Below are 72,089 nucleotides of genomic sequence, written 5' to 3' on the forward strand. Positions count from 1 at the left end.
ACTGGAGAAACCAACCTTGTATAAAAGGTACACCAACTTAATTTGGACTTTGTTTCTGTCATCTCCCCTTGCCTAGAACAATAGTGTAATTAATATATCATTTGTTTGGAGTACGTTATTTCTTTATTGGCTTATTAAGAGACATTACCCTGCATGCTATCAGGTTGTTAAATTCCCACAGTGAACCTCTGTTAAATAAAATATTGGTAAAGACAACCTCAGTCTCTAAGGATAATTTGTCACTCCTGAAACAAAACACTGGACATCCACATGTAAAATACAAATTTAGACACAGACCTTACATCCTTTACAAAATGTACTCAAAATCACTCATAGACGTAAATCTAAAATGAAAAACTATATGACTCCTAGAAAATAATACAGGAGAAAACCACAATGACCTTGGGTATGGTGACAACTTTTTTAGATACAACACCAAGGCAAGATCCATGAAAGAAGTAATTGATAAGCTGCATTTCATTAAAATTAAAAACTTCTGCTCTGTCAAAGACAGTGCCAAGAGAATGAGAAGATAAGCCACAGATTGGGACAAAATATTTGCAAAAGACACGTCTAATAAAAGACTGTTATCCAAAATATAGAAAGAACTCTTAAAACTCAACAATAAGAAAACAACCAGATTAAAAAATAGGCCAAAGGCCTTAACAGACACTTCAACAAAGAAGATATAAAGATGATAAGTAAACATATTAAAAGATGTTCAACATCATATATAATTAGAGGATTGAAAATTAAAGCAATGAGTTAACACTACACACCTATTAGAATAGCCACAGACGTAAACACTGACAATACTAAATGCTGCTGGTGACGTGGAGCAAGAGGAACTCTCATCCATTGCTGGTAGGAATACAAAACGGTACAACCACTTTGGAAGACAGTCTAAGGGTTTCTAACAAAACTAAACATATTACTGTCATACAATCCAGCAATCACACTTCTTGGTATTTACCTAAATGATTTGAAAACTTACGTCCACACAAAAACCTGCACAAGTATGTTTCTAGTATCTTTATTCATAATTGGCAAAATTTGGAAGCGATCAAGATATCCTTCAGTAGATAAGTGGATAAATAAACTATGGTACACTAAGACAGTGGAACATTCTTCAGTGCTAAAAAGAAATGAGTTATCAAGCCATGAAAAGACACGGAGGAACCTTAAATGAATATTACAAAGTGAAAGAACCCACCCAGTCTAAAAATGCTACATACAATATGGTTCAAACTAGAAGATATTCTGAAAAGCACAAAATTATGACAATAGTAAAAAGATTAGTGTTTGGCAGTCGTTAGGAGGGAGAGATGAAAAGACAGTGCACAGAGGATTTTTAGGGCAGTGAAACTCTTCTGTACAATAGCACAATGGGGACTTCCCTGGTGGCACAGTGGTTAAGAATCCACCTGCCAATGCAGGGGACGCGGGTTCGATCTCTGGTCTGGGAAGATCGCACATGCCGCGGAGCAACTAAGCCCGTGTGCCACAACTACTGAGCCTGCGCTCTAGAACCTGAGAGCCATAACTACTGAGCCAGCAAGCCACAACTACTGAAGCCCGTGCACCTAGCGCCCGTGCTCTGCAACAAGAGAAGCCACCGCAATAAGAAGCCTGTGCATCACAATGAAGAGTAGCCCCCGCTCACCGCAACTAGAGAAAGCCCGCATGCAGCAACGAAGACCCAACGCAGCCAAAAAATAAATAAATAAGTAAACTAAATTAAAAAAAAAACAGTACAATGGTAGATACGTATCATTACACTTTTGTCAAAATCCATAGAATGCACCATACCAAGATTGAACCAGCATGTAAAGTATGAACTTTGGATGATAACTGGTTCTAGAATTCCTGCTCTATAATCTCCACTATGCTAGAAAATCTCATTTCCAATTATTTAATCTCTAACACCTCAACTAGACCACATATTCCGTGGGAGCAGCAGCCCTGTCTTGCTCACAGCTGAACACCCATCTCCTTGCACAGTATGGCCAAAATAAAGTTTGTTAAATAAGCATATGGAAAATATCAGGCACATGAAATAAGTAAGGGCACTATCAGATGGTATATATATATATATATATATATATATATATATATATGTTTTTAGCTCTTAGCTTTTTCTTTATTTATATTTTTACATCTTTATTGGCATATAATTGCTTTACATTGTTCTGTTAGTTTCTGCTGTATAACAAGTGAATCAGCTATATGTATACGTATATCCCCATATCTCCTCCTCCTTGCCTCTCCCTCCCACCCTCCCTGTCCCACCCCTCTAGGTGGTCACAAAGCACCGAGCTGATCTCCCTGTGCTATGCAGCTGCTTCCCACTAGCTATTTTACATTTGGTAGTGTATATATGTCAATGCCACTCTCTTACTTCATCCCAGCTTACCCTTCCCCCTCCCCGTGTCCTCAAGTCCATTCTCTACGTCTGCGTCTTTATTCCTGTCCTGCCCCTAGGTTCTTCAGGCCGAGGAAGAGGAGTGGTTTACCATGGCATTTCAGTCAATCTGTCATGACACATTCTCAGGGCTGTCATGGTGGTAATCGTGGGGCTGGTTACCAGGCTGTGGCCCTGGAAAGGCAAGAGGCTGCCACTCTTAGGGAGATGTCTTCATCCTTCATGACAAGTAGTGAGGCATCTGAGGTGAACTCTGAGGCTGATGCGGTTCTGGAGAAGCAATGTGAATTCTTGGAGGCCACATAGGGTGGTGTTCTATTAATTCAGCCAAGTCACTGTATGTTCCTAGGCTCCTTTCCCTATCTAATAAATGAGAGGATTCATTAAGCAACACTGCTGAACTTGACAAAGGAAGATGCACTACATGATAATGAAATAAGGAGTCCAATTTTTTTAATGTATACAGACTCACAAGAACTTAAAAAACAACAAAATGTCTGTTGTTCCTTTCAGAATAGTCCTCTTATGAAGGCATGTTACTTATTCTAAAGATGCTGTTATTTCTTAAGTCGTGTCCAGACATCTTCTTGGAGAATTGCCAGAAAAACAAACGCAGCTTATTAAATTTTTTTTTTTTTCTTAATGATTTACAACAGAGGTTCTTAACCAGGGCCACTTTTGTTCCAGCCCTTACCCTTCACCCCCCAGAACCTGGGGACCAGTGGTTGTCCCAACTGGGAGTGGGAACAGGAGAGATGCTATTGACACCTGTGAGTAGAGATCAGAGATTCTACTAAACATCCTACATGCACAGGACAACTCCCTACAATAAAGAACTAACCAATCCAAAATATCAATAGTGCCAAGGTTAAACTTTGATTTATACTAATTTTCTTCAGTGGAAAATTTGGCTGATTTTAGAGAACTATCTAAAGGTCATTGAAGCTAAATCTGATGATTTAGGTGGTTCATCAAGCTGGAAAATACCATTCCTGGACTGAAACAACGGGTGATCATAGAGTAACGAGACTGATTGTCTTACACAACAATTTCCAACATGGCACCCAAAACAAAGGTTTCAATCAATACTGAAATTCATTTATTAAATCCTCCATTCATTAAATACTTAATTAAGCATTTAATATGTGCTAGGAGCGAAGTAGCAAAACAAAATTACTACGTTGAAGGAACTCATTCTGGAAGCATATAGGGCAATATACTAGGGCTGTCTGGAAGAGCACACCTCTTTAACCCTTTCACTACCCTGTCTCTTGTGAAGGTTACATGAATTAATGGACATAAAATATTTACAACAGTTACATGGCACATAGTAAGCGTTCAATATATACTAAATATTAGTATTAATATTAAAAATGCAATAACCATAGATGGTTTTCTAAATAGATTCTTTTGAGGAATAAATATTCTCTAGAATTATACCCTTGGGCATCCTTACAAATACTCATATTACCAATTGTGCATTTCCTATGTTAGGAAAATATAATTGTATCCTCATTGATAATGGTTATGTCAGAAAAAAAAAATCAAGCATTTTGTAGATATTTTTCTAGCATTTCTCATCTGGAGGCACTATGCAGATTAGGGTCCTAAATATAAAATAATATAGTTAACACTCTCTGCCCTCATCTGGGCAGAGACTTTTTAATAATCTTGGGGAGATAAACCTTAAGACAATGAGCAAAGCCAGGGAAGATAAACCAGGGAAAATGAGCAAAGCCAATAAATAGCAAAGAGGTTCAAAAGAGGGGAGGATTCTTGTAGGGTAAGAGGAATACCTCTAAAGAAACAGTAGTGAGAGAAATCAGAGCGCAAGGGAGAGAGACACTTTGACCCTCCATTTTTCTCATCCATAAAGGTCTCAGAAAAACACAAAAGTATTAAACCAAATGACTGCAAAGAAGGTGACAGGAAATTGTGCAGTAAGAAAATGCTGAAATGGAATGTCAGAAAGGGAGAGAAAAGGAAGTGCCTGAGCAGGCTGAAGGTTAAGAACGTTAGCCTCACTGCTGATTCTTAGATTATATTAGACTGAGTAGACAGAATCATGGAGGCCCCCAAGCGGCTCCATGGAGAAATTCAGGGTTCGATGCACCGTGGACCTCAACATCTTCATCAGACATGTGGCTTCTTTGCAGAAGCACCTTGCTGATCCTTTGAGACTGGGCATAAACTGAATAATCACAAGCGCCTCCTAGAATATCTCTTCAGTATTAAGCAAAAGAAGGGATAGGAAGGGTGGTATGTAAATCAATCTCTGCATACCAAACTCCACTTGAAATGCACAAAGGGGTTCATTATTTAAAAGAATTTTGTGATAAATCCTTATGAAAAGCAAGTAAGGGATTTTTGGTATTGTCTCAGCTTAACCATCTTCCAACTGTGGGACTTGGAGCAAGTCATTTCAACCCACTGAAACACATTAGGACTCTGCATTCTAGATGAGACTCTTTTCTCATTCTTTCCCAAAAGGCTCTAGGAAACCTTAGATGAGTTAAAGTATGTGATAGCACCTTGTAGACTGTAAATTGATTAGCCACTTCAGTTTCTAAAAGACATTTAATTTGCATCTATCACATTGTCTTAGAATGGGACTGCTTTCTATTTAGTTGAATCACTGTTTTCTAGGTTAAGAACAGTTTGAATTTTGACATAATCATATGATTTAACCTAAGTAGTTCAGCCTTCTCTGAATTTGAAATGGTATCACTGAAGTAAAACTTGGAGCAAAAAATTCAAGACCTAAACACTGCGAGCCGGTTTCCTCAACTTGAAAACACAGGGGAAATGATGCCAGAGCAATTGACTCTATAGAATTTTGATACAATGGAATGGGCTAATGGATGGGATGATATTTTTAAGTAAATACTACTATGCTATTGATAGATATGGAAGCAATATTAATTTTTTTCTTCCTCTAGCTCTGAATTTAAACTGAACTTGGAGTTTACATGGGGGAGGCACATTTTGGCAAGAATTAAGTTGGCTTAGATAGAACCTCTTCCCATCCCCGAACACACATGCAGGAGGATCCAGGGTGTGTTTCAGGGATTCAGTCACTCCATTCCCAAAAGAACTTTGTAGTAAATCTTTATGAAAAGCAAATAAAAAGTTGGAGGCTGTCCCAGCTTAACCGTTTCCAGAGTATGTGAAAACAGAGACAAAAACCTTCCAGTTACCTACTATGGACTGTGCAATAATAAAATTCTAGTGATGACAGGACCCTTATCTAAATAAAGCCTGTATGTTTATGCTTTGAGGTTTCCAGAAAGTAAGGAACACAAATAGTGATTATTCTTAATAGTGTTCTAGTAAACCCGTTCCAGACTGTTTGGTCCCTAGCAGGAATTGCCTGATGAAAAGGATGAACCTAGGATGGCTCTAACAGCCCAGCAAACTAATTGCTTTGTAAGTGCTTTAACACAGTTTCAGGAGGCAATGGAAACAGATGAGCCATCAAAGGGAAAAGCAGGGCTTTCTTTGTTCCTCTCTTTCTCACTGTTAAGCTCTCTGCCCATAGGCTGCCTGGAGGCTCAGTGTCGCAATGAAATTACACTTCCATCTAAGGAGGAGAAGTAGTCAATTACCAGAAACAAAATAAGTAACAAAATCCACCCAAACTTTGCTACATTTTTTGTCTTAGTATCTCCAAGATAACAAGTGTGCCCCAAACAGCATGTCTGGTTCTTCTAATAGATTCTTCTTGACAATGATGAATTTCAATATTAATCTTTTGTCTCAAGTATCTGTGTGTCTGTGTATGAATCTGTTTGATGGAAACAAAAGTCTTTCATCTAAAACCGCCAAATACCATCAGCTGAAATGAAGGAAAAGACCCTAATTCAAGCCAAAGCCCAAATTTTTCATGGAGAGAGGGAACAATAATTAACCACCTCAAAGTATTATGAAGAGGATAATCACAACAATCCGAACAATAAAAGAGCCCTTGATATTCTGCAGAGACTTCAAAATCCATTCCTTTCCTCTTTCACTCAATCAACCAATGAATTGCCTCTTTTGTTCCAGACACGGTCTTAAGTTCTGGGGTGCAGTGGTGGTAAACACTTTGAACTAGGTAACTGTTCTCTGGAAGCTTAAATTCTAGATAGAAGAGGTTAGGGAGTTGGAGGAAATACATGAATGAACACATAAGAAAATATCAGAATGACAACTGCAGTGATGAAACTAAACAGGCTAGTATGAGTTGATCCTTTATCACAAGCCTGTGAAACAGCTTGAGTCACTGGGATTCCTCCTAGTACAAGGTTCACAACATATCCTGACTTAGGCAAGATCAACTGGCCAGGAATCTCTGAATCAGGGATTGGCTCCTACTCCAAACCTCTGCTCTCTAGGTCATGCTGCCTTTTAGAGGTATCTTAATTTTTACACATGCACATGAGCGGACATGTGCACACTCTGAGATCCACAGCCTTATGGGATCAGCATGACATTACCAGTGAAACTCAGGGCTGCAATTTATCAAGAAAGGATTGAAGACTCTAGCATTAGATGGAGCCAAGTTTGAATTCTGGCTTCTCCACTTCCTGTCTGCGTGAACTTGGACCTCTCCAAACCTCAGTTTCCCTACCTGTTAATAATAAGCCATAGATCATAGGTTTTTGAAGGGGGTTGAAAAAAAGATTTTATTCTTGTTGTTAAATACTACCTAGAACAAGATTGCAGGATTCGTTGAATAAGTGAAATCCTGTAGGGTAGAAAGCAGAAGGTTGTAATCCGCAAAGCGTATTTTCTATTACCCATGATCTGAAAGTCAATGAAATTTTCCTAAGAAACAAGGCAGGTATTAAAAGTCCAGTGTTACCCCCTGATATGTTGGAATGTTAGTTGATAACTTCATTTGTGGGAAATTTGTAAACTCCCTCCTTCTTTTAACAACCTTAGGGTCAAATTATGACATAAAAATAATTGTCTTTAAGAATTGAAGATTATTATAACTGTCATCTGAAGCTACAGTTGAAAAAAAAAAAAAAAAGCCAAACGAAGACTGACACCAAAATATCTATCAGTCATACAAAATATTTGTGAATAATAACAATCTCGTTTGGGGGAAATTTTATAGACCCTAAATCAGATTAAAGGTGAGGTTACCTACATCTAAAGAATAATAAACTAAATTCATCAAGCTTCCAACACAGTAGACAGCATGCTCCAAAGGAAATATGAAGAAATGAAATTCACCTTTACTGCGCAAATGTCTACACATTGAGTATTTTTTTCAACTTTCATGTGTCCATAATCTGCTGAGTTTCTCAAAACAGTTTATACATGGCTTAATGTTTTTAATGTTCTTTGTGGTGGACCAGTAATTTATTTTAATTTATATATTTTAGATTCATTAATTAAAGGATGCTAGTTATAGGACTCGATTTACAAGGTTGTTTTAAAGTTTTAAAAAGATAATTTAATTCACTTAGCATAGGACCTGGAATACAATATGCACTCAATAAATCTTAGATGTAATTATCATTATCATGCCTCCCCAGAAGTTTAGTTCATAAAATCATAAAATAAAACTGAAGTTAAAAGTTGCATGGGACTCGAATCAAGATGGCAGAGTAGGAGGATACAGAACTCACCTCCCCCCATAAACACCTCAAAAATACATCTAACACATGGAAAAATTCTCACTGAAAACTGCAAACTAACAAAAAGACTCCCATATAACCACAGCTATAAGAAAGATACGTGCAGAATTGGGTAGGAGGGGAATAGAAGGAATCAGGTCAGGACCTGTGCCTCTGGGCACAGGAAAAGAGGAAAAGAGAGATTACGGGGGTGGAGACCCTCTCTGGAGAGTGAGTGGTTTGAGTCACTTATTGGATGCTCCAGCCCTGGGGTCCGACAGTGGGAAGATGAGCCCCCTTGGCTGCTTGAAGGGCTGGTGAGACTATAGGAGGGCTGTGGGAAGCTGGACGCTGCTCCTGAGGAGTGCATGAATGCTCGCCAGCTTCCAAAGCAGGGCAGAAAGGGTCGATTGAAATCACTATGTGACTGGCTGACTGGTTTCCCGCAACTGCCTCGAGGGACACCCAAGACTGAGCTGAGTGAATGCTCCAGCACTGCTGGCCTCACATCACAGCTCCATATTGGAATGTGAGTGGCCACAACTGAGGAAGAGTCTAGGCTGTGAGATGATGTGGCAGCTAAAACCCTAAGTGGTAACTGAAGAGAGAGGTCTGAGCCATTACTGGCAATTGCACAGGTGGCCCATCAGAAGCAGTCTGGATTTCTAATGGTGGCCAGGCCTGACCCTCACCAAATACCCACGTCTAGGGCTGAGGGTGCTGGTGCTGGGAGGGAGAAGAGCACATACTCTTAAAGGGAACTGGGCCAGCTGGGACCCAAACTTCAGGGCTTCTGTTCCAGCCACGTGGGACCTGACCCAACCCCAAGGGCAATGATGGCCACTGAATACAGACGAAGCCCCACCTCACACCTGGCTCTGGCCCTAGCATCTCCTTCTCCAGCCCTACCTCCTACCAAGGTGATAGCTGCCAGCACATCCTAAGGAAAAATGTGAATTGTGTTCCTTTCAAATTCAGCTCTCCCAACAAAGCCACTGGGCATAGACAGAGTGTATAGGGGTGCTCCCATATAAGGACACCCCTCCAAGACCACCATAAGTAACTATTTCACCTAATTTCATAGAGCTAGAGAAAGATAAGCAAAATGAAAAGACAGAGGAATTTGTCTCAGTTGAAAGAGTAAGAGAAAAACCCTGAAAAAAACCCAACTAATGAAGGAGAAATAAAGAACATCTCAGACAAGCAAAAACTAAAAATTCATCAACACTAAAACCCTAAAAGAAATGTCAAAGGGTATTCTCTACGTGGAAAATAAAAGGCTATAACAAGAAGTAAGTATCTATAGGAAGGGAACAATTCCACAAGTAAAGACAAAAATATTGTAAAGGCTGAGGATCAGTCACTTAAATAAGCTCACACAAAGATTAAAAGACAAAAGAAAATTGTAAAATCAAGTATAAATGAAATAATCAGTAAAAGGATAAACATGAAGAGTTAAATATGACATCAAAAACACATAGTATGAGGGAAGGAATTAAAAAATGTAGGTGTTTTAGAGTATGTTTGAACTTAAAGGACTATCAGTTTAAAACAAGTAGATACAGTTATAGGTCAACATTTATGAATGCCATGGTAACTGCAAATCAAAAACCTACAATAGATGCACAAAATAAGGGAGAAAGGAACGCAAGTAAACCACTAAAGAAAGTCATCAAACTACAAGGGAAGAAACTAAAAAGAAAAGAACAGGAAGACCTACAAGAACAGCTGGAAAACAAGTAATTAAATGGCAAAAAGTACATAACTATCAATAATTAGTTTAAATGTCAATGGAATAAATGCTCCAATCACTAGAAGTCAAATTGAATTTGTAATATAAAAATAAACTCCCAGCATACAAAAGCCCAGGAATGGATAGCTTCACAAGTGAATTCTACCAAGCATTTAGAGAAGAGTTAACACCTATCCTTCTCAAACTTTCCAAAACGTTTAGAAAAAGGAACACGTCTAATATCATTCTATGAGGCTACCATCACCATGATAACAAAAATCAGACAAAGATAGCACAAAAAAAGAAAATTACAGGGCAATATCACTGATGAACATAGATGCAAAAATGCTCAACAAAATACTAGCAAACCAACTCCAACAATACAGTAAGAGGATCATACACCATGATTAAGTGGGATTTATCCCAGGGATGCAAAAGTTTTTCAATATCCATAAATCAAACAACGTGATACACCACACTAACAAATCAAAGAATAAAAACCATACAATCATCTCAATAGATGCAGAAAAAACTTTTGATAAGATTCAACACCAATTTATAATTAAAAACTCTCCAGAAACTGGGCATAGATGGAACATACCTCAACATAATAAAGGCCATATGTGACAAATCCACAGCTAACATCATACTCAATGGTGAAAAGCTGAAAGCATTCCCTCTAAGATCAGGAACAGGATAAGGATGCCCACTATTGCTACTTTTATTCAGCATAGTTTTGGAAGTCCTAGCCACAGCTGTCAGAGAAGAAAAACAAAAGGAATCCAAATTGAAAAGGAAGAAATAAAACTTTCACTGTTTGCAGATGACATGTCACTATACATAGAAAATCCCAAAGATGCCGCCAGAAAACTACTAGATCTCATCAATGATTTCAGTAAAGTTGCAGGATACAAAATAAATATGCAGAAATCTGTTGCATTTCTATATACTAACAAACTATCAGAAAGAGAAATGTAAGGAAACAATCCCATTTACCACTGCATCAAAAAGAATAAAATACCTAGGAATAAACCTACTTAAGGAGGCAAAAGACCTGTACTCCAAACACTATAAGACACTGATGAAAGAAATTGAAGATGACACAAACAGATGGAAAGATACACAGAGTTCTTGGATTGAAAGAATCAATATTGTTAAAATGATCATATTACCCAAGGCAATCTACAAATTCAGTACAATCCCTATCACATTACCAATGGAATTTTTCACAGAACTAGAACAAAATTTTTTTAAAAATTTGTATGGAAACACAAAAGACCCAGAATAGCCAAAACGATCTTGAGAAAGAAGAACAGAGCTGGAGGAATCACACTCCCTGACTTCAGACTATACTACAAAGTGACAGTAATCAAAACAGCATGGTACTGGCACAAAATCAGACACACAGATCAATGGAACAGGATAAAGTGCCCAAAAATAAACCCATTCACTTACAGTCAATTAATTTACAACAAAGGAGGCGAGAATATACAATGGATAAAGACAGTCTCTTCAATAAGTGGTGCTGGGGAAACTGGACAGCTACATGTTAAAAAATGAGATTAGCGTCTCACTGTTTCTGTATTTCCTCATACCACAGACAAAAATAAACTCAAAATGGATTAAAGACCAAAATGTAAGGCCAGACACTATAAAACTCTTAGAGGAAAACATAGGCAGAACACTCTTTGACATAAATTGCAGCAAGATCTTTTTTGATCTACCTCCTAGGGTAATGAAAATAAAAACAAAAATTAACAAATGGGATCTAATTAAGCTTAAAAGCTGTTGCACAGCAAAGGAAACCATAAACAAAACAAAAAGACAACCCTCAAAATGGGAGAAAATATTTGCAAACGAAGCAATTGACAAGGGATTAATCTCCAAAATATACAAATGGCTCATGCAGCTCAATATTTTAAAAAAAACAAACAACCCAATCAAAAAATGGGTGGGACTTCCCTGGTGGTCCAGTGGAAAAGAATCTGCCTTCCAATGTAGGCGACGTGGGTTTGATCCCTGGTTGGGGAACTAAGATCCCACATGCCACGGGGCAATTGAGCCTGCACTCCACAACTACTGAGTTCGTGCACCTCAACTAGAAAGTCCACGTGCCGCAAACTACAGAGCCCATATGCTCTGGAGTCTGCACACCACAACTACAGAGCTCACACACTCTGGAGCCCGTGTGCCACAACTAGAGAGAAGCCCACATGTGGCAACAAAGGATCCCACATGCCTCAATGAAGATCCCGCATGCTGCAAGACCCAACATAGTCAAAAAACATAAATAAAATAAATAAATAAATGGGTGGAATATATAAGTAGACATCTGTCCAAAGAAGACATACGGATGGCCAAAAAGCACATGAAAAGATGCTCAACATCACTAATTTTTAGAGAAATGCAAATCAAAACTACAATGAGGTATCACCTCACACCAGTCAGAATGGCCATCATCAAAAAATCTACAAACAATAAATGCTGGAGGGGGTGTGGATAAAAGGGAACCCTCCTACACTGTTAGTGGGAATGTAAGTTGGTACAGCCACTATGGAGAACAGCATGGAGGTTCCTTATAAAACTAAAAATAGAACTAGCATATAACCCAGCAAACCCACTCCTGGGCATATATCTGGAGAAAACCATAATTCAAAAAGATACATGCACCCCAATGTTCACTGCAGCACTATTTACTATAGCCAAGACATGGAAGCAACATAAATGTCCATCGACAGAGGAATGGATAAAGAAGATGTGGTACATATATACAATGGAATATTACTCAGCCATAAAAAAGGAACAAAATAATGCCATTTGCAGCAACATGGATGAACCTAGAGATTTTCATATTGAGTGAAGTCAGACACAGAAAGACAAATATCATATGATATTGTTTACATGTGGAATCTAAAATAAGGGTACAAATGAACTTATTTACAAAACCGAAATAGAGCTACAGATGTAGAAGACAAACTTATGGTTACTAGGGGTTAAGGGGGGGGGGGGGGGAAGGGATAAATTGGGAGATTGGGATTGACATATACACACAACTATGTATAAAATAGACAACTAATAAGAACCTACTGTATAGCACAGGGAACTCTACTCAGTACTCTGTAATGGTCTATATGGGAAAAGAATCTAAAAAAACAGTGGACATATATATATGTATAACTGATTCACTTTGCTGTATACCTGAAACTAATGCAACATTGTAAGTCAACTGTACTCCAATAAAAATTTTAAAATAACATGGTGCTGGGGAAACTGGACAACTACATGTAAAACAATGAGATTAGAGCCTCATTATTTCTCAAACCATAGAAAAAATAAACTCAAAGTGGATTCAAGGCATAAATGTAAGACCAGAAATCACAGGCAGGGTACTCTTTGACATAACTCACAGCAGTATTATTTTTGGATCTGTCTCCTAAAGCAAAGGGATTAAAAAGCAAAAATAAACAAATGGGACCTAATTAAACTTAAAAACATTTGCACTGCAAGGGAAACCATCAACAAACCAAAAAGACAACCTACTGAATGGGAGAAAATATTTGCAAATGATATGACCAATAGCGGTTAATATCCAAAATTTATCAACAGCTCATACAACTCAATATCAAAAAAACAAACAACCCAATCCTAAAATGGGCAGATCTGAATAGACATTTTTTCCAAAGAAGATACACAGATGGTCAACTGGCCCATGAAAAATGCTCAACATTGCTAACTTTTAGAGAAATGAAAATCAAAACCACAATGTGATGTTACCTCTCACATGTCAAATAGTTATCATCAAAATGTCTACAAATAACAAGTGTTGGAGAGGATGTCGAGAACAGGGAACCCTAGTACACTGTTGGTGCAACTGTAAATTGGTGCAGCTCTATTAAAAACAGTACGGTGGTTCCTCAGAAAAATAAAATTGGAACTACCATATGATCCAGCAATTCCACCGCTGGGTATATATCCAAAGAAAGCAAAAATATTTATTTGTAGGAATCATTGCACCCTAATGTTCATAGCAGCATTATTTACAATAGCCAAGATACGGAAGAAACCTAAGTTCCCATCAACAGATGAATGGATAAAGAAGATGTGGTATATGTGATGGAATATTACTCAGCTGTAGAAAAGAATAAAATTCTGTTATATGAAACAACATGGATGGACCTAGAAAGTATTATGCTTAGTGAAAGAAGTCAGACCAAGAAAGACAAATACTCTGTTATCACTTAAATGTGTAATCTGAAAAATAAAATAAATTATATATATATATATAACAAAACAGAAACACACTCACAGACACAGAGAATACACTAGTGGTTACCAGTGGGGAGAAAGGGGGTGGGGCAAAATAGGGGTATGGGATTAAGAGATACAAACTACTATGTATAAAATAAGTAACAAAGATACATTGTACAGCACAGGGAAATATAGCCCATTATTTTGCAATAACCTTAAATGGAGTATAACTTGTAAAAATATTGAATCACTGTGCTGTATACCTGAAACTAATAAAATATTGTAAATAAACTATACCTTAATTTTTAAAAAAGAACAATGGGACTTCCCTGGTGGCGCAGTGGTTAAGAATCCTCCTGCCAATGCAGGGGACATGCGCTCGAGCCCTGGTTCGGGAGGATCCCACATGCCGCGGAGCAACTAAGCCCGAGCGCCACAACTACTGAGCCTGCACTCTAGAGCCCGTGAGCCACAACTACTGAGCCCACGTGCCACAACTACTGAAGCCCACGTGCCTAGAGCCCGTGCTCCGCAACAAGAGAAGCCACCGCAATGAGAAGCCCGTGCACCGCAATGAAGAGTAGCCCCCGCTCACCGCAACTAGGGAAAGCCTGCGCTCAGCAACGAAGACCCAACACAGCCAACAATAAATAAATAAATAAGAAAGAAAGAACAAAAAAAGAGGATAATATAGATAAAAATAAATTTATCAAAAGAAATGTAACATGTTACACTAAAAATTACAACACATTCCTGAGAGAAATTAAAAATGTAAATAAATAGAGATAATCTAATTAAAATAATGAAAGTTGCATGCAAAGTAATTCAGTTATACATATACACGTATCTATCCTTTTTCAAATTCTTTTCCCAATTAGGTTATTAGAGAATATTGTAACTTTGCTGTACACCTGAACCTAACACAACATTGTTAATCAACTATGCTCCAATATAAAATAAAAATTTAAAAATATAAATAAATAAAAGTTGCATGAAAGCAGAAATTAATTTGCTCATAGATTTTAGAACCTTCTTTGCCCAATGGCTGTGAAGTACTGAGAGGGAATCTGTTTCTATTTACAGTATTTTTTGGTATAACATTTACTTAAAAAACAAATCACTTTCCCAACCTCACTGACAAACACTGAATAAATATTTAAGAAATATTCATTTGGCAAGGGGCTCATTTATCAGCTTGTCTGGGGCTGTGTATTTTTGGCCAGCTTTGTTTATACAGGATGCATTGCTGCAACATTCAACATTTTGCCCATTTTAAGTGATGCTGTCTTTCCCAGTCCCCCTATTCCTAAATACATGGTATTGCTTCCAGTTGTGTGTCTGGTGATTAGCAGGATGCCTGTTACAGCAATTCTTTCTGTATCTGTCTGGATTCCTGAGCTCAAGGAGCATTCACTAGAGAAATGGAGACAAACCTCATGCATGTCTGCAATCTCCATAGGATGTAGCACTCACTGTTCTTTCCACATCGGAGGGCTAAATGAATGTGTGACGCATGCATAGTTTTCTCTCCAGGGAGTGAACAGAGTGATGAGAAATTATGTGGAAGCTTAAAGTGCTTTTTAGATACTTTTACCATGCCCTTTTATTGATTCAAAAGCATATGAATTATTTTTTCTTCATTGAGTCCACAGAGTCTGGAGACATTTCCTGTATTTCACAGTAATATTTCTAACTTATGAATACAAATGTAGGTTTCTGGATGGTGACACAGTAGCTGAATTGTGCAAAAACTTGAATTCAACAAGGCTTTTTTCCCTGAACTGTATTGAACAGGGACCTTGAATAGATTTCCCCTTTTCTGTGAGCATTAAGCCAAGAGAACATCTTCCATTAGTTTATTCTGTTGATTGCTTGTGTGTATTTCTAAGAAGCAGGCTGAGATGTTGGCTCAGTGTTTCTTTTAACTGTTTCTTTTGTTCTGTTTTGCCTTTCTGTTTATTCTATTTAGCAATGTGATTCCTACTAACGATATTACTGGATGCAAATCAGCTTTGATCGAAAACTCCTGCTGACACACGTTTGTCTAAATACACTCATTTGCTGTAAGTTCCTTCCTCAGATGGGAGAGAAGGGAGGACTGTATTCTTGGTTAATCCCAACCCTAGTATCTTCCTGCTTTAACAGCAAGTTAATGACTGCTGTGGGAGCAGAACTGGGGTGAGGGGGAGTTCTATTTTCAGCAACTTCAAAATGCACAGCATAATGACTTGCTTTACCATGTCCCTAGGCCTTGAATCTGCCCACCTCCCAGAGCACACAGGGCCGTACCATGCACCACGTTCCTCAAAAACTGCAAACAGAACGCAGGTTGGTTTTAGCATCCTATTAGCAGTTGTTAGGGCAAAGCCAGCTTTTCTTCTCAGCCTACACACTCTGTACCTCTAGAATCATTTTTAATCAATTACATTTCACCTTAAACTTTGAAATGTTGCCACTAAACCACCCTCTGGAGTCAGAATCTGAGGGGTTTACATCATGAATGTTAGCCAGAAATCGATGTCCTGTCCAGATACTATCAACCCTATTAATACCTGCTAGTATCGTATAAATCTTAGTTAATGAGTTGTCTAATCCGTATACTTTTGCCACATATTCTACTCTAAATTGGTGCCCGGGCAGCATTTTCTCTTGTCATCAGAGGGATGTCAGCGATATAAAACTTCCCAATCCAGTAGGATACCCCCCCACACACATCCTCATTATACACAGAGCTTGGCCACCACCATCTAAAACAGTTTGGATTAATAGTTTTTCGTTAAGAGTCAGTAAACAAGCTACTAGGTCCGCGCGAGTTTCTTATGGCAAAAGCTCAATGTTGCCATTCATCATCGCCACCAGAGAACCAGAAACTCCATTTGTTTCCTCTGCTGCTGACAAACGTAATTTATAGGCTTTAAACACCTAATTATTTTCTGTGATGCAGGATTAAATCTGAACACTTCTTGCTGGAGAGATGAAAGGGATAGTTTGTATCTTGGAAATCTGGAGCCCCCAAATTCTCTGTTTCAGATTCTCAGGTGGGAGGAAATAATGGTGATGAAATTGCGAGTTCAGGACAATATGAAAGGAGGGCAAAAAATAATATTACTATACAACCAGTACCTCCCACCACCCACCCCCCGCCCCGGGGGGAAGCATTTACTGCCGGTTCTCATTCCGGATCCCCTCATACCTTTCCTGGGCATCCATCCCCTGGCTTCTGTGATGCTTTGAGTCCTATTTCTAGTTCCTTTTCGGAGGAGGGCTGCTTTACCTGCCAGCACAGAGAACTAGAAGTGCCTGGAAGTTTGTTTTCTTACTCCCTCCCCCAAGCATTTCCTAGCCAGTGACTAATCAGTACAAGGGAATGAAAACCCATCTCTCCTGCCTTGATGAACTCAGGATAAACTCAGGTGTAATTCACACCCCAGAGTTCCTCCACAAGATCCAGCTGAGGCTACTGCCTTGCCTGAAGTCACTTCCTTGCTTGGCTTCTTCCCTTTCCTTGTCTTTGTTTCTCCACTCATTTACTGGTTTTCCCAGGGAGCACTTCTTTAAAGAATAGCTTGACCATCAATCATAGTCTCAGAATCTGCTTCTGGGACACCTGCACTAAAACATCTACCAATCAACCCCATTATGGGGAAAGTACCAGTGGGACATTGAAAAGGAATGTTGGAAACAACTATTACTGTCCAAGAAGACAATCAGCAATGATAATAAACACAATCTGCGCTTATCCTATTTAAAATCACAAATAGGCCAATTCTCTCCCAGAAAAAGTCTACTTAGTATGTAAAAGCTTCCTGGAGAACCACAGGTTCTTCCTGGAGAACCACAGGTGGTATCATGGTATCAAGTGGGTCTACATCACTTCATACCTGGGTTGTTGCCTAAGTGGGCTAGCTATCTCAACGTTGCTCCAACAGTAATAGTCACCACCTGATTCCCTATAGCATCAAGTGCAAACATGACTTCCTGGCCTTGAAGATTTCCTGATCTTTCCTTACATCCCACCTATATAATTTTGATTTCTACATGATTCAGTGTGCATCCTCTGTGCCCCAATCTGTTTTGACTCCTTATCGTCCCCTGAATGTTTCAGTCTCACTACAGTCTCAGTACCTCTGTGCACATTCTTTGCCTACCTAGAATGCACTCCCTCCTACCAGCCATTAATCTATCATAACTTAATTTTGATCCTCAACTCTTACCTTGAATTCTTCTTCTAGCATATATACATCTCCTCCTTTCTTACTGGCAAAGCCTCCTTTGCCAATCTCTTGTCTCCAAGGTTGTAAGCTCTGTGAAAGTATGAAAAACTCATCTCATCTTTTTGTCTTGCATAAGGTGACTAGCATAGGATGTTGAGTACATTTCTCCACTAGCATAGGGATAACACTAGATAGTCATAAGTACTTAAAAGTACATTTATATCTATAATAGTTATTTATAAACATATATTAAATGCTATAAATACTTACATTTATATTTGTATAAAATGATTATGGACATAGGATGGAACAAAAGATTAGGCTTTTTTTCAGAATTGAAATCTAAAGATCATGAGAATTAAGTGACTTTGCCAAGGCACACAGCTAGTAGGAGATAAACTAGGGCTAGGTAGACCTAGGGTCTGAATCCGAATCCACTGAATTTTTTACTACTCCACTTTGTCCTGAACCTGATGCCTAAATTCTCTCCTCTCTCGTTCATAACTTTAGGATAAGCACTGTGCTCTGTTGATTCTCTATAATGTGCACATGCCCCTGGGTTGGGTAACACACTGAGCTACCTACATTTAAGATGTTTAGCTTGTGTGTCTGTCATTCTTCTATAATATGAGGGGCACAGATTCATATGGGAGCCCTTAAATACTAATTCAAGGAAATAAGGGAAATGGGAGCAGGGAGGAGACAATACAGTGATGTCAGATTACAAAGCCCCGAGTTTTGGTATTTTCTGAAATTGAGCTAATCTGGAATCACAAGAAAACTGCAGTAAGTGTTTCCCAATTAACTAACATCAGGAATCCATGTAACATGTTGGGGAGAAAAGATTCACATTATAAAATTACTTACCAATAAACATGACAGACAGGCACAGTAGTTTTATAATGTAAGGTTTTCCTCCCCAAAATATAGCATGGGTTTCTGGTTCTACATAATTGGGAACCACTTTACTTCAGTTTTCTTTTGATTCCACATTAGTTCAATTTTAGAAAACCAAGTTAGAAATGATGGTAATTTAAGATGTCAGGCCACTGGGGAATTTAGTAGAGATCAAGAAATGGACTCAAACAATATCAAATACTTCTTTTATTTTCCCCACCTCTTAAACTGCAGGCAATGAAAGTCTAGCTAAACCCCTTTGCTGATCACTTGAACTTAAACTGTAAAGGTATAGGCGAAACTTGCCATAAGCCTTAACAAAGAGGTTATATTTATCTACAAACAAATTGAGAGCAAGGAAATTCATAAAATTCATCATTCAAATACATTTTTCACTGTGTCCTCATTGATAATACCTATTTCCAAGTTTTAAGGGTGCATTGCTATACCATGAAAAGTTTTGATCCTGTTCGGGTTGGATAACTTCACCATGTCTTCAATTTTCTTGTTTGGAAAGTGGAGAAAATCATATCTGATTATTTCCTTCTCTTGATTTTACTGAGAGGCCAGTCTTTTAAAAGATTCATTTTAAGCAATAAAATATTGTCATAACTTAAAGATAATAAAAAACATCAAGGAATTGTGGTATGCTCTGATAGTTTTGGATGACAGCTACTATTTAAATCCTAATTTCCTCTCCTAGATTTTCTGTATCTTTATATTGTTGTGGTGAAATATATTTCTCATGTAGGAGATTGAAGTATACGCTTGCTTTTTATATGTGAGGAGAAGCAAGTAAGGATTTTATATTATTGTACAAAGGCTGTATTTTGTCATTCTGAAAATACACACAGATGTGTTGTGAACTCATCACATCATTTTAAATGATGGCAACTATCTGTAACTTGTTTTGGGGAATCTGAACAATGTTTTAAAATGTGTAATGTGCTCTTTGGTGAAATGAATTGATGACTGCAGTTACTCTAGTGCTATGGTTATGATCACAGGGTAAGCTACTAATTAACACATTGCACCAGTTATGGAGGTCTAAAGATGTTCAAAATATATCAATCCCAGCTTTAAAATTCAGAGTCAATATTTCTTGAGCATCTGCTATATGCCAGTTTTTAGGATTCATCTCATTTGATCTCTGCAACAACTCTATGAAGTAACTGTGGTGACTATCTCTATTTTGCATAAGAGGAAATGAGGCCCAAAAAAGTAAAGTTATTACTTGTCTAAAATGGCATTGCTTGCAAGGGACTGAGTGAGAATTCAAATTAGACAGTATGACACTACAGAGTTCTCGTTCCTAACCATTGTACGACATAGCCTTTCATGAGCAGCCATATTTTACCATCTGACAGAGTATAGGGGTCAGATGTTTTACATGTGGGATTATGTTATACAAAACATTTATCCAGGCACTCTTATGTCTTCTTTAGGAGAGAGCAAACTCAAAATAGCAGGATTGGACAGAAAGGATCTGTTACCTAGAATGTTAGGAAGTGGGTATGACATATGGAGAAGGGAAGAATAAACAGCATACAAATATCTCATGGCCAGTTTCTTACCTGGAATAAGGGAAGTCAGTTTGATGTGTACATGAGACAAACTTTCCAGAAAATAATGATCCAAAAAGCAGAAGATTTGCTGACAATTGGGTGAGTTCCTTACTCTTGCCTTAGTAAGTTCAATAATGATATCTGAGGACTTTTCAAATGCTTAAGCATTCTCTTCCGGTCATGTCCTTTTCATTATCATTAAATGTAGGTATAGCAGAGATAGCTGTTTTTGAACTGGGCCCTGAAAGTTATTAATAAAGTCCACCAAAAAGGGTTACTTGTTTGTTTTATCATTTACTCTTTATTTAGAGAAGGAAAACTTTTGTCTAAGGTGAGTGTTTCGGGACTTCCCTGGTGGCATAGTGTTTAAGAATCCATCTGCCAGTGCAGGGGACACGGAATCGAGCCCTGGTCCAGGAAGGTCCCACATGCTGAGGAGCAGCTAAGCCCGTACGCCACAACGACTGAGCCCACACACCTAGAGCCCATGCTCTGCAACAAGAGAAGCCACCACAATGAGAAGCCCGTGCACCACAACCAAGAGTAGCTCCCGCTGCTGCAACTAGAGAAAGCCCGCGCGCAGCAACGAAGACCCAATGTAGCCAAAAATAAATACATAAATAAAGTTAAAAGTGAGTGTTTCAGTTAGATGAGGTCTGGATTTAAGTTGCATTGTATTTGGAATCACCTGAATAGTGTATGGATACTGCTACTTTGAAACATAGAAGAGGTACTTTGATAATTTAAGAACAAACATGCCTTGAGGTGAGGTGGGAAGAGAGCTAGATGACTTCTGGATGTTTAGAGATTGATGTGATTTTGTTTCATATCTAAGTTCAGGGTGGCAGTGTAGACCCTGTGTAGAGGGCTGCACAAAGGAAAGACCACTTTATTGAACATTTTTTTTGGCAGGCTGAATAATGCTCCCCACCAAATATGTCCACATCCTAATCCTTGGAACCTGTGAACATTACCCGACTGGGTAAAAGGAACTTTGCTGATGTGATTGAGTTCAGGATCTTGCGATGGGGAGATCATCCTTGATTATCCAGGTGAGTGCAGAGTAATCATCGCAGAACAGAAGGAGTCAGATTCAGAGGAGAAGGGTATGTAATGATGGAAGCAGAGATTAAAGTGATACATTTTGAGATGGAAGTAGGGGCCACAAGCCAAGGAATACTCCTAGCTGGTCACTAGATGCTAAAGAAGGCAAGAAAATGGATTCTCCCTTCAAACTCTCTAGAAGGAGCCAGTCCTGCTGACACCTTGATTTTAGCCCAGTGAAACTGATTTTGGATTTCTGACCTCCAGAACCGTAAGGGTATAAATTTGTGTCATTTTTAATCCACTAAGTTTTGGTAATTTGTTACAGCAGCAACAGAAAATACATACAATGTTCAAGGGGCTGTCCAGTCCTTACTCTTTACCAGCCGCTTTGCCCCTCTGACCACCTTTTTACCAGCTCCTTAAATTCAGGCCTATTAAATCAGCCTCCCCTACTTCTGGCTCACAGTGATCTCCCTCAAGCTAAAACTTCCCAATTTCCTAGACCCTTGTTTCTCAAAACTTGCCCTTGGGTCAGCATCGCCTAAGAACTTGTTAGGAAAGCACATGCTCAGGTCCTAACTCAGACCCACTGAATCAAGTACTCTGGGGGTGGAGCCCAGCGTTAGCTGGTTCAACAACCTGCGCAGGTGATTCTGATGCACGCCAAAGCATGAGCACAACCATACTGTGACCGCTTCTCGAATTCCATCCACCTTCCCCTCAGTCTCTACCTTTCCCTCCCTTTTTCCACAGCGCTATCACCTTATCTTCATTCTCCCTCCATCTTCTTCATCCATCCCTCATTCTTTCTCTGTTACTTTGACTCAGCTGATTTGAGATTTCGTTAAATGAATCAGAAGTCAAATTGCTTTTTTATAACTGGACAGGACCACAGCCAGTCTTCTCTGCAGGATGCTTGGTGTGGAAAAGAAAGGCAGGCAGATGCCCACAATTTCTAGACTAAGTAATACTTCACTCTGGATGGTGGAGTTACCAACCCTCTCCCTCACCATGGCCTTATATAAGGTCTGGATTACGTGCTGTCTCAGACCTTGTCACCCACACTTGGACTCTTTTCCAGAAAGATCACACGTTTTTCTTTGGCAAGGAACACTAAAGATTTCTGTCAAGGGGCCAGATTCCCATGTGCATGAACACATGGGTAGTGAGATGAGGATACACATAACTAGCTCAGCTGTTTTGAGAACAGTTCAGTCAGTTACCCTGAGCATTGCCCAAGGCCCACTTCTGCTCTGTATGTTCTCCGACTTGAAGTTTAGCATCTCACCAGGTGACTGTGAGTTCCCCCCTGCTTCATTTCACCTTTCAATCTGACTTCATCTTCTCCCTATCTTCCAATATTTACTCAAAATAAATGATCTGCTGCTGGCTGCCTTTCTTGATTTGCAGCACTATTATAGTGTCATTATTTTTACATGTATTTTCTGTTACCTTAATGTCTTCCCTCACTTTTCAGCATTGAACACTATTTACTAGACCTTTATTTTGAGAGCCTTGTGTTTCCAAAACCTATAAGAAAGGTAGCCCGATACACTATCCTTTGGTGATGAATCTTTTCTGGCTTCAACTCTCCTCTGTCTGTTGAGAAACCCTAAATGTATAAATAGATCTGTAGTGCTGCCAACTCTTCCCTGAAATTCACATCTTTTCAACCAGTTTCTGCTAAGCATCCCTGAAGGTACCCAGAAGGACTTTTACATGTAGCTTCCCTTCTTCACATAATCTCCAGTTCCTGACCAAAAGGATGAGTGGGGAAGAAAAGGTCATTAATGAAACTTGGAAGTTGTCTTATTTCTCACTCACTCTCTTCTCTCTGAATCATCTCTCAATCACCAAAACATAGGGCTTTTTGTCCTTCTCTATGTCTCTACCTCCATATTATTCCCTTAGCTTTGACCCCATCACCTCTTGCCTGAAATACTATGCACTTGACACTAAGACATCCTATCTGTAGATTCCAGCATCATCTTCTTAAAGTGAAACTGATCATTCTCCAACTTACATCTTTAAGTTTTCTCATCACTTGCTGGCTTTTGGTGAACACTGTTTTACTATATTTTTTTATAATCTAATCCCAACTTGGATGGTCTGAAATGTAACCTCTATATCCAGCAAACTAGACTGTTTTATTAGAATTCATGATTGTTCTCTCCCACTTCCATACCTTTGCTCTTCCTGATGTGAGAATTTCCTATATATTCCTCCTCTGCATCACCTAGAATAATCCACACTCTTCTTTCAAAGCTCCTTAAAACTCCTTATCTTTCATTTTGTAATTTTTAATCTTACCAGGTTGAAGCCATTTGTCCTTCCTTTAATTTCCAGTGCTCTCTATACATCTATAGTTCTGATCCTATTCTGCCTTGTATTATATGTATCTTAGGAAATAAGTTTCTTTAGGAAAGGGACCATGTCCTACCATCCTTTTACATCCCAGTACATTGAAAATTTGTAAGACTTCAATAAATTTGGACTGAATTAATTAGAAACAACAGCGACTTTTAGGGTGTCTGCAAGGGTACAGTTTAGAATAGTAGTTAATATGTACTTCCTTTTCAAAGGTCATGAACGTGTGGGAGTAACACATTACTTAATACAAGCAGCAACAAGAAAATCAGAATGACACATTAAAAATAGATTCCCAGAAGTAACTTAACTTATGTAGAGAAGAGAGTGAAATGTTATTCCAAAAGTGAGCTTGTGTCTTTTTCCTCCGCAAAGTGTTCTCTGTACATATTCTAGATTAACTGTTAGATCAGCATTCAAATTTATAGGTTCAAGTTTCAGATAATTTAACCAGACCTGCAACATATCAAAGTTCCTGAAAGTACAACTATTAAAATATAGTTGTGCTGACTTAGATTATTGTGTTCTCAGTAGATGTGTCATTTATATTAATGTAAATAAAACAGATTATCGTCATAATTCCTGGTAGGTGCTTAAGGATTTGAAAGCTCTAATTTAATCTCTTCCCCCCAAATTTTCATCACCATCAACAACATTTACACATTTATATAATAGCCATGGAGCTTATTGTTTTACAGGTATTAGCTTACTTAATTCTTAAAACAGTCCAACTTGGTAGATGAGGAAACTAACAGAAAGTTGAATATCACCCAAGGTAGCAAAGCTAATAAATTATAAAGGCAGGATTCAAAGAGATGTTTTTCTGTTTGCAGAGTCCATAATCTATAAAACCATGCCTAATCTACTAGAATTCCCTTCCTTCTTTGATGGCCCCTTATAATTTGGGGGCTGTTCAGATAGGTGGCACGTAAACCTGTACATGTACAAGAAAGTTTAAAGCACAGTTAAAACTTTTGATTGATATGAAGAATCAATCAATCAAATAGACATGAATCTTCATGTTCCATGTAATATGGAAATATAAACAGATTATCTTTCTCTTCACTCATCGTTAGAACAGTTTTGCAGGGAACCATATACGGTACAATTCTCTCCGTTAGGTTTTGCTTTTGCTTCTGCTCTTCAAAAGGAGACCCAGGGGGCTCTCGAAATGTCTACACCTGCAGCTTGAAGAAAGTGCCTCAGCCTGGATGAGTTCCTCTGAGAGATTATGTTCACCCATCTGTTTTCATAAAAGTATAATGCCAGGCAGCAAACTCAATGATTGTTTTGTTTTAATTTTTATTTAATCTGTTGTCAGAAATGAGACTTCTGTAATCTGGTGGCACGTGCATAGTAACAAACACACAATGTGTTCTACCCACACTTCCCGACAGAACCATTCATGACTGGACTGACTCTCACAGCAATAATTAGGACCCTTGCTAGGATGCAGTCACTGATTCCTGGAGCTTCACATCTATTCTACAAGGAAGCCAGAGGGGAAATATTCTCTTCTTAAGGAGTGCAGTTCTCATTACTCAACCCAGGCCAATCACCAGCATTTCTGCCTGCTCCTGTTTTCTAAAATCTAGAGCCTGGGAGGATATGCCTTCCTAGCACCACCTCACTGACCCCCAGCCAACAACAGGAAACACATGTCTTTTAATCCTTGCAGTTAAAACTCTCCTGGTGAATCTCAAGTTTTTGTCCAGCGCCGACAGCCTCTGGCATTATTTTAGTAATCCTCACTGAGTAGAAAAGGAGACATTTTTACTCAGTTCTCATTTTATGGTGTTCTACTTTTCAGGAAAGTTCCCTCAACACCCAAATCTCATGCTGTTTTCCTTCCAGTCAGCCACAACACATGGTGTTGTGGGTAATCTATCTTCTTTGTTATTTTTTTTTTTATCTGTGGATCAAGAAGAGTAGGGTAGCTATAACTTCCAGGCCCCTCCAAATAAGAGAGGGTCCCTGACCCTTAGTGAATAGCTAAATAATCATCTTTCTATCTGAAAGAATTGTGTCTCCTTCCAAGCAACTCCCCTTAAGGAAAAGTGGAGGACGAAGTTGATGAGATCTTTGTATATGGTTGGGATGAAGCTATCACTTGAAAGCAAGGAGCCCTTGTGATTTTAATATTTAGTAACTAACCATTATCATTACTATTCATTTTAAGCTGGATCTAGGGATGGTATTGGCTCAAATATGAGACCAGGATTAACATATAGAGTTGACATGGTCCCAGTTGTAAAGGTTAGAGAAATATGTTTCAACTCGGGGGAGATTTAAAATACATTGCCAATACAACCACTATGGAAAACAGTATGGAGGTTCCTTAAAAAACTAAAAATAGAACTACCAGATGAACCAGCAGTCCCACTCCTGGGCATATACCTGGAGAAAACTATAATTTGAAAAGATACCTGCACCCCAGTGTTCATTGCAGCGCTATTTACAACAGCCAAGACATGGAAGCAACCTAAATGTCCATCGACAGATGAATGGATAAAGAAGATGGGGTACATATATACATTGGAATATTATTTAGCTGTTAAAAAAAACCACAAAATAATGCCATTTGCAGCAACATGGATGTACCTAGAGATTATCATACTGAGTGAAGGAATTCAGACAAAGACAAATATCATATGATATCACTCATATGTGGAATCTAATTTTTAAAATGATATAAATGAACTTATTCACAAAACAGAAACAGACTCACAGATTTTGAAAACAAACATATGGTTATCAAAGGAGAAATATGGGGGGGAGGGATAAATTAGGAGTTTGGGATTAACATATACACACTACTATATATAAAATACATAATCAGTAAGGACCTACTGTATAGCACAGGAAACTCTACTTGATATTCTGTAATAACCTATATGGGAAAAGAATCTGAAAAATAATGAATATATGTATCACTGAATCACTTTGCTGTACACCTGAAACTAACACAACATTGTAAATCAACTATACTCCAATAATTTTTTTTTTAAAGACAAACAAAACAAAACAAAAAAACAGTGCCAAGACTAGGACACCCCCAGGACCAATACACCTAAATAGGAGGGTAGAGGAAGTTAAAGAAACAAAGCAACTCATTGTTCTAATATGCAGTTCTTTAGTGCACATCAGGATGACCTGATGAGTTTGGTAAGACACAGATTGCTGAGTCCAACCCATAGAGTTTCTGATTCAGCAGGTGTGGGTTGGAACCCAATAATTTTTGCTAACAAGTTCCAAGGTGATGCCCTTGCTCCTTGCCAGGGCCCACACTGTTCCAGTGATCCTCAAGTCTAGTTGCACATTGGAATCATCTGGGAAACATTTGAACACAGATAATTGGGTCTCATCCCAGATCAATTAAACCACAATCCCCATGGCTGGTCCTGGGCATTCAGTGTTTATAAAAGTTCCTTGGGTGATTCTAAAGTGCACCAAAGTTTGAGAAGCACTACCATAAAGTCATATAACTTCAACTTACTGCTGCACTTGTTCTCACCTTGTTCCTTACATTTCCAGGAATAGACCGTGACACTTTCCTTAACTTTGGATCTTAGCTTGCCCAGGACCTGCTCTAATCAATTTCTCAACTCCTTAGATCTAGGCAAGAAATTCAGTGGAATATAAAACTCCACTTGATGTCATGACATGGTTTTCTTATGGTGTTTTGTGCAATGGCAGTGTAAAAAGATGGAAATCCCTCTTAGGAAAGATCTATTCCTACATCTTTCTCTTCCTCTTCTCTACTCTTGCCATTGGAGAGATTAACTTTATTTGAGCTCAGTGCTGGATCTGACAGAGGTCAGGCAAGGACGCTGAGCTTACTGCTGTGTGATATACAGAGGATGACACCCACCCCCCAACAGAATACATTCATACCCTGTCAACAGCAAAGGGCATCAGCTAATTGCTCTATACTGAAGAGGCAGCTCGTGTCAGGATTTCAGATGAATTAATTAATTTCAGATGAATTAATTTCATTATTTCTGCTGAAAATAATGGCTTGTTGTGGCACTGGGACTCAGCTGGAGAGAGCACGCCACAACAGTGTAATTAACCATGCCCCCGCACTCACTGTGGTGCTTTCCCCTCTGTAGCTACTCACTGCTTCTCATCTCCCCACGCAGTGGGTCTGGGATCGAAATAGACAGCACTGGTGGTAGCTTGGGCAATGCTCCTTATATACTTTCAAATGAGATGAGAAATGCCCTGATCTTGGGCATGTGGATGGTCAACTAAATAAGCAAAATAAATCATGTAGTTCAAAGGATTTGAGAGATGCTGTTTTCTACAGGAGCTTAGAAGTCAGAGGTTCGAGGACTGCAGAGCTTCTGAGGAAAGCTGATTTTGGACACTAACTCCCTGGTTGATTAGGAAAGATTTATCTAGGTTGAACTACACATGCCCTGAATTCATCTGCGGCACCTACAGGACTTGATTTTTCTGGCTCTGGATCTGTTAGCCTCTGATGTCTTGACAGTTTTCTTATTTATTTTACAAAGGAGCTGGAGAGTAGAAGGTGAAGCAAGCCTCATTGCAATGGTTTTCTCTTATTTTTCCCAGCCTATTTGGAATTTTGTCTAAACCAGGGTTTTGCAACCTCATAACTCTTGATATTTGGGGGCTGTATAATTCTTTAATTTGGGGAGTTGCCCCATGCATTGTAGGACACTTAGAAATATCCCTGGTTTCTACTCATTAGATGCCAGTGACACACAATCCCTGCCCTCCTTCCAGTTTTGACAGCCAAAAATATTCCTGGGATAGGAGGGGATAGACAGTGGGAAATTGCCACTGTTGTGAATCACTGGTCTAAGATACATCACCTAGGCCACACTCAAGGTTCAAAAATGTACCTGGCAGGGCATCTGGTATGTTAAGTATTCATGTTCTGTTGCTTCTTTATATTTCTACATATAAACTTCTCTAAACGTCTATATTTCATGGTTATCCTATTAAATGTATGTGCCTTATTTTATTAACTGTTCACACCTTACAGACTCACACGCAGATAATGGCTCTCAAACTTCATAATGTTTTCAAATGGTCCATTCTGTGTTTTAGTCAATTCACAGAGGCTTATATACCATAAGAGCGCAACTTTCTTCTAACTTCAAATAAAGTAGTTTTTTGGCTTCATTATTACCATTTGCTAATTCTCCAAGTGAGAGAGAGAGACCAGGTAATTGTGTTGAGGAGTAAGGTTTTTTATTTGTGCTTTTGTATTTTCAAATAAAGACCTAGGATTTAGTGTGAAAGAATTATTTTCATTGGATATTTCTTGCTTAGATACAACATTTTTTCTTGCACAGCTCTTTCAGTTTCTAGCTCTTTATCTTACCTTATATTGTTTGGAAGAGAGTTGAATAACGATAGGATTAGAGTGGGACTTATTAAAGAGCTGGCCTTAATTTTGAAGAGACTGGGACTGATGGGCCAAATGCCAGCCTCAAGTCTGACTTACACGCCCCAGCTACCTGGGACCAACGTGTTGATCAAGCTGTACAGACAGGCCAAAGCAGATTTTTCTCTCTCTTATTTCTTTTTGATCAAAGTTGGCTGTTCCAGAGTGTCATTTATGATTTGTCTTGTGACACCTTTCCTTAATCTCTCATCCTGAGTGGGAAATATCAGTCAACAAGACACTAAAAATTACATAACTTTAAAAATTAATTTCAAACTTTAAAATCATCTGTTGAACTTTAATTTTAAAAGCTGCAGTTTTCTAAAAAGAGCCATGGCTGGGGTAAAATCTTTTCTTTTCAAAGAGTTTTTTTTTTTTTAATAACCCAAGTGAAAATATTGCCAGCAGTCTCTGAGTTCTTCAGCAAATATAATTTCATTTCTTGGCATTAGCTAAAAACTAGAAGTGAAGAAAATACGTATTTACCTTCTTCCTTTGGTATAATAGACCAGCAGTGTTTTCACTTGGAGAAATGTCAAACTGTTTTAATCCCTCATTGCATATTTTCATTTACAAACCTTTTACTTATTTGCTTGTTTTTCTTTCCTTTCTTTAGCTAGACTACCATAAGCTTTGAGTTTTGTGTTTACCTACTTAGCCCCAAATCATTTTCTTTGTTTTCTTTTTTCTCCTTAAGAACTTCACTGGTGCTTTTCACCATTTTTAGTTGAGAAAATGAACAAAGCTTTGGTAGACTGTGTCAGCCCCATGTCAAGCTTTAATTTATGGAGTGACTTTGAGACTTGAAACAAGGTAATTGGCAGAGTAGTGAACGCTGTGGTAATGTTTTACATGAATAAAAGAGTGACAGTTTGTTAACAAATATTTATTTAACAACAGCTGTGTTCAGAACCCTGTGTTCAGAAGCTCAATGGACAGAGGAGCAGTGCAAAGAAAATAGAAGTGCTGAGAGGCTTACTCCACAGGTGGGGGCATGGAGGCAAGAAAGCATGAAAAAATAATTTATAAAGTCCCATAACCAAAGTCAAAGTTACATAAGACAAGCTAAAACAAAATAAACAAAATAAAATGGCAGGGTGAGTACCAGCTTTATTCTCATACACCCGTCTTCAGAACATGGCTTCATTATCTAATGGCCACATGAACTTAGAAAATTTACTTGTACTCTGAAAACATCATTTTCCCATAAGTAAAATGGGCTTAATTGTTTATGTAGCAGTGTCAGGGATAATATCTGTAAAGCACCTTGCACGGTATCTGGCACATACATACGAGCTGAGAACATGGTAACCAGTGTGGAGGTGGCCACAGCAGTTGTAATTACTGTCACTACTATTGAAGCCGATATTCTGAGCACCATGATTATTTTCATTACTACAGTTATGATTTTAATTGACTTATCTCTTCATTCATTGCCCATCCATCTGAAAGGAACTATAGAACTTCATTTTTGGCTAAGGGATATGCAAGTGCACATATGAGTTTTCAATTTCACTGAAGAACCAATCTGAAGATTTAATTTTACAGGGCTACATTTCAGAATTCTAGAAATCCTACTTAAGTAAGTAGTCTAGTTTTCTAAGTAAAGAGGAAAAGAAGAAAGCTGGCACAGAAAACCAAAGTGAGCTTGTTGCAGATGCAGTGCTAGGGTATCAGTGACAGCACCCCATCTGGAGAATCATTCAGTCAATTGTTACAGAAGTCCCCGGTACTGCTGCTACCACCTTGCTGTTGGGCGAGGTGGAGAATCATGAGGAGAATGTCTCCAGGGTAAAGGCTGGATATACAGACTCAATGAAGAGTGGAACTCAGTCAAATAGGAATAGCCAATGTGGAAAGTTCCTGAGTGGGGCAAAGCCTGAAGTGAGGGCTATCAGCTTGGCAGAACCAGAAATGAGAATTTATCAGTTAATCAGGGAATATGACCCACTGTTTAAACAGAATTCTTACTTTTCCAGTATCTAAAATAATTTTATCCATTTTTATGGATAATCCAATTCCAGTGTCATGGCACCTAAAAAAGTAGGTGAGTCTACACGGCTTTGTCCCAATCCATTGGTACTGGAAGTGTTTTGGAATTTAGAATTTTTAGGGTGTTTGAATGGTGATTTAGTACTTTTTGTGTAGCTTATTCAACATCCCCAATGAGTTCTGTGGCAAGGGTGGAGTGGGGGAGGGATAATGAGTAAAAAGAGTTTCACATAAACAAGGTCAGATTTTACAAACAAACAAATTTCCTGAAAAATTACCAAGGGGAGAAAGGGAAGGGAGGGAGGGAATGAGAATTCAGTTTTCAGATTTCGGGGGATTTCAAATTAAAAGTTGTAACCTGTGGAATATTGTGTGGAATAATGAGAAACATTTAAATATTTAGAGAAATTTTATCCTAACTATGGAAAAAACTGGTGTGCCCAGTGATGAAATATACATCTCCAATAACCAGAAAACTTAGAGCAAATAAATAGAATGCTTCTCATCTTAGAAACTGGAGAATTTACTCCTTCAGAGTTTTTTTTTTTTTTTTTTTTTTCTGGATTATACATCAACCATCCTTATTCTATCAATGTGTTATTTTTTTTAATTTAAGTTACGGAAACTTCAGTTTTAATTTATTTTTCAGAGAACTTACAGTTTCTTAAAAACAATAGTCACCATTATTGAACCCTTAGAATGTACCATGCCCTGTGTTAAGAACTTTATAGAAACCATCTTGTAAGGCAGGAATTGCAGTTTTGCCCATTCACTAATAATAAAATGGAGATTGGGAAAGGCTACAGTATGAAGATCGTATAGCTGACGACAGGTACAGAATTTTAAAATAAATATCCATCAACAACATATTTAACTGCTACTGTAGTGCCCTTGTGACTTATCTCTAATCTTTCTTAAATGAATAAGAAAAAATTATTCTATGTGAATTTCTTCTAAGGAAGGCCAGGTTCAGCCTCTTCTCTATGTTGATTTTGTCTTGTTTTGCATTTATGACACAGCTTTTTCTAAACCCCATTCTCAAATCCTGAAGTTGCCTTTATCTCACAAGAATCAGAGGAACCTAAAGGTTCTAGAACACTGCCTCCTGTTATCCTAAAGAACCTAGTCACTGGATGACTTTCAAGCAGAAAGAGTTGGACAGAACATCTTAGTTGTTTTTGATGGGCCCAGCCTACTTGAATGCCTGATTTTGTGATTGCAGCAACCAACACCAGATTACTCAAACAATACTGTACCCTTGAGCCATAGTGGAAAGGGTATTGTATTACGCCCTTTCCATCTTGGAGAGTTGAACAGTTTGTCTTCACCAGAACAGACATAATTTTAAAACTGGTTATTCCTTTTGTGCTTGCCATTCTTCTGTCAACATCATTTTCCATGAAATCTCATAACTTACCATAATAATATCTGATACTCCATAGGCTCTGACCAAAGAAATCACAGTGAAAGACACAAGACATTGGGTACTATTTCTCTCAAAGGCAGAATACAAGCATAGAGGAGAATGCAGTTCTCATTATTCTAGATAAAGATGCACTTACAATGCTAGAAAAAAATATTTGTTTTCTTTTTACTGGACTTTGTTGGCTTAAAAATATCCATACTCAAGAAAGAACTCTTCTACCATAAGAAAAAAAAAAAAAAAAAAAAAAAACGATTCCACTGAAATGAAGCTGAGACTGCCCCCTGGCCAGGTTCTCTCAACCAGGGAAAATGATGGGAGAATGTACAGTACTACACAGGGTGGTTGATTCCCTTCATCAAGGGATTTAGGCTTGCTTTTACACAGTGGGAGCGAGAAAGAGTATGATGGATCTTAGAAGAACCCTGTAGACATTAATACTGGTTTATTCAGGGATAAATTTTAATGGTAGACTACACTAGCCAGTATCCCTGGCCTTCTAGCCCTCTGATGGTGCGAGCTTAGTAATTGCCGTTTTGCTTCAAACTTCCATCATTGCTTCCTGTTATTTGCAAATAAGAACCTTGACAGTATCCTTCCAGGTTTTTATATAAGAAAAAAAAGGTGATGTAATAAATAGGATAACTGAGGGTAGTTTAAAGAAATACTGTTGACAAAGGTATGAGCAGTATTAAGAGAAAACTACAAAGGACGGTGAAGTACTCTGCTGCAGGGAGTTTATACTCTTACTCTTCTGAGGAAGACACAATAGGAAAAATCACCAGAACTCTGAAAGAGAGCTATAGCTATAGGAGATGGCTACATCAAGGAGCCTGGTCTTTGATGGAGGAATAAAGACATGGTAACTCATAGCCCACTCTCTTACTGGTATCTTCCACCGGTTGAATTCAACTGAAAGCTGGAAGGCAAGTGAGCCTGTTGATACCATCTGTAAAGATCAACATCTCAGGGCAGACAGAAGGGTGAAAAATAGTGGAGAATGGGTATGGAGGAAAATAGCATATCCAGCACATTGACTGACAGAGAGTGGCAAAAGTTACTGCTTCAGTTTTAGCTTAATTTTAAAGGTTAATATAGTTTTCTTGATACATTTACAAGCAGAATCCTCTGGCAGCATAGACCTTATCAGTTGATTATGCAATGGGCTTTTTTTTTTTTATCATATTTAGTTTATACCAGAGAATTCAGAAAGATTAGTGAGGTTATTACTTTATCCTTAATTTTGAAAAATATTTTTGCTGAATATAGAATTCTGGATTGACTGTTTCTATAGCAAATTAAAGATGTCATTCTCTTCTCTTCTGGTCTGCATGGTTTCTAAGAAGTCAACTGTCATTCATATTGCTGTTCTCCTGAATGTAATATATCTTTTTGTCTCCATGGTTGCTTTTTCTCTCCATGGTTGCTTTTAATATTTTCTGCTCTTTGGTTTCTAGTATATATAAAAATATATATTGAAATATATATATGTATTATATATTTCAATTTTAAAGTTATTTTTGGAAGAAACACATATCCAGACCAAATTCGTTTTTCATGACAGAAGTGGAATATGTAATTTATTTTTTAAGAATAAAATTTTTGCCAAGAGTTTTAGTAGTTACTCCAATATTGCTTTTGAATAAATCATCCTCTTGAATCTAGAGTTTTAACAGATAAATAAAAAACATTTATTTGACTCCCTTTCTAATCTCTAAATTTTGTCATTGGTACATAGTTGACTATACTCTTTTAATTACTGTCACTGTATAATGTGTTTTAATATTTGGTGCTGGATATCATTATTCCACTTTTACTAATTTATATACATATATTGTATATTTCTGCACAAATTTATTTCTAGATAGTATACTTTTTGTTATTATAAATTATGTATCTGTTATGTTATGTAATAAGGTTCATTTGTGATCAGAAAACTGTGGAATGTTTAGATTAATTTTGGGTGAAACTAACTACATTATCATTCTGTTTTTAATATTTTTAATTGCCTCACTTGGTTTCCCATGTGTATAATTATATCATCTGAAGGAGATGACAGTTTTTAATCATTTTTCTAGTTTTAATACCTCCCATTCTTTATAAGAATGTAACCTATGGAAAGGGAGAAAATATTTGCAAACCATATATCTGATAAAGGGTTAGTATCTAAAATATATAAGGAATTCCTACAACTCAAGAGTAAAAAACAAATAACCCAATTTTAAAAATGGGCAAAGTAACTGAATAGACATTTCTCTAAAGAAGATATACAAATGACCAACAGATATAGAAAAAGGTGCTCAACGTCTCTAATCATCAGGGAAATACAAATCAAAACCACAAGATATCACCTCATACATTTTAGGTTGGTTCCTATCAAAATAACAGAAGATAACAAATGTTGGTGAGGATTTGGAGAAAAGGGAAACTTTGTACATCATTTCTAAGAATGCATATTGGTGCACCCACTATGGAAAACAATATGGATGTCCCTCAAAAAGATAAAAAAATAGAACTACCATATGATCTAGCAATCTTGCTTCTCAGCATATATCCAAAAGAATTGGAATCAGGATCTCAAAAAGACTATATGCACCCCCATGTTCACTGTAACATTATTCACAATTGCCAAGACATGGAAGCAACTTACATGTCCATGGCTATTAATGGATAAACAAACTATTGTATATATGTGCAATGGAATATTATTCACCCTTAAAAAAGAAGGAAATCCTGCTGTTTGCAACAACATGGATGAATCTAGAAAACATTATGCTAATAAAATAGATAGAAGGACAAATACTATATAACACCACTTTTACTAAGAATCCAAAATATTCAAACTCATAGAAGCAGAGAATGGAATGGTGGTTGCCCAGGCCTGGCTGGAGTGAAGGGGGCAAAGGGGAGGTATTAGTCAACGAGTACAAAGTTTTGGTTATACAAGATGAATAAGTCCTAGACTTACTGTACAGTATACTGCCTACAATTAACAATGGTGTATTGTGTAGTAGAGTTAAAATTTTTCTAAGACATTAGATTTTATGTTAAATGTCCTTAACAAAATAATAATAACAATAAATACAAGGACAAGAGGAAACTTCTGGAGGTGATGGATAAGTTCATGGCATAGATTGTGGGGAAGGTTTCACAGGTGCATACTTATCTTCAAGTTTATCAAGTTGTATATATTAAATATATATAGCTTTTCCTATGTCAAAAAAATTAAAAAAACTATACATAGTTATTTAAATGTTGTCTGTCAGTGTGTTCTGAATTATTTTGATAACTTTGTATTTATTAATTCTATTCTATTCATACAGAAAGTTGACCTTTGTTTCTATGTTTTATGTAATATCTTTGTTGAGTTTTATTATCTTTATTATACTGGGCTTCAGCAAAGAAATTAGGAAGTTCTTCCTTTTCTATGCTCTGGAACAGGGAATCAGGGAGATGTAACTAAAACCATGGCATATCATTTCACACATATCACAGAGAAACAATAATTAGAATCTGTCAATTCTGAGGTTTGGGAAAGATGTGGAGCCTTGCACTCTGCTAATAGGAACATAAGTTTGTAACACCGATTTGGAGGGCAATTTAGTAAGTTCTAGTAAATATTAAGATGTACATACACTACAAGCAATCAATTAAAGTCTTGGGAATATACCTTAGAGAAATTTTTACATTTGTTTGTAAAAAGACGTGTAAAGGCATGTTTTCAGCACTATTGTTATAAAGAAAGATACTGAATTAACTTAAATGTCTATCAATAAAAAAGTGGATAAATCAATACTGCCATAGTTACACTTGAAATAATTAAGTTAAAGCTATGAGTATCAACATAGCTCAATATGTTGATATATTTAGTTCCACAAATATAGCACGGAACTAAAAAAAAAAAAAGTTACAAAAAGATATGCACAGGGGAGGAAAAGAAGATGGCGGAAGAGTAAGACGCGGAGATCACCTTCCTTCCCACAGATACATTAGAAATACATCTACACGTGGAACTGCTCCTACAGAACACCCACTGAACGCTGGCAGAAGACGTCAGACCTCCCAAAAGGCAAGAAAATACCCACGTACCTGGGTAGGGCAAAAGAAAAAAGAAATAACAGAGACAAAAGAATAGGGACGGGACCTGCACCAGTGGGAGGGAGCTGTGAAGGAGGAAAGATTTCCACGCACTAGGAGCCCCTTCGCGGGCGAGACTGCGGGCGGCGGAGGGGGGAAGCTTCGGAGCCACGGAGGAGAGCGCAGCCACGGGGGTGCGGAGGGCAAAGCGGAGAGATTCCCGCACAGAGGATCGGTGCCAGCCAGCACTCACCAGCCCGAGAGGCTCGTCTGCTCAGCCGCCGGGGCGGGCGGGGCTGGGAGCTGAGGCTCGGGCTTCGGTGGGATCGCAGGGAGAGGACTGGGGTTGGCGGCGTGAACACAGCCTGAAGGGGTTAGTGCGCCACAGCTAGCCGGGAGGGAGTCCGGGAAAAAGTCTGCAGCTGCCGAAGAGGCAAGAGACTTTTTCTTGCCTCTTTGTTTCCTGGTGCGCGAGGAGAGGGGATTCAGAGCGCCGCCTAAACGAGCTCCAGAGACTGGCGCGAGCCGCGGCCATCAGCGCGGACCCCACAGCAACAGGGGCGCAGAGGAAAAAGAGGAGAGATTCCCGCACAGAGGCTCGGCGCCGAGCAGCGCTCACCAGCCCGAGAGGCTTGTCTGCTCAGCCGCCGGGGCGGGCAGGGCTGGGAGCTGAGGCTCCGGGAGAGGACTGGGGTTGGCGGCGTGAACACAGCCTTAAGGGGTTAGCGCACCACAGCTGGCCGGGAGGGAGTCCGGGAAAATGTCTGCAGCTGCCGAAGAGGCAAGAGACTTTTTCTTGCCTCTTTGCTTTGCGGCACGCAAGGAGAGGGGATTCAGAGCGCCGCCTAAATGAGCTCCAGAAACGGGCGCGAGCCACGGCGATCAGCGCGGACCCCAGAGACAGGCGTGAGACGCTGGGGCTGCTGCTGCCGCCACCAAGAAGCCTGTGTGCGAGCACAGGTCACTCTCCACACCGCCCCTCCCGGTAGCCCGTGCAGCCCGCCACTGCCAGCGTCCCGTGATCCAGAGACAACTTCCCCGGGAGAACGCACTGCGCGCCTCAGGCTGCTGCAACGTCACACCGGCCTCTGACGCCGCAGGCTCGCCCCGCCTCCTCTGTACCCCTCCCTCCCCGCGGCCTGGGTGAGCCAGAGCCCCCGAAGCAGCTGCTCCTTTAACCCCGTCCTGTCTGGGCGGGGAACAGACGCCCTCAGGCGACCTACACGCAGAGGGGGGTCCAAATCCAAAGCTGATCCCCAGGAGCTGTGCGAACAGAGAAGAGGAGGGGAAATCTGTCCCAGCAGCCTCAGAAGCAGCGGATTAAAACTACACAAACAACTTGATGTGCCTGCATCTGTTGAATACCTGAATAGACAACGAATCATCCCAAATTCAGGAGGTGGACTTTGGGAGCAGGATATATTAATTTTTCCCCTTTTCCTTTTTTTGTGAGTGTATATGTATATGCTTCTGGGTAAGATTTTGTCTGTATAGCTTTGCTTCATAATAGCTTTATTTTACTTCACTATATTTTATCCTCTTTCTTTCTATTTTTTCTCTCTTTTACTCTGAGCTGTGTGGATGAAAGGCTCTTGGTGCTCCAGCCAGGCATCAGGGTTGTGCCTCTGAGGTGGGAGAGCCAACTTCAGGACACTGGTCCACAAGAGACCTCCCAGCTCCATGTAATACCAAACGGTGAAAATCTCTCAGAGATCTCCATCTCAACATCAAGACCCAGCTTCACTCAACGACCAGCAAGCTACAGTGCTAGACACCCTATGCCAAACAACTAGCAAGACAGGAACACAGCCCCATCCATTAGCAGAGAGGCTGCCTAAAATCATAATAAGGCCACAGACACCCCAAAGTACACCACCAGACGTGGACATGCCCACCAGAAAGACAAGATTCAGTCTCATCCACCAGAACACAGGCACTAGTTCCCTCCACCAGGAAGCCTACACAACCCACTGAGCCAACCTTAGCCACTGGGGACAGATACCAAAAACAACGGGAACTACGAACCTGCAGCCTATGAAAAGGAAACCCCAAACACTGTAAGATAAGCAAAATGAGATGACAGAAAAACACACAGCAGATGAAGGAGCAGGGTCAAAACACATCAGACCTAACAAATGAAGAGGAAATAGGTAGTCTACCTGAAAAAGAATTCAGAATAATGATAGTAAGGATGATCCAAAATCTTGGAAATAGAATAGACAAAATGCAAGAAACATTTAACAAGGACATAGAAGAACTAAAGAGGAACCAAGCAACGATGAAAAACACAATAAATGAAATTAAAAATACTCTAGATGGGATCAATAGCAGAATAACTGAGGCAGAAGAAAGGATAAGTGACCTGGAAGATAAAATGGTGGAAATAACTACTGCAGAGCAGGATACAGAAAAAAGAATGAAAAGAACTGAGGACAGTCTCAGAGACCTCTGGGACAACATTAAACGCACCAACATTCGAATTATAGGGGTCCCAGAAGAAGAAAAGAAAAAGAAAGGGACTGAGAAAATATTTGAAGAGATTATAGTTGAAAACTTCCCTAATATGGGAAAGGAAATAGTTAATCAAGTCCTGGAAGCACAGAGAGTCCCATACAGGATAAATCCAAGGAGAAACACGCCAAGACACATATTAATCAAACTGTCAAAAATTAAATATAAGGAAAACATATTAAAAGCAGCAAGGGAAAAACAACAAATAACACACAAGGGAATCCCCATAAGGTTAACAGCTGATCTTTCAGCAGAAACTCTGCAAGCCAGAAGGGAGTGGCAGGATATACTTAAAGTCATGAAGGAGAAAAACCTACAACCAAGATTAATTAATCCACCCAGCAAGGATCTCATTCATATGTGATGGAGAAATTAAAACCTTTACAGACAAGCAAAAGCTGAGAGAGTTCAGCACCACCAAACCAGCTTTACAACAAATGCTAAAGGAACTTCTCTAGGCAAGAAACACAAGAGAAGGAAAACACCTACAATAACAAACCCAAAACATTTAAGAAAATGGGAATAGGAACATACATATCGATAATTACCTTGAATGTAAATGGATTAAATGCTCCCACCAAAAGACACAGGCTGGCTGAATGGATACAAAAACAAGACCCATATATATGCTGTCTACAAGAGACCCACTTCAGACCTAGAGACACATACAGACTGAAAGTGAGGGGATGGAAAAAGATATTCCATGCAAATGGAAATCAAAAGAAAGCTGGAGTAGCAATTCTCATATCAGACAAAATAGACTTTAAAATAAAGACTATTACAAGAGACAAAGAAGGACACTATATAATGATCAAGGGATCGATCCAAGAGGAAGGTATAACAATTGTAAATATTTATGCACCCAACATAGGAGCACCTCAATACATAAAGCAAATACTAACAGCCATAAAAGGGGAAATCGACAGCAACACAATCATAGTAGTGGACTTTAACACCCCACTTTCACCAATGGACAGATCATCCAAAATGAAAATAAATAAGGAAACACAAGCTTTAAATGATACATTAAACAAGATGGATTTAATTGATATTTATAGGACACTCCACCCAAAAACAACAGAATACACATTTTTCTCAAGTGCTCATGGAACATTCTCCAGGATAGATCATATCTTGGGTCACAAATAAAGCCTTGGTAAATTTAAGAAAATTGAAATTGTATCAAGTATCTTTTCTGACCACAACGCTATGAGACTAGATATCAATTACAGGAAAAGATCTGTAAAAAATACAAACACATGGAGGCTACGCAATACACTACTTAATAACGAAGTGATCACTGAAGAAATCAAAGGGGAAATCAAAAAATACCTAGAAACAAATGACAATGGAGACACGATGACCCAAAACCTATGGGACGCAGCAAAAGCAGTGCTAAGAGGGAAGTTTATAGCAATACAAGCCTACCTCAAGAAACAGGAAACATCTCAAATAAACAACCTAACCTTGCATCTGAAGCAATTAGAGAAAGAAGAACAAAAAAACCACCAAAGCTAGCAGAAAGAAAGAAATTATAAAGATCAGATCAGAAATAAATGAAAAAGAAATGAAGGAAACAAGAGCAAAAATCAATGAAACTAAAAGCTGGTTCTTTGAGAAGATAAACAAAATTGATAAACCATTAGCCAGACTCATCAAGAGAAAAAGGGAGAAGACTCAAATCAATAGAATTAGAAATGAAAAAGAAGAAGTAACCACTGACACTGCAGAAATACAAACGATCATGAGAGATTACTACAAGCAACTCTATACCAATAAAATGGACAACCTGGAAGAAATGGACAGATTCTTAGAAATGCACAAGCTTCCGAGAATGAACCAGGAAGAAATAGAAAATATGAACAGACCAATCACAAGCACTGAAATTGAAACTGTGATTAAAAACCTTCCAACAAACAAAAGCCCAGGACCAGATGGCTTCACAGGCGAATTCTATCAAACATTTAGAGAAGAGCTAACACCTATCCTTCTCAAACTCTTCCAAAATATTGCAGAGGGAGGAACACTCCCAAACTCATTCTACGAGGCCACCATCACCCTGATACCAAAACCAGACAAAGATGTCACAAAGAAAGAAAACTACAGGCCAGTATCACTGATAAACATAGATGCAAAAATCCTCAACAAAATACTAGCAAACAGAATCCAACAGCACATTAAACGGATCATACACTATGATCAAGTGGGGTTTATCCCAGGAATGCAAGGATTCTTCAATATACGCAAATCTATCAACGTGATACACCATATTAACAACTTGAAGGAGAAAAACCATATGATCATCTCAATAGATGCAGAGAAAGCTTTCGACAAAATTCAACACCCATTTATGATAAAAGTTCTGCAGAAAGTAGGCATAGAGGGAACTTTCCTCAACATAATTAAGGCCATATATGACAAACCCATTGCCAACATTGTCCTCAATGGTGAAAAACTGAAACCATTTCCACTAAGATCAGGAACAAGACAAGGTTGCCCACTCTCACCACTATTATTCAACATAGTTTTGGAAGTTTTAGCCACAGCAGTCAGAGAAGAAAAAGAAATAAAAGGAATCCAAATCGGAAAAGAAGTAAAGCTGTCACTGTTTGCAGATCACATGATACTATACATAGAGAATCCTAAAGATGCTACCAGAAAACTCCTAGAGCTAATCAATGAATTTGGTAAAGTAGCAGGATACAAAATTAATGCACAGAAATCTCTTGCGTTTCTATACACTAATGATGAAAAATCTGAAAGTGAAATTAAGAAAACACTCCCGTTTACCACTGCAACAAAAAGAATAAAATATCTAGGAATAAACCTACCTAAGGAGACAAAAGACCTGTATGCAGAAAATTATAAGACACTGATGAAAGAAATTAAAGATGATACAAATAGATGGAAAGATATACCATGTTCCTGGATTGGAAGAATCAACATTGTGAAAATGACTCTACTACCCAAAGCAATCTACAGATTCAATGCAATCCCTATCAAACTACCACTGGCATTTTTCACAGAACTAGAACAAAAGACTTCACAATTTGTATGGAAACACAAAAGACCCCGAATAGCCAAAGCAATCTTGAGAACGAAAAATGGAGCTGGGGGAATCAGGCTCCCTGACTTCAGACTATATTACAAAGCTACAGTAATCAAGACAGTTTGGTACTGGCACAAAAACAGAAATATAGATCAATGGAACAGGATAGAAAGCCCAGAGATAAACCCACGCACATATGGTCACCTTATCTTTGATAAAGGAGGCAAGCATATACAGTGGAGAAAAGACAGCCTCTTCAATAAGTGGTGCTGGGAAAATTGGACAGATACATGTAAAAGTATGAAATTAGAACACTCCCTGACACCATACACAAAAATAAACTCAAAATGGATTAAAGACCTAAGTGTAAGGCCAGACACTATCAAACTCTTAGAGGAAAACATAGGCAGAACACTCTATGACATACATCACAGCAAGATTCTTTTTGACCCAGCTCCTAGAGAGATGGAAATAAAAACACAAATAAACAAATGGGACCTAATGAAACTTAAAAGCTTTTGCACAGCAAAGGAAACCATAAACAAGACCAAAAGACAACCCTCAGAATGGGAGAAAATGTTTGCAAATGAAGCAACTGACAGAGGATTAATCTCCAAGATTTTCAAGCAGCTCATGCAGCTCAATAACAAAAAAACGAACAACCCAATACAAAACTGGGCAGAAGACCTAAATAGACATTTCTCCAAAGAAGATATACAGATTGCCAACAGACACATGAAAGAATGCTCAACATCACTAATCATTAGAGAAATGCAAATCAAAACTACAATGAGATATCATCTCACACCGGTCAGAATGGCCATCATCAAAAAATCTAGAAACAATAAATGCTGGAGAGGGTGTGGAGGAAAGGGAACACTCTTGCACTGTTGGTGGGAATGTAAGTTGATAGAGCCACTATGGAGAACAGTATGGAGTTTCCTTAAAAAACTACAAATAGAACTACCATACAATCCAGCAATCCCACTACTGGGCATATACCCTGAGAAAACCATAGTTCAAAAAGAGTCATGTACCAAAATGTTCATTGCAGCTCTATTTACAATAGCCAGGACATGGAAGCAACCTAAGTGTCCATCATCAGATGAATGGATAAAGAAGATGTGGCACGTATGTACAATGGAATATTACTCAGCCATAAAAAGAAATGAAATGGAGGTATTTGTAATGAGGTGGATGGACTTAGAGTCTGTCATACAGAGTGAAGTAAGTCAGAAAGAGAAAAACAAATACAGTATGCTAACACATATATATGGAATCTACAGTATGCTAACACATATATATGGAATCTAAGGGGAAAAAAAAAAGGCCGTGAAGAACCTAGTGGCAAGACGGGAATAAAGACACAGACCTACTAGAGAATGGACTTGAGGATATGGGGAGGGGGAGGGGTGAGATGTGACAGGGTGAGAGAGTGTCATGGACATATATACACTACCAAACGTAAAATAGATAGCTAGTGGGAAGCAGCCGCATAGCACAGGGAGATCAGCTCGGTGCTTTGTGACCACCTAGAGGGGTGGGATGGGGAGGGTGGGAGGGAGGGAGATGCAAGAGGGAAGAGATATGGGAACATACGTATATGTATGACTGATTCACTTTGTTATAAAGCAGAAACTAACACACCATTGTAAAGCAATTATACTTCAATAAAGATGTTTAAAAAAAAAATAAAGATATGCACATTTTAATGTCATCTACATAAAAGATTTTAAATATGCCAAAAATGTATATTTTTGGAATAGAAATGTATTTAATCTATAAGTACATTCATTAAGTTAGTAATAAATGCTGGAATTTAATGCCTTTTTGAATTTTTAATGTCTTTCCAACTTTTATGGAAATGGCTTTCTTATTTTTTGGACTACAACTGTGAAATACATTAATTGATCTGATTTTGAAAGATCATTGTATTTTTGTTTTGAAATATATTTTAATGATCAAGTATTTTAATATGTTTCTAGAATTTATTTGAAATTTTTGCAATGACTCACAAGAGAGATTAGTCTATTAGTGTTTTTTTTAACATATTTATCAAGTTTTAGGAATAGTATTACACCGACTTTATCTTTTAAAAGAATACTGAAATATTCCTTATCATCTATGTTTCAATGAGTTTAAATAACACTTATTTATCTATTCCTAATGTTTCAGTAATATATACCTATAAAACCATTGACGCTTGTACTCTTTTAAGAAGAGCACTTGAGTAAATTTTCACTATTTCTCTCTGACTTTTCATTTTATTCTCTTCTTTGGGTAGATTTAGTAATTTATATTTGTGAAGAAATACATTTATTTTATATGGTTATCAAATCTATTTGTACAGACTTGAGCTGAGATGTTTTAGTTTACTAATATCCTTTGTATCAATAGTTATATCCCCATTCCCATTTCTTATTTATGTGTATGCTTTTTCCCTATTTATCTTTAATTCAATGTATAATCTATTTTTATTTTGCTTAAATTTTTCAAATAAGTGAATACATTTATTATTTTTACTATTTTTCTCTTTACTAACTCATTTTTGTTACATCTTTATTAAAGTATTTCTTCAACTTTCTATAGGATTTTATTGTTGGTCACTTTCTAACTTACTGATATTGATGCTTAATTTGTTTTTACTTTGTATTATTTAAATAAAATTTTTATATTTTTTCATTGCTTTAGCTATATCTCATATGCTGGAATATAAACCTTTTAAAATTTTACTTTCTATAAATTCTGTGGTTTCAATTTTTATTCTCTCCTTGTTCTTTTTGTTTTACAGTTTTATTAATTTATTCATACACTGGCTTATTAATTTTGACTAAAGAATATCATCTGCACCATTTCCACCTTTTGGAATACATTCAGATATTCATTATTATTTATTATAAGATCAATGTTATTAGTATCCCAGGGCACTCAAAATGTAGTGTGTTCTCTCTTTTCATAAAATATATCAGACTAAACTAGTTAGATTATTTTAGGCCATACTAATTTTTACTCTTTTAATGTATATGGCCTCTCATGGACATAGCTATAATTTGACATTATTTTTAATGCGTTGACTCTGCCCTCTAAGTAGTGCTTATTGCTAAAGGTCTTTTTTTTTAAAGCATAATAAATATAAGAGGAAATAATGTGTTTTTCTTTTTAGAGCAGCTGAGATCTGTCAGTAAAAATAACATTTGTTTGTCACCTATGGAGAATTATGTTATATCTAAAGAAAATAAAAGACCAGTGGATTCAGTCATTTGTAGTATTTACTCTGGTGAGAGTGAGCAGAGTTGTTAAAAATAATAATAAGTAGCAGACACAGTTATACACATATATACAGTTATCATATCCCCTGGATCCGCTCCCATTTGTATAAAGCACACTGTACAGGCTAGTCATTATTTACAAGACTGGTTTATGTACTGTCAGAAGTCAGAAGAAGTAAGCTTTGAAAAGTTCCTTTGGTATCATGTATACAAAATGAATGAGATGCACATGTTTAGACTCACTGTATATTTCCTCTTCAAGATGTGCTCATCTGACCTGTGAAGGAGTTCAGATGTGACTGCATGTTTCAAGTATGCCTCGAGTGCCAACATACATTAGAATAGAAGTGGGGAGAACAGGAAATTCAGTGTTAATATGGTTAGGGAAGAAAGACCTTGAGCTCAGAGTTAGTAGAGGGTAGATATCTATTTCATCATCATCAATATCTGAGTGACTTTGCAAAAACTACACACTCTATAACTCTTAGTTTTTCCATCTATATAGTAGATGTGATTGTCATTTCCCTACATACTTTGATGAATTGGTTCACAAACAGAATAAGATGAATTTTGGCAACTCTGAAGCCAAGAAGCCTCTCAATTCAAAATGCTGGTATTGATATTTCCTACTAACCTCCTCCCTCAGAACAGACAAACGTGTCCTCCTCCCCACCCTGCCCTCAAATGCTTTGTATGTTAGCGTTTCTAGCAAAATCATCTTGTGTTTATTGTTTCCACTTGTTTTGAGAATGTCTTTTAGCATTTTGGTTAACAGATCAAAATCAGGGAATTTATATTCCAAGTGTATCTTTGTAGAACTACAAATGCATGTTAAGATAGCTAAAGTCTTCTACTCAGCCATACCAGCGCCTGACCTCCCATGGTTGGTTTAAAGTTTAAGACATTTAAGAGTCAAAACCAAGGCAAGCTGCCTGTCTGTGCATGTATTTCAATTCATTTCAACATAATTTACTACTCATATGAGAACTGTTTTTTAAAAATCATTGTGTTGGGTCCTGGGGATATACAAAGTAGAGTAAGACTACACCCTCCAAGAGTTTCCAGTCTATTGCAGTTAATCTTGCTATTTTTCTTCTCAGAGAGATGCCCTATAACATGAAGTAGTCCTCACATGGGAATCAAGAAGAAAATGGAAGTTTCCATAGTAATACTCATTGTACCCAGCATCATTAGCCATATTTTAAAATAAATAAAACCTTCTGAGACTTGGTGAGCCCACATGATAGGAGAATCCCAAGTACTTGCCTTAAAGAGATAGAAAGGTAGCAGCTTCTAACAAACCTTTTTCAAGGCAATGAATGGGATATAGGAAACATGTAGACAACGAAAACTGGCATTAGCTGTGGAGGGAAGTCCCACTGGGAATGACACACGTGCTATTATGCATTCATCTTTTAACTTAGTAACTTAAAATATGGGGAAAAGAAAGCATTTTATTTCCTTTCCTATGTTTATGATTCTTTGCTCTGTAAAATGCAAGAAAACCATATCCAGTGACTGAGGTTCTAGTTTACAGTGACCACCTATGTATCATACTGTTGTAATATATTAATTTTAGTATAAAAATTTCCTGCTGAGGATGTGTGGTTAGAATTGTGTCTGTCCAAGATTTACATTGGACCTTCATGTCACAAACAAAACAAAAAATGGAATTTTGTATGCCAACAGCCCAGACGTCCCCCTTTTCAAGTTGTATCTTCTTATATACTCTACAGCTGTAAGTCAAAAATGGCAGTCTTAATTCCCTTTCCTTGGGATACCCAGGAAGCTATAGGGCCATTCTGAATGTTCCCACCAGAATGTTCATTGGCACGAGAGTTTATAAATATCAAGATATTTTCAGCTACCATATGTGAGAGTGGATGATCTGGAAATATTTAGGTGGCCAAATGCATCATTACAACATCATTCTCAATATCTGTCAATTATGATTTGGCGAAATAAATCCCTTCCAATTCCAAGCAGCCTCAGAAAAGCTATTTAATGTGAACAATTACTTAGGGGCTCCAGAATATCTAAGCAGCTGTACTGTCCTCACATGCCTCAGCTGTTTACCAGTATCTGTGATGTGGGTGCTTCAGCTGGAATCTTAATACTTAGTCTCATTAAATCTGCTTTTTGTGTTGGGGGTCGCTGTGTTCCTAAGACTGCTTTTTTTTTTTTTTTTTTTTTAACATGTGTTCACACACACCCAAACCTGAGTGTTTAATGGAACACAGGTGACTCTGTTAACTATCTTACTCATTGAATGGAATACTCCATAAACAACCAACAGGAAAACAAATCATTTTTACATTCTGATGCTTTTTTTCCCCTAACCTCTCTCTCTCTCTCATTTCTGCTTATAGTTGCTGTTGAATGTTACCCTGTCAATTCTTCAAGTATCTGACTACAAAATATGCTTGGTAAATAATGTAGAGAGATTAACTAAATGGCACATAATTACCACAAATTTAGAGTCCCGTAAAAGAATATATTTTATCCGTGATTAGAAGGCTTACAGACTTTCCAAATCCATTTTAATATATTTGACAGTAAGCCATGGGAAATTTTAAACAGCAGACAATGCTTATTCAGAATTCATAATAACTCAGCTTTAGATTACCATATTATTAAAGACTTCAGCACATGAAGCAACTAATTTGTTTCCTTTTCCTAAATACATTCTCCATCCCAGCTCATTGTCACTACCCCCCACCACCAACAACTATAAAATTTTCTATGTTGAAAGCTGCATGAAATTGAAATTTAAGTTGATTTTTAAACTTTGCCACTCAAACAAGATTCAGTTCTGGCACAGACTCAAACAGGTCAATTAAGTAAAGCAATGAAGCGGTACAGGAAACTAAATTTTTTCCTTCATTTTTTTTTTTTTCCTTTAGTTAATTGGTGCCAGAGAAGGCTGGTTGCACTATCTCTGGTAAGGGAAAATGAACATATAGTAATTGTCTGAACAACTTTAAGATGTCAGTAAAAAAAAACTTCATCTCTTCATAACAGGGCTGGGATCCACAAAATTGGCACAGCAACCGGAGAGCCCCATTAGGAACGTGCGCTAATTTTTTTTTAGCTGGTCATCAAAGGACCCAGAACTGATGAATACATCACATCTCTAATCATTCTTTTTGTCCAAAAATGTGTGCTTGTGTTGAAGAAGCCAACACCGTCTCTAACCCACCACGACTATCTGCTGAGAGCTTCCTTGGGTCATGGAACTGTGTTCATCCCCACATAGGGAAGGCCAGACATGCTGCAGAGTTGACACTCTATGAGCAGCTCTCAGTAAGTAGGAGCTGGTGTATCAGGCTCCTTGCTAATTGGGTGAAGACTCTGGGTGTGTTTTACACCATCCCCCTGAGAGCCCCAGCAACGGGAGCTGTAACTTGCTCATTAATGCATCCTGTCATTGGCTTCCTTCCCTTTCCTGACTCATTCCCCACTTCTCCTACCTAGGCTCCTTGAATCACTTACCAAATAAACTATTTGTAATCAGCTACTTGTCTCAGGCCTCCCTTCTTATGGAACCCAAATCAAAAACAGAAGACTACTATACCTAAGGTGGCTAAGAATACGGATTCTAGAGTCAACATACTTGGGTTCAAGTTTTTGTCTCCATCAGAGTAGCTGTGTGACTTGGGGTAATATATTTAATCTTCCCCTTTTTTAAATTAAGTTGTGGTTACCACGTAGAATAATGCATGTAAAGCACACTTAGAATAGTATCTGACACATAGCAAATACCAAATAATTTTAGGTTCATATCTACTACTATTATTACTGTCATTGTTATGGCCAAACATTAGGCTAAAATTTTTAAAAATTGATAACTTAGTTAAATAAAAAATATAAAAATCCTGGTTTCGATCCTCAAGTTGCTCACAATTTAGAGAAAAGGTAGACACACAAAAGAATAAAATCAATTATGACTTTATAGTAGTTGTATAAAAATTATAGTTTCCTTTTGTGAATATGTGGATGAATTTCTACTTGACATACACATGTGCCAATCTCAAGGGATAGTTGAGTATAAATACAATTTGTGTTGTTACTCAAGTAATCTACTATAGAATCCTTACAAAACTAACATGTAAAGAATCCCTGCTTTAAATTAAATATAGTAAATATGGTGTCCTGATTAATTGACTTGCGTATTTAGTGTGTCAGATTCCCTTAAAATAGGGCTAACCTGTGTTAAAATACTTGTAAACCCCTGCTTGAGCCTCTAATCATGCCATGGCCCCCCATTAATCCCGTAAGTGAATATGCTCCAAGCAGCAAATGATATGGGTGCTGTCTGTTGGATTAATTGCTGAATTAATCCAATCATTCTATCCTATCAGAACATTTTTATCATTTACTTCTGGTAATGCATACTTAAAGGCAGTTCTCAAAGGAGCCTTTCATGTTGTCTCAAAGGATAGCATTGTTACAGAATGACAGGGAAGAAATGGACAGTGGAGCAAGATGGCCAATACCAACCCAGATAATGCAGTGTAGCAGACCACCCCCCTATTCTCTCATTTAGATAGAAACATACCTAATGGAAAAATCTTAATGAGGAGACTTTTTTACTCACTGGGACAGAACCCAATTGGCTTCCCACTGAACCTGTGCTTGGTTCTGGGATTGAGTCGAATGTCAGATGCCGTGTGGTATATTCAGTATATTGGGAGAAAAGTTTAACTGTTCACTGGCTCACATCCAGAAATGAGTCTGACAATAGCAGCATCAGCTCTAATTAGAAGGGAAACTTTTGATCCTCCTCCATTCTATCCTCTTCACTTGTCCAGTCACCTCAAATAATGATAACATTAATAATAATTTTTAAAAGAAAAAGATACAGAAAACAAAGGTCTTATGACATTGTTTCTCAACACCTTGGAGCTGAGCTCCTGCAAGGCATCAGGCACCAAAAAGGACAGAATACTTGCCCTTTAAGAGACGACTTTTTTTTTTTCTAAGCGTGTTTAGAAACACTTGACTGTAGTTGGCGTGAGCTCACAGGTGTGACTGGCTCTACAGATGATCAGTCCTTTTAGTCCCTTTGAAAACATATGCATTTGAAGCTCTTCTTCCCTTTGAACTTGGAGCGCTGATGAAAGAAATTTTGTTGTTGGTAACATGGAGACCTGCCGCGCTATAACTTGAAAGCTCACCTGCACTTTAAAGTTGAAACCTCAGCCCAGCCCTTGGGAAAAAATAAATAAATTTTAAAAAGCAGTTCTGTTCTGCTTTGAGAAAAATCTCGTTTCAAGAGTGAATAATTAGAGAAAAATCACAGTTCTGCCTTGCTGCTTTTTTCCATTTCTGTGTTCTCCTTGGCAAGACCTTGACATTATTGGAAACCATGGTCTATTCTTTCCTTCCAAGATTATGCAGTTCAGACTGTAGACACTCCCTGATGGCTGTGGCACATAAGCCTCTGCGTTTGGCATCTGTGCCATGTGGCTTTAGAAACTCTTGCTCAGGCAGTTCATTCTCAACGGGTGATATTCCCAGTATGCATCACAAGGTGACTTCATTAGGACTTAAGACAACTTACAAAATAATTTTCTGTCAAATTATGACAGTATTTATTTCCTGAGTTTCTCATTTTGAAAAAGAATTAACTCATCTTGGAACCAGCCCAGATAGAACTACGTGGTATTCACTGACCACACACTCTCTTCGTTTCTACTGTTCCCTCCATTAGAGTACTCATCTCAAATAGACTTATCCTTTTTCAATAATTTTATTGTCCTATCCTTCAATGTCCAAATCAGATGAGCTTTTCCATAAAGCCATGTTGATTTCCTCAGCTAATCTTTCCCTCCTCACTGAATCTTATAGCATATTCTTTCTTCTCTCTTTTATGCTGAACCCTATTCACCTTGTCTATTTATAGAAGCTTTTTTTTTTTTTTCCTGGAAATCTCTCTGTGACAGCGTCTCCTGAGCTACTTATATTGGAATCTGGTAACCAATAAATATTGTTGCATTCATTGATTAGAGTAAGTACTACATGGGAAAGTTATTTTCCTCTTGTCATATTTGTCAAGATTGGTTATGCAAAAGCTCAGGGAAAAGCAGCTGATTATCAGGCATCATCAGGATCCATGAGATATTCATGATTCGTCATTCTAGAGCTTTTTTTGTTTGTTGGTTGGTTTGTTGGTTTTGTTCTTATTTGTTTGTCTGCTTTCTTTTTGGGTGATTTAGAAGAGAACACTGTAATGTGTTTTTGGTGTCCAGCATCACATCCTCTTGGCCTATCTCTGATTTGAGTCATAGGGTTATGAACAACTCTGTGCAGGCTGGTAGTGCCACCCCTCAAGAAGCCATTGTGAATCTCTGGACGTTTCTGCCTCGTGGCTCTGGGATCCAGTTCATACCAAGTGAAGGTAGAACCCATAATTGCAGGACTATTAAAACCCTTGGGGGCAACTCTCAAATAATGGGGCACAAGAGCCAATAGATAAATTCCTGAGCCTCTCATTCTTTGTCAGGTAATTTTGGGAGGAACCTTTCAGAGGTGCCTCTGGAATTGAGCCTCTATTTCCTACAGAAGCAAACTTGATAATGAAAAGCTTACAGGTTTCTCTCACTTCATTATCTCACTCTTCTCTACTCCCTCATTCTTGCTTTGAAAGATAACTATCCATATGAAATACTTGTACCCAATGCCTATCACAAGAAGAAACCAAACTAGGACTATAGAAATGAACCCAGGAAATGGAACCTTAGAATGGGATTCTGATATTGGACCACTCTGGTGCCAGTACAGACTCCATTGTTGATATTGCAGTCATGATAACATCTGATGTGTTGAAATATCACAATTATTAAGATTTGAACTTGTGGTAGATTGGGATATAATACAGATGTAAGGGCAAACATTGGTTTATGTAATAGCTCTAGCACTTGGACAGTTTGGGTGCAATAGTTATTTTAAGAACAGTGGAGTTGGTTGGCTTTTGCTAACTGCTTTTGGCACCTTAAAGAAAGAGAATGGCAGGATTCCAGCAGACAACTATAGCCTCAGGCACGCTGTGAAAGCAAGAAGGCTTTCTGGCAACATTTACAAAGATTTCCATTTTCTGCAACTAGAGGGCAGTTTATTTTTAAAATCATGACAAGTGATAAATGTAAGCCTGGCCTAAATCCTTCCAACAGTGTCTCCAATGGGCATGTGGATTCAGGTGGACGTTTCCCTGGTTCATTATACTAGTCATCAACTTAATATGGGGTAAAAGGTGGATTTAAGTAAGGGATCCATAGACTTCACTTCCCAACGGAGTCAGGGACCTGAAAATATGCAACTCTAGGGAAGAGGCATATAGATAGGTCCAAAGATGTAGCACAAAGTAGGCAGATTTTTGTGTCTTATTTTAATGGCCAACAGAGAACTTCAACTGTGAATGAGGCACTAAAGAATCTGGTAGATAGAATGGCTCATCCAGTGGACGTCAGCCTGTTTCTGTCCTCAGCCATTCCAAGGCTTGTACAATGGGGCTATGAAAGGAGCAGCCATGGTGGCAGGGATGGAGGCTCTACATGGGCTGTCTCTCATCAAAGCTGATGTAGCCACTGCTATTGATAAATGTCCAAGCAGTCCACATCAGTGACAAAAACTGAATGCTCAGGATGGAAATATCCCTCAATAAGACCAGACAGCAAGTAAGTAGGAAATTAAAACCAACATGGTCTGACAAGTGAAGGAAAATCAAAGGATTATCCCTTGGGATGAAGGATCGGATCACCACAACGAGTAAACAACCTAGGAGCTAAATTTCTCTTTGAAGGTGAGGAAAATCTTAGGATGGGTGGTGAGGGAGGTATAGAATGAATATCAATTTCACTCTCAGAACCAATTGCAGGAGGAAAGTTTGTAGTACATTTCATTAAATTCCTTGCATTCCTTTTTTTGGTACTACTCTCAGAGGTCCTTGCCAAGTTCAGCTCTTATAGCCAACTGCAACAACTCAATAGTGTACCTTCATAACATGCCTTTACTGAATTTTCTACCTTCCCTGTCTCACTCCTCTCACTCTCACTGCTGCTTCTTGGAATGATTTCCCAAAGACACCACCCCAAATCAAGTCTTTATCTCAAGCTCTGCTCTTGGCAGAATCCAGACCAAGACAAACATCTTTACATTTGATAAACACATACATTGTGAAATACAATACACATTATAGGATTTCAAAATAAAACTGTATTTCTGGACAATATATTGTGTGATGGCAGGTTGCTTCTGACAAGTCAGCCTCAACATTTCCCTCAGCTTGACCGAACTTTAGACAGGTTTCTCCTGCCTCTAGGCCCCGGACCTCCTTTTTTTTTAGAGCACTTACTTTAGAAAACTTGTATCTACAAATTCTTGATCTGCTCCTCTGAGATGTAAATCTTCTTCCAGTCTCTTGCCAGTTTTATAACCCAGGAATGTCTTTCTCAAGGACCTGGGAGCTTTCTATCTGAAATATAATCATCAAGGAAAATAGCATCCCTATCTCCAAATAGCATCCCCTAGGGTAGGGGTCTAACTGCTAGGGGTTTTGTTGTAAAACTACCTGCTGTCATGAAGATAGGAGAAAGTTTACTTTTCCTTTGGGCAAGGCCAATTAGCAAACACAGATGGCCTTAAAGTTTCCCCACTCCAGCTCTTAAAAACTCTCCAGCCTCTTGTTTCAGCAACATTGAGTTCAGACTGCAGGCTGGTCTCTCTCTATACTATAGTGTTTAAAAATTTTCCATGCCAGTTTAACTTTGTCCAGTATGATTTTTGCTTTGAGCTCCAAGAAAATCCTAGGACATAAATGTCCTCCCTTCTGTCATTAAGCTGTTTGGGGAAACTATAACACTCAAAGTAGCAAACAGATTTCCCTTGTGGGCAGGTACTGTCACATATTTATTTCTCCTATAAGATCCAGGACAAAATTAGTGGCACAGTATGTATTCACAATGTATTTACTAAATAGCAGTACATTAGGTCTGGCTACCACCATCTCTCCTGGATACCTGCCTGGACATCTCAGCTCTTCTAAGCCTCAGCTTTACCAGAACTAGTCACACACCTGGTACAATAGTTTGATGCTACCCTACCCCTTGCTCTTAAGGTAAAGCGCAAATTTAACATGATTTGCATGATTTTGCATGGTCTGCCCCCATCTCGCCTGCCTAGCTTCTTCAGTAATCATTTTCTTCTAAAATATATGCTTCACTCAAGAAGAGAGTTGCACAAATGCACTGTCTTAGCACAGATTGCTCTTCCCAAGTTGAATATATTTCCTTTCCAATCTTCATTAGTTCTTATCTTTCAGGTCTCAATAAAGACATTACTTCCTTTGAGCAGTTTTTGAACCCCAAGTCTGAGTTAATTGCCTGCTATGTATCATTGTACTTCCCTGCTTACCTCTTTGTCTTCTCATCACTTTCACCCTTTCCTTCAGACTGTGAGGATCACAGAGCCCAGCCTACAGTAGGCACAAAATAAATATGTGCCAAATGAATGATTAAAACCTTTGTCTTTTTATCATGGTCATATGTTACCTTGAGCTGATTAATATTTTATCCAAAGGACAAGGCTTCAAAAATAATAGAGGGGAGAAAAAGAAGCTTTACTTTAGAAAATACAGCTCCATTCTGAAAGAAACTTAATGAGAATTTAAGGATGTTTTCTTTTTATTTTATTGCTATGCCTTTCTAAAACTTACCACAACTATAGGCATCTACTTTCTAGTCTCTGATGTATGTTCTTTCTCCTAATATAGGAACAGATGTTTCCCAAAGGATGAAGGTGAGGACCAGGGCTCTCCTGTCCAACCTATTATATCCTTGGAAGCTATTAGTCCCACCTGCAAATAAAAATATCAAATGCCTTTGGTACAGGGAAAAATCTTCAGAGCACAGAAACTGAGCCTATCAGAGAATTGGCTCTCACAGAATGACAGCCAAGGCTCTGAAAATCATAGCACAAATCAGTTATGGTCAAGACTCATAAAAATGATGGCACATTTATAACCCTAATATCTTCATGGTTCAACAACACCATGGGGTTTGCATTATCATTCTCATTATACAGATGAGTAAACAAGGCTCAGAAAAGCAGTGAGACATGACTCTAGGTCAACTAGTTGCTCTGGTAATGATCCCACATCTCTGTGGCCTTTGCCTACTGGTACCTTATCCTGAAATCTAGAGTTACAACTCACCTTGGCCCTCTTCCTCAATTTATAATCTACATGCCATGATCAGTTCACAAGCAAGCTACCAGTCCCAGACCTTAAGTTACCTGTGATCAGCATTTAATTTATACCCCCTAATGGCCCAGTTTGAGAGGTAAAATTCTCCTAACAGGTAGAGAGTTTTTACCATCTGCCACAAGAAGCAAACACAAGGCCCCTCTGAAAAGCTGAAAGCAGCCACAAATAGTGTCCTTCTACTTGGTGTCAGATCAAATATCCATACATAATTGCCATGAGTGTTGAGATCTTTCAAATGGCTAGAACCAAACTGCTGTCCATGAACTTGTTACTCACAACATCAATGGGTACTAAATAGAGAGAAAAGAAAAACCAGATGTGTGAGAGTTAAGCTACTCCACAGATACGAGGCTCATTTTCTGATGTCATTATTTTGCACTTTATTTGATGACAAATGCTCATCTTGCTGTGAGGTGGAGGTTGAGGAACTGTTGTATGACTGTGAGTTACAAAGGCATTGTTTTTCCACAAATAAGTATATATACATACACACATATATAGTCCCACAAATACCTGTTATACACAAATTCCCTCACATATTAATATTATTATTATTTATCACTTACTGGGTTTCCATTGTGTGTTGGGTACTCAGATAAATATTTTATGTGTTATCCAATCAAAGCCCTTACAACCCTAGTAGGTGTTAGCAAACCCCTCACTTTATAGAAGAGGAAACTGAGGCTCAAGATGTTTAGAAGTCTAGACCACATCAACATAACTAGTAAATACTAGAGAAGGGTTTAGAAATTGGACTCTCCTCAACACACATGCTATGATATTACCCAGGATCTGCTATAAAATAGAAGAAACAAATCCCGGCTATGATATTAGTGATTACAAATGAATGTGTTTTTCAACCAAATATGATTCCATTTTATAGGTCATAATGATTTTCCCTCCAATAAATAAATTTATTTTGGTGAAAATTTAGGGACTGTAGTTTTAGAGGCAGGGACCCTGTCTAAATCCTTTTAGTAGAACGCTAGGAATATTGATGCCTCCTCATATTGATGGTGGAGGTCTAAAGCTCAAGTTGTGATGACTGGAAGCATCAATCACTAGAGCTGGATCTGCAGTTGGAACTGTTTTCTAGATCTCAGTTCAGTGCTGATATGCGCAACAACAAAACTGCATCTTTCTGTCAGAGAAATTTTCTTCAAACCTCAGCTGAATGTGTGAAGTACTGGGTTAGGGGCTTTGGAGAATATACATAAGATTCAAATAAAGACCTTTTGGGAGCTCAGTGAAAAATGAAATGTCTACCTACATAACTGTTGCACAATATTGAAAGTAAAAATGCTAAAAAAATAGAAGTTTAGATAAAAAGTAGTGAACAGTTAGAGGAAAGTAGTGTTACCTTTGAAGTCATGTTTGTAGTGGATGAAGCACTGGTTTTAGATCCACACAGATCTAGGAAGCCAACCCAGATCCTCAATCTAAATTTTATACAAAGTGAAATAAATTACTTAATTTCATTGTGCTACATTTCCTTACCTATAAATTGGAAATATCTATTAAAATCACATATATATATACATATATATTCATATAGTATATAAGAATACTATACAATATCTATATTATATAGTATATATATTTAAAACTAGCATAGTGCATGGCATACTGTAAGAACTCTGTAAACAATGCTTTCTTTCTAATAACTGAATAAGGGGAGATAGCAGGTTAAGGATTCTGGAAAGATCAGGAGAATCTGTCAAAGCTGATATGTTTGTTCCATGGGAAGAGAGAGGGGCCATGGATCTAGGCAGAGTGAGAATCATAAGCAATACTAAAAGGTAAGAAAATGTGAGTTACATGGGTGGGACGTGTCTCTGTTACATTTGATTGGCACAAAGGGAAATCAATTTGGGAAGACAGTTTAGGACCAGATAAGGGAGGACCTGATAATAGCCTAAGGGAGTTTAGAAAACACTTGTGTGCATAACCTGAGATGTAATTGATGGAGGGGTCATGTCATGGCATCATGTTCACGTATTTTCTTTAGGAATACAAGTAGGAAAGCAATGTCGAGGGCTAATTAGAAGTCCTCAAAGAAGAGAAATAAATTGTAGGCCAGGAGATCAAAAAATCAGCCAGAGCAATATTCCAGGCAAACTACTGAATGACTACATTTGGGCAATGACTGTGTAGATGAAGTAATTAGGCCAGTATGAGATAGTGGTTGAGATCATTACAGAGGTAGGATCAAAGATTATACTAGCATTTCAACACTAAAATATTAGGAACATAGTGGTATTAATATAAATAATTGTGTTGGAATATACTGTACGGCTGAGAGAAATGATCAGTTTCTGAGTTTGAACTTTCAAGTTCCAGAGAAATTTATAAACATAAATAAAAGGAAGGCAGGAAGAAATACAATTCTTGGCCTGGAAGAGAGGCTGAAGTTCTATAAACATTTGATTCCTATTTACAGAGAGGTCATAATGGAAGTTGTGGGGATTAAGTGAGGAGATAATAGAAATAGATGTGTTTAAGGTCAGGTTTATAGAGCTTTACATATAAAGTACAGAAGAAGAGATTTGAAAATGAGAGTAATTTTAGAAGTAGGATGAAAAACAGAAGACAGAATATCATGGAAGCCAATGTAAGGTAGTTTCAAGAGAGATTGTCAAATTGGATAGGAAACAAAAATGATGAAGATAAGCCAGTCATTGCATTTGCTTGGAGGCAACTTCACAGAAAGAGAATTTTATTAACTAATGATATGGAAACCAAATTATAGAATTTAAGAATAAGTGGGTAGAGGTAATAAAAGTAATTAGAATGGAACAGTAGTTTCCAACAAGAGGCATTTTTGCTCCCAGGGGACATTTGGCAATATCTGGTGGCATATTTGGTTGTCACAATGGGGCGTGGCCAAGGATGCTGCCAGTCATCTTACAGAGCATAGGAGAACCCTACACAACAAAGAATTATGTGGCCCGCATGTCCATGGTGCTGAGTGTAAGAACCCTTGGTATAGAATGAAAGGAGAGACTTGTTGGGGGTTTGAGAAAACAACAAGATCAAAGGTTGGGGACTGTCTGCATTTTCTTCTATTGAATTTAATGACATCACACTAGTCTCTTCCCTCAGGCCATTCCAACTCTGTCTTTTGGGCTGGGTCATCCTCCTCTGTTCAATCTCTAAATATGTTTGTCCTATATCACTTCTTTGTCAATACACTCCCTGTTCCTCTTTGGCTGATCTCATTCAGCCAAGTACCATTTGTATAACAATGAAGCTCAAATTTATAATTTCTATTTCTGACCCCTTCACTGAGCTCCAAACACCAACTTACTGATTACTTGACACCTCCTGTTAGATATTTAGTAAGCATCTCAGAATTATAGCCTCCATAGCAAAACATATATTTCATTACTCTCAAATGTGTTTGTCCTTCAGTCTTTCACATCTCAGTAAAATACATCAGTATAGAGGAATACAAGCTAAAATCCTGAGAACTATTCTTTCCTTCTATCTTTCATTTCCCCCATAGAATGCATTAGCAATTCTCATCAGTCCTACACCCAGCACACATCTTGAACCTCTCTACCTTTATTTCTAATATACCAGATCATACCACAATTATTTGTTTCATAGACTATTTCCATGATCTCATGGAAATTGGTTCTCTTTCCCCATTTTGCCTGATAACAACCCATTCATCTTCATAAATTAAGAATAATATCTGAGCAAGTTGCAGATGGATAGCATACAGTTGATATCATTTCTATAGAGATTTTAAACAGCAAAACTATAGTACATATTGTTAATGGATGCATATAAATGTGGTAAAAACATTTCTTGGGAAAAATAAATACAAAATTGAAGACAGTGTTGGCTTCTATGAGGAGCAAAGGAGGGAAATGGCACTGGGAGAGATACACAGGAGGCTTCAACTATATCTGAAATACTTTTTTTTCCTTAACATTTTGCCATATTTTATTAAATCTTTGAAAAAAAGTTCTAGGGGGCTTCCCTGGCGGCACAGTGGTTGAGAATCTGCCTGCCAATGCAGGGGACACGGGTTCAAGCCCTGGTCTGGGAAGATCCCACATGCCGCGGAGCAACTAGGCCCGTGAGCCACAACTACTGAGCCTGCGCGTCTGGAGCCTGTGCTCCGCAACGTGAGAGGCCGTGACAGTGAGAGGCCCACGCACCGCGATGAAGAGTGGCCCCCACTCGCCGCAACTAGAGAAAGCCCTCGCACAGAAACGAAGACCAAACACAGCCAAAAATAAAAAAAATTAAAAAATTAAAAAAGTTCTGAAGCAATCTGTATGGTGGAAACATAGGTGTAATGTTATTCTCTGTACTTCCCTATAGTTTGAAGTATTTCATAATAATAAAAGAGAAAGAAATATCTCCAGTGGAAAAAAAAGAATATTTGAAATTAAAATTCAATAATTGTGTTATCTTGACAAAACCCTCCATTGCCTTCTCATGGCTTTGCAATCAAATCCAAATTCCTTACTACAGACTTCCAAGGTCTCCAGACCCTTTCCCTCCTTTTCCGTCCCTTTTCCTCTCCCATCTCTTTTCCTACCTCATTCTTATGCCTTGACTCATGCTTAGGACTTTAATTTTGTTCACCAGAACATGCTAAGCTTAAGACCTTTGCACTCACTGATTTAACTCTCTACTCAGTTCCAGGATGGTTGGATGGCTGGGTCTTTAACGTCTTAGCTCAAGTGTCAACTCTTCAGATAGTGTTTTTCCTGATAACCATATATGAAGGAACACTATACACACACACACACACACACACACACACTCTCTCTCTCTCTCTCTCTTATGATAGAACTTATATTCTTTATAATATTATTATCTAGAATCACCTTATTCAGCTATATTTTTAAAATAAAATATATCTCTTTTCAATTGAAATTTAATCTCTAAAAAAACTGGGAGTTTGCCTCTCTTAACCCTTGTGGTATCCCAAAGACCTAGGACAGAGTCTGACACATTTGTATTGAGGACTCTGTCATGATTTGTATATGTAATTTTAAAAATTGCCAAAAAAAGGAAGATAAATTCTTTCTTTTAATTGAAGGGGAGGCTGGCAGGATATATTTTTAGCAGAAGTGAAGCAAAAAATATGCAGATTATTTGAAGTCTATCTTGGGGCTGTGTCCTATTCATCTGGGTCCCTTCTATCTACCATGATGTCTCACTTATAATGGGTACTTACTAAATATATCCTTAAGGAACTGGGAAGTCAGTGGTGAGTTCTTTTGCAGAGGTCAGTGTTGAAGCAGCAGAGCTAAGACCTCAAGTGTCGTGGATGATTTGAGAGACCTCCTGCAGTTGAGGTTGGATATCATGGATTGGCAATAAAGTCCCAGCACCAGGAGCACTTAATGTGCAAAGATCATCAGTCCAAGGAGGCTTTGCTATCTCCAAACAAAACCAGCATACTTTACATAGGGGAGTTCTTAATAAGGAGCCAGAGCTTAAGAAAATTAAAAATTAACAAATTCACTTACACCATTAGCAGTCTATTGTTCCCTGAACGCCACTTAAAAAGCCTTCACATTAAACAGAGCCATCTTTCTCTCTGGAGTCAGTCTCAGCCTGGCAATCATTTGCTAGCTCTAGGACTGGAGGCCTCTGTGAGGTGTCTATTTGGATCAGCATCAAGCATGGCTCTCACATACGTCCACCCAAAAGTTGTCAGTAATTGGCAAGTGAGGAGGAAGCACTGGCCCTAAAGAGTGAGTAACCCACTTGTCAAAGGCGTACCTACCAGAAAAAATTGAGACCTGGCTGCAAAAACTGGAAAGAAGAAAGCATCTTTTGCCCCTTTCAGCATTTTCAGAAAGAGGAGAATTATTATCAGTTGACAAAGTTACCCCAGTATTATCAATTCTTTGGAAATCAAAGAACATTCAACTGAGCAGGCTCTTGAAACTTTATCTTTGTTATCTTTCTGCATTCCCTACCCAGGGACTTTAACACACACACTTGTATACATACACACAGAAGCTGAGTGACCTCTATGTGACTGACTTTGTCCTCCATGATTTGGGTAATACAGAGGAAATAAAAGATACTTTCTGCTCTCTATTTTCTAGTTATGATCCCACTCTCCCTCTCTCTCTCTCTCTCTCTCTCTCTCTCCCTCTCTCTCTCTCTCTCTCTCTCTCTCTCTCTCTCTCTATATATATATATATATATATATATATATATATATATATATATATCTCAAGGAAAGTGTTGGAAATCAATATAGCAAGGCACAGCACTCTGGAAATCCAGGGTGGGGAATTTGTAAGAAAGTTAGCTATAATGTGGGGCAAAATGGTGCAGAACTGACAGCCTTTGGGACTGATCCATAACTAGAGGTTAAAGCCACATAGTGATGTGCAAATCCAGCGTAGTCCTCAGACAGGTATCCAGGCCCAGAGAAGTGTGATGCAGAGAATGTGGTGGAGTGAGAAGGTATATGATGAAGATTATAGAAGTATCAGACACAGGTTACTCCTGACTCTGTCAGAAGGCACCCTAAGGAAGAATACAGCAGGGCCCAGAACTGGACATTACAGCCTGTAGGGAAAAGGCAGGCCAAACATGGTAGAGTCAGCCCATACCACCTCTCCACATGTCTTCTCCTTCATGGAAAATATGTCTGGGATGAAGAAAGGAAAAGTAAAGGAAGAGCTCTGCCATAATGGGAACAGGATACTATCCACAGAGCCATGACAAGATGGCATCCTAGATGGACCTGACTAGTCCACACCCTGTTCTGTAGGAAAGTGGACACTCCTAGAATGGTGGGATATTATGTTACTAGCTGTGAGAGACACAGGCAAAGAAATTAATTTAGACAACAAGTAAGAGAACGAAGACCCCTATGTCAGTCCTGAGCACTGACACTGTCTTCTAATCAGTGCTTTGCTGGCTATTAGAAAGAGCTGCCCCCACTTTTCTGGAAGAATTATTCTTGATTATATCCCTTAACAAATGTTCCTAACCTAGGATAAATAACACTTCCAAAACAGTAGCTGATGTAGAGTCATTTATTCAATAGATTTGTATTTAACATGCACATTGTGCCATGAGTTGGGGATGCAGCAGGGAACTGAAGGATAATGAGCTTCCCACATGGGATTTTAGTGAGAAAGTATAGCAAGTGAACTGGTAGTTACAATGTGAAATGATACTCAGGTGTAGATAGAAAGGATCTCACACCCAGACACCAGGGGAGGCTTTCTAGAGAAAGTGTTGTCTGTACTGATTTCTGAAAGTTGAATTGGAGTTAGCTGGATGTAGAGAAAATGGGAGAAACAGTGTTCTGTGCAGAAGAAAGAGAATGTACAAAGCCTTAGAGACAAAATAGAGGCAGGGAATACTTGAGAGATGAAAAGAAGTTTAGTATGACTGGGTTATAGCATGCAAGGAGGTTATAGGAGAGGAGAACGGAGAGCGATGAGACGGGAGAGGTAAGAGGATATAGATCATGCAGAGCCCTGGAAGCCTCTTCAAGGAGGTTGATCACAAGGTCCTTTTCCTCCTCAGAGTTCCTTCAATATTTGCTAACGGTGCCAAGGTACTGTCACTTGATTCATTCGCCAATATTGTTATCTTTATGTGTGTGTGTGTATGTGTGTGTGTTACAGGTCCCCAGCTAGTATGTAAGTACCTAGAGGGAAACAATCAGTATTTATACTTCTTTGGATGCGCTCAAGAGTACATAGCCCAAGTAGGACTTTTATCAATATTTCTAATTGATTGGTTAACCCAATGAATGTTTCATGACATTGAACTCATGACTATGAGCCAGATGGAGCAAGTCTCCAAGCAGATTAGACCAGCAAAGCTTGCAGGGGTGGGGGGGGGAGGGAGTGTTCACAAGAAAAGACAAAATGATAAACAAGAGCAACCTAAGTGTCCATCATCAGATGAATGGATAAAGAAGATGTGGCACATATATAAAATGGAATATTACCCAGCCATAAAAAGAAATGAAATGAAGTTATTTGGAGTGAAGTGGATGGAGTTAGAGTCTGTCATACAGAGTGAAGTAAGTCAGAAAGAGAAAAACAAATACAGTATGCTAACACATATATATGGAATCTAAGGAAACAAAAAAAAGGTCATGAAGAACCTAGTGGCAAGACGGGAATAAAGACACAGACCTACTAGAGAATGGACTTGAGGATATGGGGAGGGAGAGGGGTGAGATGTGACAGGGTGAGAGAGTGGCATGGACATATATACACTACCAAATGTAAAATAGATAGCTAGTGGGAAGCAGCCGCATAGCACAGGGAGATCAGCTCAGTGCTTTGTGACCACCTAGAGGGGTGGGATAGGGAGGGTGGGAGGGAGGGAGATGCAAGAGGGAAGAGATATGGGAACATATGTATATGTATAACTGATCCACTTTGTTATAAAGCAGAAACTAATACACTATTGTAAAGCAATTATACTCCAATAAAGATGTTTAAAAAAATAAAAAAATTTTTAAAAAAAGAGCAGTTAAGGTTTAAGGTGGCCAGAGAATATGACAGCATGTATAATTAAATGTGAACAAACATAGTCACTAATATTTTTAGCCCTTACTATATGGTACTAAGCAGTCTAAGTTCTTTACATGTATTAATTTACTTCTCAAAATAACTCAGTGGTTTTTAGCTCCCATTTTCCAGATAAGGAAACCGAGGCAGAGATGAGGTAAATAGCTCACCCACAGTTACTTATAATAAGTGCCAAAGCTGGGACCCAAAAGCAGGCATTCTTGCTCTTCCGCCCATACTTCATCTCTGGGTAACACTAGATCCCAGTACATACACACACACACCCCCCACAACAGTTGTGCATAAAAACATTAATCATGTCTATCTCTTGGAAATAAAATTTTACAAGTTATTTTTTCTGTTTAGTTATCTGTATCTGCTACTTTTTAAAAAATTGTCTGCACATCACAGATAGAGTAGTGAACAATATGAAGGCTATAGAGCTCCAGAACATTGAATCAAAAAGGCACCTTAGAAATCTTAAAATCTAAGACTAAAGATGAAACAACTAAGACCAAATGAGGTGAGATGACCCAGTTAATTTATCCATCCAGTGCCTTCTCTCTGCCAGACTGTTCAGGCACTGAGGAAGTATGGTAAACACGAACAATCCAAACAACAAAAACCACATCCCTCCTCTCCTGGAGCTCTCATCCTAATGGGGGAGACTGACAGTAACAACTAAAATAAAACATAGTGGCAGGTAGAGATGAATCACTGAAAGTAAAGCATGATAGGGGATGAAGGGTGTCAAGGGGTGGCCTCTTTAGGCAGGGTGGTGAGAGAGGTCTCTCTGAGGAGGCTATCGCCCAAGACAAGCCTTCCGAGGAGCCCAGGAAAGGACAACCCAGGTGGAGTCACCAATATGGGGAGCTTCCTGGCTGAGACATGCCCATGGGTAAGCAAGGGGCCAGTGTGGCTGGAGCCCAGTGAGCAAGGGAAAGAGTGCTAGACAATGCAGTGATAGTTATCCAGGACCATGCCTTGTAGAACATGGTAAGAGCTTTGGAAAGTGTTCTAAGCGGGTTGGGAAGCCATCAGACAGTTTGAAACAGGAGAGATCTGGTTTGACTTTTATTTTAAAAAGAGTGTGTGTAAAGATGACGGTAAAATGGACATTGGTAGAATAATGGTAGAAATGGTGAGACATGGTTAGATTTGCTGAAAGAATGGACGAAAAGTATTAAAGGAAAAGAAGTAAAGAGTAACACTGAGGTTTTGAATATTTGAGACAGAATAGAAAATCTATTCTAGAGACCGCAACTCTCTGCCTAGGGCCTTTTCTATTACTCCACAACGGTAGATAGAGGCCATAAAGGGATTCTTATTATTTAATCTAAGAGGAAAAGAGCGAAGTGAAATTTTATGGTTAATAATTACTCTTTTGTTTTAAATTAAAAAGCAAGAAAAAAAGCATTAGAGGGACTTCCGATTTTCCTTCTTTTTCTCCTCTCTTAAAATTCAGGGTAAAGGTAATTATAACCAAAAAGCTTTAGAGAGGCAATAACAATTTCATATATAAACTGAGCCATTGAAATGTATGATTTTGGCTAAGTGGTGGCAGCCATTTTAAATCCCTTCATTCCTGGGGTAAGAATGATAATATTTTGCTTGTTTAAACTCATGGCTTGGTAAACTCAGGTTTTAGGGGAAGCATAATGCATCAGCTGCAGCCTGGGTGTGAAAAGAAGCATCAGGCAGTGGCTGTGCTCAGATTCCTGAAAGAGCTTTTGGACAGCGTGTTCACCTTGTCTTCATCTCACACTGTCTTTCTTCCCTGCCCTCTGAGATTCTGCAAGCACAGAAACCGATCTTACCTGGGCTTCTCAGAACAGATTTGAGGAGGAATTGTTGTTTACAGTGAGACCCTGCTCCAGGGCCCAGGGTTGGAACAAAGCCCCCAGTTTCCCTCCCTGACCCAGAGGTTCCACTTCTATTCACCTAGCATGGGACTCCTATCGGAAACACATCACTAAGCCGAAAGCAGGCGATCTAAGCCCACAATCATTTCACGAGTTAAAATGTAAGTCTATTACCTGCAATAACCTTTTGAACCTTCATTTCTTATGGGTCCAAGAGTAATGATGATTTTTCTCCCAGTTCTTTCTAATGTCACTTTTATTGGTGCCATTACTGAGGTAATAGCTGGTGGAAAAGAAAGGAAACATTTTATTTCTCATCTTTCACTCACTCTTCTTGATAGTGAACATGGGGCTCAATTAAAAGAACATCGTTGTAGAGGATGTGTTGTAGAGGACAATGGGGTCTTTAAGACCCCCCTCAAGTGAACAAGCAAGTCTGAGCCTTGACTTTGTCCTTCATCAGAAAAGTCTCTTTTGCATTTTTCCATGTCACACTTCTGGTTACCCCTGAAACTGGGCCAATTTTCTAAGAGGAATAGAGAGCAATTTCTAAATATCAATCAACAAGTCACTGTTTTTATCATGTTCTGTTTAATCCAGTGAGTTCTAACCTTTGAGGCAGGGCGGGGGTGAGGGAGAGAGAAGAGAAGTACACTGTCAAAGATTAGATTATTGGCGATAGGTTTTGAGAGATTATTAAAAAATAAAGCAAAGTTGTAATTATCACAAGTCACTATTCTATCCACAGGAAACCCTTCACACCACCCTATGACTGTCAAGTCTGACTTTATAGTTCCTCAGGCAAACTTCACACACTAGTGGGGTTGAAATGATCAACTCTATTCTTCAGAAAGGCTGCACTAGGCTAGCTGTTCTGAAGAAATGGGAGTGCCAATGGACTTGGAGCCAGGAAGCAACACGGATGGACCTAGAGATGATCGTACTAAGTGAAATAAGGCAGACAGAGAAAGACAAATACCATATGATATCACTTATATGTGGAATCCAAAAAATAGTACAAGTGAACTTACTTATAAAAGAGAAACAGACTCACAAACATAGGAAACAAACTTACAGTTACCAAAGGGGAAGAGTAGAAGGAGAGATAAATTGGAAGTATGGGATTAACAGATGCACACTACCATATATAAAATAGATAAACAACAAGGATTTACTCTATAGCACAGGGAACTATATTTGATATCTTATAATAAACTACAATGGAAAAGAATAGGAAAAAAGAATATAGATATATGCATATATATGTATAACCGAATCACTTTTCTGTATACCTGAAACTAACAAAATATTGTAAATCAACTCTACATCAATAAGAAAAAAGGAAGAAGATGTTGGGATAATTTGGAAGTACCTGGCTCTGCCCAAAAGGGTGGGCAAGATTAGAGAGCTGCAGTGGGAGTTTACAGACCTCCAGAGAATTCATATGACTTTTAAGCAGAAACAGAATGGCTAGAAGTTAATATTTCCTAGAAGTGGTTGAGTTGATGTGTAGTTCTCGAAGAAAGCACAAAGAAAGTCCATGAGCTGAAAAATGAGATGACTTTGATTAACTCTTGGTTCTACTACTTACTAGCATTGTTACCTTGGGTAAGTTACCTGACCTCTCTGAGTTTCGGAATCCTAATCAGTAAAACAAGTACTTAAATCATAGGGTTGTTGTGAAGCTTAAAATAAAGTGTTTGTGCAAGATTACTTAACACCAAGTCTAGCACATAGTAAGCATTTAATAAATATTAGACCTTATCATCATCAATACCAATAGTAGATTCATAGCAACTTTACTTTGGGGCTACTCATGAAGGAGGGAGATTAAAAAGGATAGTTCTACCTAAAGTGGAGATAAAAAGCATAGAAAGAGATAAACTAGTGCATTTAAATAACAGGAAAGGGTGCCCATAAATATTATCAAAAATGTGGCAGTGACCCAAACCTCTTGAAATATTCTTTTACGCATCCAGTTCTCAGGGACCTTAGAGGTCACATAGTGAAATAATGTTTTCAGATGGCATTTCTGTCCCTCTGATTCTGCTTCCATCATTAGGGAGGAGAGCATCAAAATGTTCCAAGCAACCTCATCTCCCAGCATTTCTAAGTCCACAGCTCAACATTATTAGAGTCATGGTCCTATTGACATTTTATGCCGTCAAATACACACTAGAAAGGTGTCCAGGGACCCCCTGCTTTTCTTTCATCACAAAGGGGGAAGCTCAGATTTAAGGAAAGGGCTTAGTGTAAGAGAAAGACCATCAGTTTTGGAAGCGGCGAAAAAGGATTCCCCCTGATGCCCTATCACTTACTAATGATGCATCCTTGAGAAAATGGCATTGCTTTCTAAGTCTCCGTGTTCTCATTCGTAAAATAGAAGATGGTAAAATAGAGAAAAATAAAGATGAGCTACCAGTAGTAGGTGGAAATTAACGTCAAATGCATTTTTCTGGCAGTCTGGAAGGGCATGCAGGTAGTATGGGGAGCACAGTTCTATATACAAAGGAGCTGGAATGGTTTCCCATCATCGCTGCTGCGAACAAATACCATAAATTGAGAGGCTTAAAACAACACAAATGTTTTCTCTTACAGTTATGGAGGCCAGAAGTCTGAAATCGAGTTCACTAGGATAAAATCAAGGCGTTGGCATGCGTGTTCCTTCTGGAAGCTCTGGGGGAGGATCTGGTTCCTTGCCTTTTCCACCTTCAGGAGGCCACCGGTATCTCTTGGCCATGATCCTTTCTTTGTAGCACTCCAGTCTCTTGCTTCTGTCTCCTGCTTCCTCTTATGAGGACAGCTGCAATTACATTTAGGGCCCATCCAGGTAATCCAGAATAATCTCCCCATCTCAAGATCCTTAATTTAATCTCATGTCCCTTTTGTTGTATAAAGTAACATTCACAGGTTCCAGGGATTAGGATATGGACGTTTGGGGAGGAGCATTAGTCAGCTTCCCACAGGAGCCATTTCCCTGTTGCTTCATCATTCTAGTCAAAGGAACACAATGTGCAAACATGAAGCCCAGCGACCTGGGATGTAGGAATGAGAAGACACATCATTTGCGGGATGAGGAGAGAGATAGAAGAGATAGAAGGCCAATGTGTAGCTTAACTTTAATAGAGACTTGGAGAGGCCTACGATGTGGAAGATGGATAAGTCATAAAGTGGAAAATGAACTTGAGCCTCACAAAACACACTAGCAGCCGCTCAAAGTGAGCACTTTATCTCCCAAATTGCTTCCGCTTTGAGTGATGTAATCCATGTCACTGACAGGCAGCTGTGCCCCAAGTAAGGTCATCATGAGTGCAACATCCCAGTGCTGTCCTGAAGACAAAAGTGGATATAAATATCATAACTAATCAATAGTTGGAATTGAGCCTTCCAATAGAAGACAACACCATGAAGATTAAGATTCTTTATAGAGAGATGGTTAAAAAATGAAAACAAAAAAAAAGACCTAGACGACCATGTAGGTAAAAACTACCCTGTCGGATGCACTAGGCTAAGAGCTTGAATTTCTAACTATTATTTTTATAGGTGCTGATAATTCTATCGCTAGTCATCAGTGTCAGATACAGAGAGGCAGTTTCCTTGAAAAGCAGTGAGGCGACTTACTTTGTCAGAATAGATCATTCCTAGAATTCAGTTTCTTTGCTGTGTGCTCTTCTATTCTGATTGTATTTCAATGTTTGGGTTCTTTTTTTTCTTTCTTTTTTTTTTTTTTTTTTTCTTTTTTGGCCCATATCCTTATTTCTAATTTATTTATTTTTTTATTGAAGTATAGTTGATTTACAATATTGTGTTAAGTTTCAGGTGTACAGCAAAGTAATTGAGATATATATATGTATATATATTCTTTTTCAGATTCTTTTCCATTATAGGTTGTTACAAGATACTGAATATAGTTTCCTGTGCTATAGAGTAGTTTCTTGTTGTTTATTTTATATATAGTAGTATATATCTGTTAATCCCACACTCCTAATTTATCCTCCCCCACTCCCCTTTCCCCTTTGGTAACCATAAGTTTGTTTTCTAAGTCTGTGAGTCTGTTTCTGTTTTGTAAATAAGTTCAGTTGTATCATTTTTTTTAGATTCCACATGTAAGTGATATCACATGATAGCTGTCTTTCTCTGTCTGACTTACTTCACTTAGTATGATAATCTCTTGGTCCATCCATTTTTCATCAACTTTAATAAATGATTGATTTACTTATCCAATGAGCTATATGACTTTGGAAAATCTTTAAACTTCCCTGAGTGCCAGTTACTCTTTTCAAAAAACAATGGACCACACAGAATAATCTCTTTAGTCAGGGCTCCCAATTATTTTTTACCTCCCAGCTTACAATGAAGAAAGTATTTTAATGGCATATTAGGGCAAACGATGAGGCAGTCCATTGCCAGTGGCTCCTGGTCCAGGGGTTTCTACTCTCACAAGCCTTGCATGTTCAACCCGAAGCCTGAAGGATGGATACACCTGCACCCCTACAACCCACTGTGATTCAGCAGTGTGACTGGGCCCACAAGAGGGTAGCACTGACTTGAAGAATTAAAAGTCTGTGGGAGCACAGCTCTGAAATCTCCCGAACAGATGATCTTTCACAGCTTTGAACCACACTGTCACCCAAGCCATCAGTTATATGTATAAAAAGAAAGAGATGGGGCACATCAGGGCTTTTTTTTTTCCAGTCTTTGCTCTTTCCACTTTCTTGCCTCATGCCAACAGACCTATTCTATAATTCTTTTGCTTAATACTTAAGTTGTCTGGTCTTTCAATCTTGTTTCTTTTTTTTTTAATACCTGAATTTTTGGGACACATGTCTATTGAAAAAATGCAAGCTATTTAGAAAAGTAAAAGGAGAAACTAAAACTCCTCCCAAATTTCACTACCTGGAGATGAACACTTTTGATATTTTAGTGAAATCTTTCCAGGTTATTCTCTATGCCAACAGCATACCTGTGTCCTATTTTATATACACAAGGTTATCTTTACCTGTCTTTGTCACTCAATGATTGTCTGTAGATGTGTATCTATCTTCCCTTTTAATGACTGATGGTATTAGTTTGTTATCTTACTTTCATGATATTATTGTTGCTGTACATTTATATAATTTCCAGTTTTTCCTAATTTAAGACAATATTTCAGACAAGCATTTTGTGCATTTTTCTTTCACCCTTCTGCAGTCAGTGAAATTACAGATAGAAGAGGCATGGATCATTTATGTTTTGATAGATGGTGATTGAGCCTGCTACTAAGGATGCATGAACATGTCTTCTTGATATTTCCTATATTTTTCTGGCATCATCCTGCTCCCTGACACTCACAGCTGTCAAGAACTAACCAGTCCTCAAGATTCAGCTGTAGTGACACTCCTTCTGGGAAGCCCCTCTCACCTCATTCAGAAATGCACCTGTTCTCTTCTCATGTTCTCTGGCAGACCCTTCTGCATAGCCTTCTTGTAGCTCTTAACACACACACAGAACATATTCTGCATGTCCATCTTTTCCAGGGCTGCTGGTTCCTAAAGCACAGAGATCACAGGAGGCCATACACAGCATCCTGAACTTTAGTTTCTGACTTTCTGGGTTCAAAT

The sequence above is a fragment of the Balaenoptera ricei genome, chromosome 16, assembly GCF_028023285.1.
Source record: "Balaenoptera ricei isolate mBalRic1 chromosome 16, mBalRic1.hap2, whole genome shotgun sequence".
In the NCBI taxonomy this organism is placed as follows: Eukaryota; Metazoa; Chordata; class Mammalia; order Artiodactyla; family Balaenopteridae; genus Balaenoptera; species Balaenoptera ricei.